Source organism: Amblyraja radiata, chromosome 8 (assembly GCF_010909765.2).
Source record: "Amblyraja radiata isolate CabotCenter1 chromosome 8, sAmbRad1.1.pri, whole genome shotgun sequence".
Classification (NCBI taxonomy): Eukaryota; Metazoa; Chordata; class Chondrichthyes; order Rajiformes; family Rajidae; genus Amblyraja; species Amblyraja radiata.
This window is the reverse complement of record NC_045963.1, coordinates 6,726,109-6,797,499: the sequence shown is the minus strand read 5'-3', so window position 1 is coordinate 6,797,499 and position 71,391 is coordinate 6,726,109. Positions and strand designations below refer to the sequence as shown.

Here is a 71,391-nt window from a genome sequence, read left to right as displayed (position 1 = left end):
CTGATTTGATACCACCCATGTGATTTATATATGCAACTGCAGTAGTATTATCTATCTGTAACTGAACATGATGTCTGTGTATACAATAAGCTTTCAGCCCATGAAAGGCTGCGAGCAACTCCAAATAGTTAACCCCGTGCACCTGTAGAAAAGACAGTTCATGCAAATCCCATCTGCCACCACAGCTGGAAAAGGTGTCAGTAGCTCCCCACCCCAAAGCACTTGCATCAGATTGTATTACCAATGAAGGGCTTTCAATTGAAATATTGCCCGAACAATGGCCAAGATTGGCTATCCACCACTGGAGCTCATCAAGAGCTTCAACCGACAATTGCATAGCCCTGTCAAAGTGGCCCAAATTGTTTTTAAGTGCTTGCACCTTGTCTCTTTGCAATTGTTGATAATGAAGAGGTCCATATTTAGATGCTGGAAATGCAGCAACCAATTTACCAATTAAACTTGCCACTTGTCGAATAGAAGGCAGCTTCTGTGCAATCATATTGCTGCAGGACTCTATTAACTTCAATCTCTTGTCCTCGGGCAAAGTCACAACCAGGTGATTGGAGTTAATAGTAAATCCCAAGTAATCCATGATAGTGGGGAGAAGAGAGGGGGGGAGGGGGAGACATGGGCACGGGGAGAGTTGTGAGGGGTGTGTGGAAGGGAGGGATGTGGGGGGGAGCTCGGAGAAAAGATGGGGAAGAGCCATGGGGGAGTGCGGTATTACGGGGGAGGGGGGCTGGAGCCAGCGCGGGGGACTAGAAGGGAAGGGGTTGGGGGTGCGATGGGGACTCACAGCAGGTCGTCACCCCCGCACGACTTGCGGACTCAATCAGCACGGCTTGCGGACTCAGCCCCGCCTCGGGGATTTTATTCTCCTCGCCCCGCGATTAACAGCGGGTGCCGGAAGCGGCGTTACCTTCATGGTGACTGACAGGCGAGAAGACCAATCTCCTGGTCTTGGTGGCTTGGAGCAGAGGAGAACGGCGAGTAAGATAGCGGAAAATCCTAGCGATATAGAATGCCGTTTTTGCGCAAATAAAAAAAAAAACGCAAACCGGAAGAGGACAAGATGAGAGTTATAGTAATAGATTGGAAGATAGATGGTCCTGCTTTGTTCTCAGCGTCCCCCCACCCACATCGGGTCCCACTTTGTTCTCAGCTCCTCCCTCCCCACACCGGGCACCTCTTTGTTCTCGAAGATAGACACAAAATGCTCCATGTCAGACAGAATCTCTGGAGAGAAGGAATGGGTGACGTTTTGGGTTGAGACCCTTCTCCAGAGATGCTGTCTGACCCACTGAGCCACTCTAGGCTTTTGTGTCTGTTCCTACACCCTCTTTGTTCTTGGTGGCACATCCGAGCTCCGGAGCCCACCGCAGGCCCCTCCTCGACCACCACTGGGTCCTCTCTCCTGATGGCTCTGCACTCTCCCTGTACCTGGAACACGATACTCTGCACACTGTGCCCTTTTGATTTGCACATCCCTTTGTACTCGTGCATGGTCTGATCTGCCTGGATAACACACAACACACCTCGGTACACATGGCGATGATATACCATAGACAGACACTAAAAGCTGGAGTAACTCCGCGTCTCTGGAGAGAAGGAATGGGTGACGTTTCAGGGTGAGACCCTTCTTCAAAGTATTCTTCTTCATGTCTACAAAGCTCTTAACGGGCTTGCCCCTACATCAAAAGTCTGCTTACCCACCACACCACCTCCAGGTCCCTCAGATCGGCCGACTTGGGGTTGCTGAACATCCCGCGGTCTCGGCAGAAGCTCAGGGGCGACCTCCGGTTGCAGCTCCTAGACTGTAGAACAGCATCCCTCTTCCCATCAGAACTGCCCCCTCCATCAACTCCTTTGAGTTGAGACTTAAAACTCATCTTTACTCCCAAGCCTTTCTTGACGTCCTCTGAGCGAGGGCTATATGTATGTAGTGATGTTTGTATTTAATCTATGAACCACTGTTTGTTTATACTATTCTTATACCAATGTAAAGCACTTTGGCCAACAAGAGTTGTTTTTTAAATGTGCTATATAAATAAAAGTGACTTGACTTGACTTCTTCAGACTGAGAGTCAGGGGAGAGGGAAATGAGAGATATAGACGGTGATGTAGAGAGATGTAGAACAAATGAATGAAAGACATGCAAAAAAGTAACGATGATGAAGGAAACGGGCCATTGTTAGCTGTGTGCTAGGGGGAGCGAGGGGAGGGGGAGCGAGGGAAACGGGCCATTGTTAGCTGTGGGCTAGGTGAAAACCAGTTACAGACAATGAGACTCAACAAGATGACTTTGAAGCTGGTACAGTGACTTGGGGGGGGGGGGGGGGTGGATGGAGAGAGGGAGGATGCAAGGGTTATTTGAAGTTCGAGAATTCAATGTTCATACCACTGGGTTGTAAGCTGCGCAAACAAAATATGATGCTGTTCTTCAAATTTGTGTTTGTACACATGGTCCCCACATGTGCAAACTCCACACAGACAGCATTGGGGGTTGGGGTGGAATCCGGGGTGTGGTGCGGATGGGCAGTGGCACTACCTGCTGCGCCACCAAGTGGCTGAGATGGAGATGCATTTACACAGACCCCTGTTGCCCGTGGAAGGATGACAAAGATGGAGCAATAATCTCTTTATTTATGTGACATCCCGTTGAGCACCCAGCCTGGCATCGGGAGTCACCCCCAACACACCCACCCCCACCCTGGGGTGCTGGCACTGTGGACACACCCACACACTAGCCCAGGGGCCCTGGCACGCCTGCACTCACACACACACACACTAGCCCAGGGGCCCTGGCATGCCTGCACTCACACACACACACTAGCCCAGGGGCCCAGGCACCAAGGGCTGGCAGACAGGGCACCACCAGGTGGGTCTGCTGAGTCCCCCTGGGGGTCCGAGCTGTGCCCGCTGCACGGTGTGGCCCCGTGGGCAGCGGGCCCTCTGGTAGATGTGATGCTGCAGCCGCTGCCGCCGTCGTTTGCGATCCAGCCAGTCGTGGGTGAAGTGCAGCAGCCGCTGGAGGAGTTGCCTCTGTGTGTCTGCAGCCAGCTGGGAGCCCAGACACCACGGGTGGATCCCACACAGGTACAGCGCCTCGTTCTTAATGATGTTCCCTGCAAACAGAGGCGGCGTGAGACTAACCTCCATCACCCGTCTGTGGAGGGGGAGCGAGGGGAGGGGCAGACCCATGGGCGAGGGGGGCAGGGGCAGGAGGAGTGAGGGGTGGGCTAAAGCAGTGGGTGAGGGCCTGCTACACACTACGTCAGGCCACACATGGGACAAACCTCGCCCCCCTCTCCCCCTATCACACCCTCCAACCCTCCTCCCTCGCCCACACCCCCATCTCACACCCCCTTCCCTATCTCACAACCCCAATCTCTCCCCCCCTCACTCAGCCCCCCCCCCCCCCCTTCCTCCTCCCCGAGACTCACCCAGCCCGGAGAAGTGTCGCTGGTCTAGCAGGATGCAGCCAATGGGCCGAGCGGCCTGCAGGGCGAGCAGAGCTTGGTCGGTGTTGAAGCGGGGCTCCAGGATGTCAGTGCTGGGGTCTGGGCGCGGGCACCCACACTCACACAGCCGGCAGCTGTAGAAGGCCAGCAGGTGCCCATCGGGGAAGTGGAGCAGCAGCCTGGGGTGGTGGGCGAGGGGTGATGGGTCAGTGACGGGGTCATCCCCTCCACCCCCACCCATTACACCCCTCGCCTCCTTCCCCTCCCCCTCCCTTCCCCTCCCATCCACCCCCACCCCTCCCACCACATCCTCCCCCACTGCCTCCCCCCAACCCCTCCTCTCCTCCCCCACCTCAACCCAACCCCTCCTCTCCTCCCCACCCTCCTCTCCTCCCCCAACCCCTCGTTCCCAACCCCTCCTCTCCTCCCCCAACCCCTCCTCTCCTCCCTCAACCCCTCCTCTCCTACCCTCCTCCCACAACCCCTCCCCTCCTCCCCCAACCCCTCCTCTCCTCCCCCACCCCCTCCTCCCCCCTCACCTGGGGACCGGGTCTGCCCAGTCTCCCCGCTTGTTGGGCCGCTTTGCCCGGGCCAGCTCGTCACACCGGACGCTGCCGAACAAACCGAAGTGGAAGCGGATCCAGAGACGGGGATCCCGGGCTGTGTCCCCCCCGGAGCCGGCCCCGACCCCGGGCCCCCCGCTGCTGCCGCTGCTGCCGGGACATCCCGTGTCCGCTCCCCTCACGTCTCCGAAGCCCAGGTACAGGCACTTGCCATGGACCTGCGGAAAGACACAAGGTGGTTGTCCTGGGCGGGGGGGCCGAGGGTGAGGGGGGGTAGAAGGGGAGCGTCTATGGGGGTGTGTGGACTGACCTGACATTGCTGCAGCTGCCGCCCCTGTAGCCGCTGCACGGACACCTGGCGGGTTCCCCCCGCTGCCCGCAGCACCGCGGCCCCCAGCTGCCGGCAACACCGCCCATGGAACTCCCGCACTGACGGGCCCTCCGGCATGGCCCTACCCCACACACACACCCACACACCTGCCTCACACAAAACAACCCCTCTACAGAGACCCCCTCCCCCACAGCCAATACCCCCTCCAAAGATCACAAGACCAGACCCTCCCCAAAGAACAATAACCACAGCCCCACCCTCTGGAAACGGTTTTCCCCTCCCCACTTTATTGGCCTCCACCTGACAGCCCCTCCCCACAATAACCCAATAATTCCTCATCTCAGTCCTAAATGGCCTACCCCTTATTCTTAAACTGACCCCTGGTTCTGGACTCCCCCAACATCGGGAACAAGTGGCACCGAAAATACTTTAGATTTATTGTTCACTTCACATCCAGATTTAATTTCGGAAGTTTCATCCTGTGCTGGAATTAGTTATCATTATATTATCCAAGCAAAACTGCACACAAAGCTTAAAGTTCCTTCAAAACCACCGTGTAAAATTTCCCTCTGGAGAAAAGTGAACAGCGAGGAATTTAAAGACTTAGCAAAAAAACTGGGAAAAGATTTTTTCAACCTGCAACCAGATAAAAGATCCGTAAATGACAACTGGGTGTGGCTGAGAAATTCCTTAAATAATATTGTCACAAATCATGTTCCTCAAAAACTCATTAAGGGCCGTATGCGCCCTCCTTGGTTTTCGGCAAAACTGAAACGTCTCTGCAGTAAGAAAGAGAAGTTTTATATCTGTGCCAAAAAAAGGGGTACAAAACTGGATTGGGACAATTTTACTAGCGTGCGAAAGCAAGTCGGTCGTGCAATTAGGAGTGCTCATAGATAACATGTTTCTTCTATTCTTGGGGGAGAGCAACCCAAGGCTTTTTGGAGATATGTGAAATCCAGACGGACAGACAACACTGGTGTCCAGATACTTAAAGTGAACAACTGTCTGATCACTGAGGACCAGGCGAAAGCAGAAGCTTTTGCAAACCAATTTCAACACGTTTTCACCCGGGAAGATGTGGAGCCTTCATCATTTCCAGCCCTACCGCCCAGCCCGTATGCTGATATGCCTGCTATTAAAATTGAGGTTGAAGGTGTCAAGGAGTTATTGCTCAACATCAATACCACAAAAGCAATTGGACCAGATCAGATACAGAATCAAGCCCTCAAGATCGCAGCCGAAGAACTGGCTCCTGTCTTGCAGTTAATTTTCAAACAGTCGCTTGACTCAGGTTGCGCCTGCCTGCGGCGACTTTTGCGGAGCTCCGGAAGCTAAAAGGCTTAGATACAACTTCAATCAACTCACCTGGATCAGGAAAATGGCAGAAAATGGTGCCGTTTCAGACAAGCTGCTTGAGCACCTCAAGGCTCTCGCAATTTCGCGAGCTCCCGCAGCTGCGGGAGCCCCGGACTTTGAATGTTCCCATGCTGGCTGTGAAACTCCCGACCCGACTGTGGATCACAGGAACTGTACCTTGAAACCCCGGGATGACCCCCAGAGCCGACGGGCTGGATCTTCCAGGATAAATGAAGCTGGAGCTGCAGCTGCCGACTTTGAAGGAGCTGGAGCTGCCGTCTGTGAGGGATTCCCCGTTCCAGCGCAGGTCCGCAGAAACAGCAGGTACAGTAAACACAGTACCTGGAAACAAAGGGGAAGCCTCCATTGTGTCCGGAAACGTGGCCGACGGGCAGGACTTCAGGTCAGAATGAAGCGCAGGGTACTTTGGCCCCCTCTCCCTACTATCCTACTGGCCAACGTACAGTCCCTTGAAAACAAAGTGGAGGACTTAAGGGCAAGGCTGCTTTATCATAGGGAGCTGAGGGAATGCTCTGCGTTCTGTTTCACAGAGACATGGCTCACCCCCAGCTCCCCAGACTCAGCGGTCCAGCCTGAAGGGTTCTCCATGGACCGTACCCTGGCATCTGGGAAAGGGAGAGGAGGTGGTGTTTGCCTCATGGTAAACACTTTGTGGTGCTCAGATGTAGCGATCCTGTCCAATTCCTGCTCTCCACACCTGGGACAACTGGCAGTGTAGTGCCATCCCTTCCACCTCCTGAGGGAATTCACCTCCGTTATCCTGACTGCGGTCTACATCCCACCCCAGGCAGATGTCCGTCTGGCACTGGAGGAGCTGCACGCCGTGGTCAACAAACACCAGACGTCTTACCCCGAGGCATTTACCACCATTGCTGGGGACTTCAATAAGGCGAACCTAAAGAAATCACTCCCTAACTTCCACCAACATGTCTCCTGCTGCACCAGAGGACCTAACACCCTCGACCACTGCTACACCACCATCAAGAATGCCTATCGTTCTATCCCTCGCCCTCACTTCGGTAAATCCGACCATACCGCGGTGCTGCTTCTTCCTGCCTACAGGCAGCAATTGAAGAGCGCACCCCCAGAAGCGAGGACAGTACAGAGCTGGTCGGGGAGGGGGGGGGGGGGGGGGGGGGGTGGGGGGCAGAGGAACAACTCCAGGACTGTTTGGAGTCTGTAGACTGGGAAATGTTCAAGGACTTGGCAACGGACTTGAACAAATACGCCACAGTCGTTACAGACTTCAATAAGAAATGTGTGGAGGACTGCATCCCCATCAAAACCTTCCGAGTGTTTCCCAATCAGAAACCTTGGATGAACTTTGAGATCCGCACTCTTCTGAAGACCAGACACCGGTCATTCATGTCAGATGACACAGTGGTCTACATGAAGACCAGATACGACCTTGGTAAGGCCATCAAAACGGCTCAAAGGGACTTCTGCTCCAAGCTGGAGGATGAGACAGATGTTTGGCAGCTGTGGCGGGGCCTGAATGCAATCACCTCCTACAAGGCAAAAAACCAGGAGGCAGCTCGAATGCCAGTGTAACATCACTCCCCGACGAGCTCAATGCGTTTTACGCACGCTTTGATAGGGAGAATACTGATGTGCCTTCCCGAGCCCCCATTCGCTGTGATGGTATTTCAGTCTCAGTCACAGAGGCCGACGTCAGGAAATCCTTCAGAGGGGTGATCCCCTGAAAAGCACCTGGTCCTGATGGTATACCCGGTCGTGTTCTAAAAATCTGTGCGGACCAACTGGCGGGAGTTTTTACGGACATTTTCAACCTCTCACTTCTGAGGTCTGAGGTTCCCACCTGCTTTAAAAGGGCATCAATTATACCAGTGCCCAAGAAGAGTAAGGTGACGTGCCTCAATGACTATCGACCAGTGGCACTAACGCCGGTGGTGATGAAGTGCTTCGAGAGGTTGATCATGGCGAAAATCAACTCCTACCTCGACAAAAACCTGGACCCACTGCAGTTTGCGTACCGCCACAACAGATCAACGGTGGATGCGATCACGCTGCCCCTCTACTCCACTCTGGACCACTTGGACAACAAAAACTCATATGTCAGGCTGTTATTCATTGACTACAGCTCGGCATTTAACACAATCATCCCCTCCAAGCTGGTTACCAAACTCGCAGAACTGGGTCTCTGCGCATCCCTCTGCAATTGGATCCTCGACTTCCTCATCCACATACCACAGTCTGTTCGTATTGGTGGAAATGTGTCAGCCTCGATAACAATCAGCACGGGAGCACCTCAAGGCTGCGTGCTCAGCCCCCTGCTGTACTCACTCTATACTCATGACTGCGTAGCCGGTCATAGTGCGAACTCCATCATCAAGTTCGCTGACGACACCATTGTTGTGGGACGTATCACTGATGGGGATGAGTCCGAGTATAGAAGAGAGATTGAGCAACTGTCCATATGGTGCCAGCACAATAACCTGGCCCTCAACACTAGCAAAACCAGGGAACTGATTGTGGACTTTGGAAGGAGTAGGATGGGGACCCTCAGTCCCGTTTATATCAACGGGTCAATGGGTGAAAGGGTCAAGAGCTTCAAATTCCTGGGCGTGCACATCTCTGAAGATCTTTCCTGGTTCGAGAACACTGATGCAGTTATCAAGAAAGCACATCAGCGCCTCTACTTCCTGAGAAGATTACGGAGAGTCGGTTTGTCAAGGAGGACTCTCTCTAACTTCTACAGGTGCACAGTAGAGAGCATGCTGACCGGTTGCATCGTGGCTTGGTTCGGCAACTTCAGCGCCCTGGAGAGGAAGAGACTACAAAAAGTAGTAAACACTGCCCAGTCCATCATCGGCTCTGACCTTCCTTCCATCGAGGGGATTTATCGAAGTCTCTGCCTCAAAAAGGCTGGCAGTATCATCAAAGACCCACACCATCCTGGCCACACACTCATCTCCCTGCTACCTTCAGGTAGAAGGTACAGGAGCCTGAAGACTGCAACTACCAGGTTCAGGAATAGCTACTTCCCCACAGCCATCAGGCTATTAAAACTGGCTCGGCCAAAACTCTGAACATTAATAACCCATTATTTGTTATTTGCACTTTATCAGTTTATTTATTCATCTGTTTTGTAGTCAATGCCACTATGTTCTGTTGTGCTGAAGCAAAGCAAGAATTTCATTGTCCTATCAGGGACACATGACAATAAACTTGAACTTGAACTTGATGTTCCGCTGGATTGGAGGAAGGCTAACATCACTCCTCGCTTTAAGAAGGGTTCAACCACAAACCCAGCGAATTATCGTCCTGTTTCATTAACAAGTACTTGCTGCAAACTAGTGGAGCATTTAATTGATAGTAATCTGATGCGACACATGAGCAAACATAACATTCTTGCTGACAACCAACATGCATTTAGGAGGCATAGATCATGTGAGTCTCAGCTTATCCTGACCAAAGATCTTATAGCGGAGCAAGATGGCCTACTCCCACGCAAAACACGTAGTACGGTCATGGGCAGGTTCATGGGCGATCTTTGCTTCCGCCTCCGCTCTGGAATCTAAATAATCTTCTCTTTGTCCATGGCATCCACATCTACTAGTCCTGCATTCTGCTCTGCTGTAAGTTGCTCCAATCGGCAATGTAGGCGACCCGACTTGTCTTTCTCCAGGTTCCCCGTTAAGGAGGAGAGGTAAGAAAACATTTATTACTTCTGTGGCATATTGAACATTTTATTTAGCCTGTTCAATCTCTCACTGTAGTTAGATCATAGAGCTCAGATAGTCGAGGCCTCATGGCAACATCCTCTTAAAACTCTTCTCCTCAAGAGCATTTTCTTTCTACCTCTCTGTTATTTAATGCAGAATAAGAACATATTGACTCTGTTTTGTACTGAGAATTTTATTAAGTCTGCCCGAACTTTCACTATAGTTCAGATCTTAGAGCTGGGTGCTCCCCTTTGTCTCAGATACAGTCGAGGCCTCAAGAGACAATAGTTGCAGGAGTAGGCCATTCAGGCCCTTCGAGCCAGCACCGCCATTCAATGTGATCATGTCTAATCATTCACAATCAGTACCCCGTTTCCTGCCTTCTCCCCATATCCCCTGACTCCGCTATTTTTAAGAGCCCTATCAAGCTCTCTCTTGAAAGCATCCAGAGAACCTGCCTCCACTGCCCTCAGTGGAGGCAGAGAATTCCACAGACTCACCACTCTCTGTGAGAAAAAGTGTTTCCTCATCTCCGTTCTAAATGGCTTACTCCTTATTCTTAAACTGTGGGCCCTGGTTCTGGACTCCCCCAACATCAAGAACATGTTTCCTGCCTCTAGTGTGTCCAAGCCCTTAACAATCTATATGTTTCAATAAGATTCCCTCTCATCCTTCTAAACTCCAGAGTGTACAAGCCCAGCTGCTCCATTACCTGCATGCTTACTTTCATAGACTGATGTACAAGGAACCCCAGATCCTGTTGTACTACCCCTTTTGCCAACTTGACGCCATTTAGATAGTGCTGGAATAGGTGCAGGAGTACTAGTTGCCACCTGGCAACATCCTTGTAAAAATCTTCTCAAGAGCATTTTCTTTCTACCTCTGTTATTTAATGCAGAATAAGAACATATTGACTGCATGATATTTTCTGTAATTTCAGATGTCGACAGTGTGTCCAGAATACTCGCCGACATGATCTCCTCCACTGAACTGCGGAGTATTTGTCAAATAACTGCCATCTTATGTACATTGTGTGAAATTGTGATTTGTTAGCTGTGCAAAACAATGCAAATGGCGATTTATTTATTTATTGTGTCTACGTTGGACATTTGCTCTTTGGTGTAAGCAGGGGTGGGGCTATCATTGTATTACATACATTGAATTGTACATCACTTTCACGGGTTCGCTGATATGCTGATCACTGCAACCCTGTATATCTCGCGCACAAAATAATGTGAATTATGTAAATCTTACTATGCATGTCAGAAATAAAGTGTTAACCATGTTAATGGATTTCTATTATGAATTATTTAAAATTGAGTGGGTTGGTGCAATATTGGTGCCATATGCTGCTAATGTGTCGTTATCAGATATTCAGTGTTAAAAAGAGAAACAAATCACAATAAAAGGGAAAAAATGTTCCTTCCACAGCGTGCGGGGAGTCTAGCCTGGATCAGCATGGCCGAGGCACCAAAGTGAAGTTGCAGGGAGGTTTACAATGTTTTTTATTTAATGTTGTCCCTTGTCTAGTCTGAAATAAAGTTCATCATTGGATATAAAAATCGGAAGAAATGTAAATGTGTGTAATATGATTATATACATCTATATCACATTCATGTATGTGTGTTCTTTCCAGCACAATCTAATCAATTGTATGCTCGCTGAATAAAACCATCCTTAAGTTATACATCATTTGTAAATCTTGCTTAAACAAATTTAATTTTGTGAAATACTTAATTTAGATAACCCCACCATTACAGACAGATCTCATTCCACTCTCTGGCTATTGGGAAGACCAGACCCATTTTATTGTTGAGAAACAACTCCATAGACACAAAACATTAAGTAACATTCCAGGGCTAGAGCAACTGGAATCTTCATATTGCTATTATTTTCCCAAATACTGCAGTTGTGAACAGTGTGATTAGATGAATGAATTACAGAGTGCAAGTGTAATACAAAATCAACTCAAACACAGCATATGAGCCATTTTAAAATAATTTATTAAAAAAATTAAAAAAGAAAATTACCAGTCAAATGTTATTCTTTAACAAGAATTAACAGAATTCAATCAATCAATCAATCAATCAACCTTTATTGTCATCTTGCAAGCAACAGTTGTACAGTGCAAAATGAAAAGACGTTTCCCAGGGAATAGCGGAGCATCGCACATGAAATTTAAAACATTTCACACATAATAACACTAAAAACAATCCAGTCCCTGATGGAACAGTATAAATAGTTAAAAGCAGGTAAAACAACAACGTTAAAATACAATAAACCAATCGTAAAAATGTCCGGGGCAGCTGATTTGAGTGGCCAGTGCCAGTTATTAAAGTGGCCAGTGCCAGTTAATAAAGTGTCCGTGTTATTATGAACTAACAGAATTATGAATCTAACCCTATATCACAAACAAACCGTTCCCCCGCAACGTTGATTACACTGCGAGCCGGGTTGGGTCAGGTAGGTTCCGGTTACTGGAATGGACGAAAAAAATGCCCACGATCCACTCCGTAGCGTACTACACGTCAGCCCATTGCATTTTGCTGGAGTGGCCTATCTTGCTCCGCTATAAGATCTTTGATCCTGACGACAAATGACCTGGCCAAGCACCTTGATGGTAACGTCATCACAGATTTAGTAGTGCTGGACTTTTCTAAAGCATTTGATGTCATCCCACACCAGAGACTGCTTGACTTCTATGGTATTCGTTCCAACACGAAACGATGGATTTCCAGTTTCCTGACAAAACGTCTTCAGCGCATGTGTGTGAACGGTAAGAGCTCCAATCGGCATCCAGTGTTGAGTGGTACACCACAGGGCACAGTACCTGGCCCACACCTATTTTTGCTTTACATAAATGACATCCATGAAAAAGTCGCAAGTACGACCAGACTTTTCGCTGATGATTGTTTGCTGTACCGTCCAATTAAGTCAGCTGATGATGAAGATGCTCTCCAAAAGGATCTCGATACTATGGTTGAGTGGTCACAACAATGGGGCATGCAGTTCAACCCTTCCAAATGTGAAACCATGCGTGTCACCAGAAAGAGGAATCCAGGCGAAACATCTTACAATATACTTGGTGCCACCCTTGAAGAATCCAAACAAACCAAGTATCTTGGCATCAAATTGCAGAATGATCTGCGTTGGAATGGTCAGACTCATCATGCAACGGTGAAAGTAACAGGTGTCCTAAACTTTCTGAGGCGCAACTTTCATCATTGTTCAACTTCTGTCAAGGAGAAGCTATACTTCACCCTCGTTAGACCTCATTTGGACTATGCAGTTGCAGCATGGGACCCATACACAAATAAAAAAATTTCTTCCATCGAACGTGTCCAAAGACAGGCAGCTCGATTTGTTACTAACACCTATGAGAGAGAAGCGAGTGTCACCAAACTTCTGAATTCTCTGGGGTGGAACCCTCTCCAAGACAGACGTGAAGCTCACCGTTTGACCTGTTTATACAAAATATTAAATGGTCAGCTCGACATAGATTACAAGACCTACACCAAACCCAAACCAATTAGGAGCAGACGAGGGCATTCGATACAATTTGTGATTCCAGCTACAAAGACAGATGTATACAGCAATTCGTTCTTCCCCCGCACAATTAAAGCATGGAATAATCTCCACCCAACTATAGTTACCCAACCAGATGCAACTAAATTTAAAGTAGCTCTTTCTTCCCAATAACCCTTTCTGGCATAAGTCCTCCCTCCACCACCTCCAGTTTAAATTCCATTTGGAATATTTTGGAGGACCAAGAAACCAAGAACATGTTTCCTGCATCGAGCCTGTCCAATACCTTAAGAATTTTATATGTTTCTATAAGATCCCCTCACATCCTTCTAAATTCCAGAGTATACAAGCCCAGTCGATCCATTCTTTCATCATATGGCAGACCCGCCATCCCGGGAATTAACCTGGTGAACCTACGCAGCACTCCCTCAATAGCAAGAATGTCCTTCCTCAAATTAGGGGACTCACCGTGGAGTAGACGTGCGTTCAGTGTTATTCGCAGCTCAGAGAGCCGTGACCTTCTCTGGGGGCAGCAGTGAGAATGGGGAATTTTGTAAAAACATTAATACCTCTCTCATTTTTCATCGACGGAAAAAAATCCTCCGCACTCATACGGCGGAGGGGGGCTCTGAGCAAGGTGGCCAAAAAGGTGGCAAGGTGGCCGTAGGTGGCGCCGTTCTCTAGGAAATCGCAGCACAGTGGGCCAAAAGCGGTCAAGATCAGAGATTTAGTAATATAGATAAAATAATTATAAATAATTTAAAACACTATTAACATTTATGACAGAAATTAAAATGTGTGGTGATCTGTGGTTGAACAACCCCATTGAAGAAGATAACAGTGTTACCCAGACCTCGTTGCTGGTTGCGAAGGAACCCCCATAACAGTTCAAGCTTCAGGGCCCAAACATGTAGGTCCACCACTGACCATACATATCTGAGGAAGGATGTGCTGGCTCTGGAGAGGGTCCAGAGGAGGTTTACGGGAATGTCCCAGGAATGAGTGGGTTAAGCTATGATGAGCGTTTAACGGCACTGGGCCTGTACTCGCTGGAGTTTAGATGAATGAGGGGGGACCTCATCGAAACATACAGAATGGTGAAAGGCCTGGATAGAGTGGATGTGGAGAGGATGTTTCCACTAGTGGGAGAGTCTAGGACTAAAGGTCAGAGCTTCAGAATTAAAGGACGTTCCTTTATGATGGAGATGAGGAAGAATTTCTTCAGTCAGAGGGTGGTGAATAGTGGAATTCTTTGCCATAAAAGGCTGTGGAGGCCGTCAATAGATATATTTAAAGCAGAGATAGATACATTCTTGATTAGTACAGGTGTCCAAGGTTATGGGGAGAAGGCAGGAGAATGGGGTTAGGAGGGAGAGGTAGATCAGCCATGATTGAATGGCGGAGTAAACTTGATGGGCCGAATAGCCCAATTCTACAACCTATTCCTTATGATATTGCTTCCTGTTATACCAAATTTAAAAAAATCCAAACAATTACAATAACTGTACAAACACTAATACATGTGATATAATCCTAATCCACGGTGTACATTAGTATTTAGTCACCGCTTCCAGGCTCTTTCCCACCAAGTCTATTTTTTCAAAATGTCCCCTGCTTCTCTGCCGTGTCTTCGTGCTTTTGGAGCATTAATGAACAACCATCGCTGCCTCCCAAGGTTAATTCCCGGGATGGCGGGACTGTCATATGCTGAGAGAATGGAGCGGCTGGGCTTGTACACTCTGGAGTTTAGAAGGATGAGAGGTTATCTCATTGAAACATATACGATTGTTAAGGGTTTGGACACACTAGAGGCAGGAAACATGTTCCCGATGTTGGGGGAGCCCAGAACCAGGGGACACAGTTTAAGAATAAGGGGTAAGCCATTTAGAACGGAGACGAGGAAACACTTTTTCTCACAGAGAGTTGTGAGTCTGTGGAATTCTCTGCCTCAGGAGTCAGGTGGAGGCCGGTTCTCTGGATGCTTTCAAGAGCGAGCTAGATAGGGCTCTTAAAAATAGCGGAGTCAGAGGATATGGAGAGAAGGCAGGAACCGGGTACTGATTGTGGATGATCAGCTATGATCACAGTGAATGGCGGTGCTGGCTCGAACGGCCGAATGGCCTCCTCCTGCACCTATTGTCTATATTGTCTTCCTCAGTGGCTTCCACACTGTATGGAGGTGTGGCATTGGTGGATGTTTGGTTGCAATAAATCTCCTCAATGTCTCATCCAAGTCATTTCTTACGATAACAAAGTTTACTGTTACCGAATTTTCCAACGAAGGTGTCATCAATTTCTTGTCTCTGATAGTGATCTGTCTCGTTCGACCCTGGATTATGACATTATGACCGGGTAGAGTACACTTCCAACCATTCTCTCCAAACCGTTTAGCAGAGGAAGAGATGTAATATTTTCCCATAGGTAGAGCAACACTCGCAAAAGAAGCCTTATGGGCCTGTCCCACTTAGGTGATATTTTAGGCGACTGCCAGCGACTAGGACAATGGAATTCACCAAAGTCAGCACCGGCAATAAACCTACGCTAACCTGGCGACAAACCTATGTTAACCTGGCGACAATCTACGACAGCATCTACGTCAACCTACGACAGCCCAAATTTCTGCCACTGTTGCCGAAAAACATTCAACATGTTGAAAATCTTTCGCCAGTTGCCTGTAGTCGCCTAAAAAATCGGCTAAGTGGGACAGGCCATTAGGTTTTACATTAATCGCAAGCTTGCCGTTATTATAATGAGTACATCCACAACCAGACTCCATCATGTTCATTATTTCTATTGGACATGGCCAGTGATTCCCTCTTTGATGACACCGGCCCAATCTGATGCCCCTTGGTTGTTCATCAATTATTACAGCATGGGCAATATCATTATGCACTGTAATCCATACTCCATGTTAATACTGTCTACTATTATGCTCCTGGTATAGGGTGCCATTCTTCAGCTGGTGTGGAACATGAGGACAACTCCAATCATATATGTCCCCTGAGCATCCTGGCATATCTGATCCACTGGATTCGCTATAGTCAGCGACCTCAGGTGACAGTCGGGCTACATATCCTGACTCCATTGTTTCAGTTGCTGATTCGATATCCAATTGGGGTCTTGGTGGTTGACTAACATTAGAATGTCACCCTGTACCTGAGACATGAGCCAGTTGGAATCAACACCACATACCTACTCCCCACGCTCTTCCTGAGAAATATTACTCCCTCTGTCTATCATTCTATTTATTGTCCCCTCATAGGGCTAGAGCATTTAAACTTCCTTAAGAAATTCTTGCAATGCTTTTTCCCCAACCTTACTGAGTGTCTCGACATCTTTAAATCCTTATTTAGGAAGTTTTATATGTGCTCTGATTCTGTGAAGTGTTCCCTGTTCAGAACCTACATCACACCGTTATATACTGCTCAATTGTGGTCTAATTATAAGAAAAGGAGTATGCAGAGGCTTAAGGTTGCATACAATGATGCAATGAGGTTGCTACTTCGTGTCCCTAGGTGGCATAGTGCCAGTCAATTGTTTGTGTCCACTGGAGTGCCAACCTGTGAGGCACTCTTAAGACAGCTGATGTTTAGTTTTATGTGTCGCCTGGACAAATCAGAGAACCACATAATTGAAGCCCTAGTCAGCCCTCTGAAAAGCTGCTATAGATTCACTTCTAGGCTAAGACGGCATTGGTGCAATAGCTTATATATATTTTAGGCTAATATGCAATTTTTTAATGTATCTTTGTAATTCTTTGTACTGTTTGATGTGTTATATGGACCTGTGTCTGAAATAAAGCTTTAATAATAAATCCCAGGACCTCCACTCTCCGCATCTTCTCTCTAACAGTTCTAGAAGTCCTGTTGTCTATCATATTAACCTTGGATAACCCTGCTGTATATCCTACCAGCACTTTTTGAATTCTTTGTGTTTTTATCCCTTTTCCCAACAACTGCTCCCTTAACAAATATTGGATTGATTCCCTTGTGTGTGTAGACCACCATTTGGGAATGTCCAACCCCGTTAGGTTAAACATCACCTGTTATAAGACGGCAATGGGGAATAAAGGGTTCCCCATCGTGGTCACGGTGGCGCAGCGGTAGAGTTGCTGCCTTACAGTGAATACAGCACCGGAGACCTGGGTTTGATTCTGACTACGGCGGGTGCTGTCTGTACGGAGTTTGTACCTTCTCCCTGGGTTTTCCCCGAGATCTTCGGTTTCCTCTCACGCTCCAAATACGTACAGGTTTGTAGGTTCATTGGCTTGGTAAATGTAAAAATTGTCTCTAGTGGGTGTAGGATAGTGTTATTGTGCGGGGATCGCTGGTCGGCATGGACCCGGTGGGCCGAAGGGCCTGGTTCCGCGCTGTATCTCTAAACTAAACTAAACTAAAGGGTACCTTTTCTTCCGTTGGGGTCATCACTAACCCGTGGACATCAAGATACCACTTTATTTTTTTTTTTTTTTTTTTTTATAATTGTTTTTTTTAATTATTTTTATTAGAAGTACGGTAAATTACAATAATACACAACACATATATCTTAATACATTTTTTGTACCGCTTCATTTTTTTGAGCTTTAAGAAAAAGATAGAAGTAAGGAAAGTAAAGAAAGTGCGCAAGAGTCGTGAAGTGCAAGAGAGTGTTGGGAAAAGAAAGCCCCTTAGAAAAGAAGTTAGAGAAGGAAGTAAAGTAAGAAAGTAGACCCTAGAAAAGAAAGAAAAAGAAAGTAGGAACATTCGCTCTATTATAACATTAAACTCTGCAGATACCACCTTAACATCCTCGCCAGTTGTGGCTTGGGGTGAGTTGAACATCCATTTAACCAAACCTTGCAATGTTGATCTCCACATATTACAGTAATGGGTACCGCAGACCCACTTTGAGGCATAATAAACCACATTTGTGTGTCTCCCCAATGATCTCCAGGGGGCCAACCCCAAACACTACAATTCCAAAATGTCCAAATAACATTTTCCCCTTCACACTACGCTAATTGCCCTCTTATTCATTTACAAAGCCCTTCATGGGCTTTCCCCCCCCCTATATCAAAAATCTTCTAACCCACCATTCTACCTCCAGGTCCCTCAGGTCGGCCGACTTGGGGCTACTGACTATCCCGCGGTCTAGGTTTAAGCTCAGGGGGCGACTGTGCTTTTGCGGTTGCAGCACCAAGACTGTGGAACAGCATCCCTCTCCTCATCAGAACTGCCCCCTCCATCGACTCCTTTAAATTAAGGCTCAAAACCTATTTCTACTCCCTAGCGTTTTTGGGCCTCTCCGAGGGGGCGCTGTAAACAGTTTATATATGTATTGTTAGATCTGTCTACCGTTGTATGTACCAAATTAGTACCTGCACTGATGTGAAGCACTTTGGTCAATGTGAGTTGTTTTTAAATGTGCTATAGAAATAACATTGATTGATTGATTGAGCTCCTTGTGCAGGTGATGGAATCTACTTAATGAACAACTATGCAGTCCACCAATTTTCCTCTTATTCCAGTACGACCTTCTGATGATTCGAATAAATCTTCTGATGTGGCGAATAAATTTGACTTTGACTTTGATTAAATGTTGTCTCGTTGGAGTGCTCATGATTCCAGCCTAATGCATGCATATTAGAAACCTGCATAAAACAAAAACGAATCCAGCCCTTTGCCTGGTGTGTTATTTAAATTCTTCCTTTAGGGCTTCTATACTGTTTCAACCGAGTCCAGTGTTCCCATTTAGCAGTCCCTTTCATGTCCACTAGGGGACGTGTTTCTCCAGCCACCATCACACTGTATGGTTGTCCCCCACCAGGGCTGGAGAACAGAACTTACTGTCTTACTTTACTGTCCAGGTACACTCCAAGGTCTTTGTACTCCCTGGTAAACTGCACATCCACACCATTGATGGAGACAGGGGACAGGGGTGTTCCTCTCCTCTTAAAGTCCACCACCAACTCCTTAGTCTTGTCAGTGTTGAGCTGCAGGTGATTCACCCCACACCACTCAACAAAGTCTTTGACTACACCTCTGTATTCAGCTTCCCTCCCCTCACTGATGCAGCCCACAATTGCAGAGTCATCTGAAAACATTTGTAGGTGGCAGGAGTCGGAGTTATATCTGAGGTCCGAGGTGTAGATGGTGAACAGGAAGAGAGAGAGGATCGTCCCCTGTGTTGCTCACCACCATGTCCGAGACACAGTTCTGCAGCCTGACATACAGACAAGTTTGTGTTACTACTGCTCCAGGAACCCTCTCCCATTATCCCCACAGTGTAAATGGAAGAGTTTGGTCAAATCTGGAAGTCACATTGCGGGGAAGCACGTCAGGGTTTATTGGATTTTTTGCAAATGCCCAAATTAATTTCTCTCTGCAATCTACTTTCTCTTCCTCGACCATTTGCCTTCCGTTGACACTTTCCTAAGTATGGAGTACAGCATGGGGCATTATTTGCATTACACCAGACACATGCCGAACTCCAAGCACTTACACATTTGCGTTCCAGGAGACATGAATCCTGAGTGCTCATTTGCATTTTACAAGACAAACACTGTGATTACATCAACACAAGATCTACAAAATAATTTATAAACTCAAAATCAGTCATCTGTTACTCTTGAGCAATACCTTTAAAACCTTCAGCAATATATTATGTTATTAAGAAAAACAACGATCCAGGTTATTCCCCAATGGGAAAATGGGCGGCACTGTGAAACTGCGGTGGAGTTGATGCCTTACAGCACCAGAGACCCAGGTTCGATCCTGACCATGGGCGCTGTTTGTACGTTCTCCCCGTGACCTGTGTGGGTTTTCTCCGAGATCTTCGGTTTCCTCCCACACTCCAAAGACGTACAGGTCTGTAGTTTAATTGGCTTGGTATAAATGTAAATTGCCCCTAATATGTGTAGGATAGTGTTGGTGGCCGGGGATCGCTGGTCCATGCGAAGGGACTGTTTCGGCACTATATCTCTAAACTAAAAATTGTTCCAATCTATCTCCCAAAATAACTATCAAATTCCTAGTCCAAATGTATACCAATTACAATTTCCCCAAATGCCACTTTCTTTCTGAAATGTTGGCCTCATATCAGGAATAGAGACACTCACATTTCTAACACATGGCCAGTGTGGAATCCGAGTCTGCCTTTGCAATCACTCAAAAATGAAAGAATTAGGAAGAAAACAAACAGACTTAAAACTTCTAAAGAAGGGTCTCGACCCAAAACGTCACCCATTCCTTCTCTCCAGAGATGCTGCCTGTCCCGCTGAGTTACTCCAGCACTTTGTGTCTATCTTAGACTTAAAACACAGATAAGGCAAAACAAAACTGCATCTTTGCACCTCCCCTTCATTAAAACCTTTGTAAGAAAACAAAGAATAAACAGTTAATTTCCACATTGAAAGCTTCTGGCAAATGTCCAAACAATGAAAGATGAATGGGTTGGAGAGGCCCTCTCACACAATTTCTTAAAGGGACACTAACTCTTCTATTGCATCCGCTGCTCTAGATCTCATCTATTGCATCCGCTGCTCTAGATGTCAGCTGATTTACATCAGTGAGACCAAGCGCAGGCTTGGCAATCGTTTCGCCGAACACCTCCGCTCGGTCCGCATTAACCAACCTAACCTCCCGGTGGCTCAGCACTTCAACTCCCCCTCCCATTCCGTATCCAACCTCTCTGTCCTGGGTCTCCTCCACGGTCAGAGTGATCACCACCGCAAATTGGAGGAACAGCACCTCATATTCCGCTTGGTTAGTCTGCATCCTGGTGGCAAGAACATTGAATTGTCCCAATTTTGTTAGCCCTTGCTGTCTCCTCCCCTTCCTATCTCTCCCTCAGCCCTCCGGCTCCTCCTCCTTTTTCCTTTTTTCTCCCCGCCCCCCCACCCCCCACTTCGCCCCCATCAGTCTGAAGAAGGGTTTCGGCCTGAAACGTTGCCTATTTCCTTCGCTCCATAGATGCTGCTGCACCCGCTGAGTTTCTCCAGCATTTTTGTCTACCTTCGATTTTCCAGCATCTGCAGTTCCTTCTTTAACTAACTTCAAACTAACATTAACGAGATGTGGTAGTGTAGAGATACATGGCCCAGCTGCATTGGCAAGAAAGCGCTATTGTATTCATTGCAACCTCCAGACCACTGATGTGGCAAAGAAACGAGACGCTAGGAAACGGCCGGCCGTTATCTCTGTTCCCTTTAGTTAGTGAAGGTCATGTTCACAAGCTTCTGCAGACTTACAGAATAGTCAATCTTTAAATTTAACCAGCATTCTATTCACAAAATGGAGGTTGCAGCTAACATGACTAAAATAGCTAAATAAGATGGCGGGGACTAGCTCTGACATATGCTAATCAAAACTAACTAGCGAGTGACCACAACACAGTACGCGATTCGATATGATACAATACGATAGAACTGTATTTATCCCAGGAGGGAAACAGTCGTAAAAATACAAGATACATGAAACATGAAATTAAAGTGACGTGTGCAAAGGATTGGGGATGTACAAAGATTGGGGGAGGGGGGGGAGTCAGTCTACCCCACAACAGAAGGGGGAGGAGTTGTACAGTTTGATAGCCACAGGGAAGAAGGATCTCCTGTGGCGTTCTGTGCTGCATCTTGGTGGGAACCAGTCTGTTGCTGTAGGTGCTCCTCAGGTTGACCAGTGTGTCATGGAGGGGGTGAGCTGTATTTTCCAGGATGCTCCGCAGTTTGAGGAGCATCCTCCCCTCCAAGACCAACCTCCCATGAATCCAACTCCGGGGATGGTCCAGTGGCGGTTCGGCAGCGATTGCAGCGCCGGAGACCCGGGATCGATCCTGGCTGCGGATGAGGCACAGGTCTGTGTCCAGGGCTGCCAAGAGTGTTTTTCGCTTGTGACCTATGACCTGGGCATGCAATTCAAGCTCCGCTCTATGATCTTTGCTCCACCAGGACATCTCCCTCCTCCAATCACCGCGCTCTATCCTCAGTCCCACCCCCCTACTTCCGCCTCTGACCTACACCTCCCTCCTACAATCATCGCGCTGAATAATCATGGGCCCCCCCCCCCCCATTGCCTGCGAACCAATGTTTCCCTCGTCCAATCGGCGCACTTGATCAGCAGTCCCACCCCCACTGTGAGATTTCACTGAATTCTAAACTCCGGATAACAAAAAATGGGGGCGATCGTCCCCCACCTCTCAAAACAGGGGGGGGGGGGGGGGCGTGTCCCTCCTGCCCCCTCGGGGATTTCCGCCCCTGAACTTTCTTCACCCAGAGAGTTGTGAATCTGTGGAATTCTCTGCCACAGAAGGCAGTGCAGGCCAATTCACTGGATGTTTTCAAGAGAGTTACATTTAGCTCTTGGGGCTAACAAAATCAAGGGATATGGGGAAAAAACAGGAAAGAGGTACTGATTTTAGATGAACAGAGATATCATATTGAATGGCAGTGCTGGCTCGAAGGGCCGAATGGCCTATTCCTGTACCTATTTTCTATGTTTCTATGCTTGAGTATATGGCAATAAAACTCGACCACTTGATTTTGAAGCATTCATGCATGGTGGAGGTATAATGTAGTCATAGAGTGATACAGTGTGAAAACAGGCCCTTTGGCCCAACTTGCCCACACCCGCCAACATGTCCCTGCTACACTACCTGCTTTTGGTCCATACCTCCAAACCTGTCCTATCCATGTATCAGTCTAACTGTTTCTTAAATGTTGGGATAGTCCCTGCCTCAACTACCTCCTCTGGCAGCTTGTTCCATACACCCACCACCCTTTGTGTGGAAAAGGTTACCCCTTAAAAAGTTAACCTCTTAAAAATACTTCAAGCAAAAAACATTGAAATCATACTTCTACAATGCACTAAAACATGATTTTAATACATCAAATTTCAAAAAGTCCCTACCCTGGGGATGCCACCCTCCCACACCCACCCCCCACTCAGTTGCTCCACTCCCTCGCAGGGTACCCCCAAAGCTGTTTAAAAAAGGGTTCTAAGAGTAAACCTAGCAATTATAGACCTGTTAGTTTGACTTCAGTGGTGGGCAAATTAATGGAAAAGATACTTAGAGATAATGTATATAAGCATCTGGATATAATGTAGTCTTCTTTAGGTAATGTAGGTTCTTTAGTAACTTGTCAGTTTCTTTGTTGAACTAAATTAAGGCGCATGTTGCAATCAAAAGCGCTTGAACAATTGGTTGGGAAGAAAGCCAAAAATTAATTTGAAAATCTACTGGGAAAGCGACAGGGAGGAACTCATTCTCATCTTCATCAAACCAGTATTTAATCTTTTGAAACTCAAAATAGATGGTTTTCTGGATGGATTTTCAACATGGATTTGTGCCTGGAAGGTCATGTTTGACTAATCTTCTTGAATTTTTTGAAGAGGTTACTAGGGAAATTGACGAGGGTAAAGCAGTGGATGTTGTCTATATGGACTTTAGTAAGGCCTTTGACAAGGTTCCTCATGGAAGGTTGGTTAAGAAGGTTAAACTGTTGGGTATAAATGCAGGAATAGCAAGATGGATTCAGCAGTGGCTGAATGGGAGAAGCCAGAGGGTAATGGTGGATGGCTGTTTGTCGGGTTGGAGGCAGGTGACTAGTGGGGTGCCTCAGGGATCTGTGTTGGGTCCTTTGTTGTTTGTCATATACATCAATGATCTGGATGAAGGGGTGGTAAATTGGATTAGTAAGTATGCAGATGATACCAAGATAGGGGGTGTTGTGGATAATGAAGAGGATTTCCAAAGTCTACAGAGTGATTTAGGCCATTTGGAAAAATGGGCTGAAAGATGGCAGATGGGGTTTAATGCTGATAAATGTGAGGTGTTACACCTTGGCAGGACAAATCAAAATAGGACATACATGATAAATGGTAGGGAATTGAAGAATACAGTTGAACAGAGGGATCTGGGAATAACCGTGCATAGTTCCTTGAAGGTGGAATCTCATATAGATAGGGTGGTAAAGAAAGCTTTTGGTATGCTAGCCTTTATAAATCAGAGCATTGAGTATAGAAGCTGGGATGTAATGTTAAAATTGTACAAGGCATTGGTGAGACCAAATCTGGAGTATGGTGTACAATTTTGGTCGCCCAATTATAGGAAGGATGTCAACAAAATAGAGAGAGTACAGAGGAGATTTACTAGAATGTTGCCTGGGTTTCAACAACTAAGTTACAGAGATAGGTTGAATAAGTTAGGTCTTTATTCTCTGGAGCGCAGAAGGTTAAGGGGGGACTTGATAGAGGTCTTTAAAATGATGAGAGGGATAGACAGAGTTGATGTGATCAAGCTTTTCCCTTTGAGAATAGGGAAGATTCAAACAAGAGGACATGACTTCAGAATTAAGGGACAGAAGTTTAGGGGTAACATGAGGGGGAACTTCTTTACTCAGAGAGTGGTAGCGGTGTGGAATGAGCTTCCAGTGGAAGTGGTGGCGGCAGGTTCGTTGGTATCATTTAAGAATAAATTGGATAGGCATATGGATGAGAAGGGAATGGAGGGTTATGGTATGAGTGCAGGCAGGTGGGACTAAGGGAAAAAAGTTGTTCGGCGCGGACTTGTAGGGCCGAGATGGCCTGTTTCCGTGCTGTAATTGTTATATGGTTATATGGTTATATGGAAAGCCAGTGAACAGTGATCGCTCAACCCCCCCATTTTCAAAAACGCTCCGCGGCCCCTGGTTCAGACAGAGAACACTGCCAGATGTGAGCAGGGAACTGAGGCCAGTTGTCTGGGATGTCTGGATCCCAATGCTCAGCGTTTCGTGTTTCGGAGTTGGCTAATGTTATTGATTTGTAATTAACCTGTTTTGTAATTAGTTGACAAAACCTTAATTTATTAATCTGGAATATCCAGGGGGGTGGGATAAGTGTAATATTAAAATGACATGCAAGATGTCAGGCTGTCTGTCACAACATACAGCCCCGATAACCCATTATTTCCTTCAGTTAAATATTGGGAAGGTAGCACTATTGTCATTTGCCACTCAATTATTATGTTTGTTTACCTCACTGACTATTTCTAAACACCCCCCCCCCAAATTCCTTTGACAGGTTAAATAGAAATGTCCCCAAACTCGTTGTTTTATTAATCGAACACGTAGATGAACATCCTCAAGGAGTATAATCAGATGGAATCTAATAATAATAATAATAATATAATAATAATATCTTTTATTGTCATTGCACATCAGTGCAACGAGATTTAGTATGCAGCTTCCATCCGATGTCAAAAAAAATAAAATAAAATAAATTGTGCGACGTGACCATCCGAGGGAGACAGTCCAGTGGGGATGGGGGGCACTCAGCAGGGCCGGTTCAGAGCCGCTATAGCTCTGGGAATTAAGCTGTTTCTGAGTCTGGCGGTTCGGGCGTAGAAGGCCTTGTAACGTCTGCCGGAGGGAAGTAGTTCGAACAGTCCGTTACAAGGGTGTGAGGAGTCTTTATGGATGCTGACAGCCTTCCTGAGGCACCGTGTGTGGTAGATGCCCTCCAAGGCTGGTAGCTCTGTCCCAATAATCCTCTGCGCTCTGTGGACGACGCGCTGAAGAGCTCTCCTCTCCGCCTCCGTGCAGCTGAGATACCACACAGAGATGCCATACGTTAATATGCTCTCTGTGGTGCAGCGGTAGAAGGTTGTCAGCAGCTGTTGGGGCAGACCAGTCTTTTTTAATGTCCTCAGGAAGAACAGTCGTCCAGAAACTTAAAGCTGGACACTCTCTCCACACTTTCCCCGTAAATGGAGATTGGGGCGTATTCTCCATTATGGGACCTCCTGAAGTCAATAATCAGCTCCTTGGTCTTGGAGGTGTTTAGTGACAAGTTGTTACGTGCGCACCAGTCCACCAGGTTCTGCACCTCCGCTCTGTATTTTGTTTCATCACCGTTGGTGATCAGCCCAATCACTGTTGTGTCGTCTGCAAACTTCACGATGGTGTTGGTGTCGAATGCAGGAACACAGTCGTGAGTGAAGAGGGAGTAGAGCATGGGGCTTAGTACACAGCCCTGTGGTGTGCCGGTGCTCAGGGTGATAGTGGAGGACAGGTGCGGGCCCAGTCTCACTGCCTGCGGTCGCTCCGTCAGAAAGTTCAGGATCCAATCGCATATCGGCGAGCTGAGGCCTAGCTGGTGGAGTTTGGTGGTGAGCTTGGTGGGGATGACCGTATTGAATGCAGAGCTATAGTCAATGAAGAGCATCCTCACATACGTGCCCTGTCTGTCCAGGTGAGTCAGGACAGTGTGCAGAACCAGAGAGATGGCATCCTCTGTCGATCTATTTGCCCTGTATGCAAATTGATGAGAGTCCAGTGAGGCAGGGATGCTGGATTTGATATGGGAGAGGACCAGCCTTCCGAAGCACTTCATTGGGATTGGAGTTAGGGCAACCGGGCGGTAGTCGTTCAGGTTGGTGACTTTAGACTTTTTCGGCACCGGCACTATGGTGGCTGTTTTCAGGCACTTGGGGACCGTTGCCAGAGATAGACAGATTAAAGATTCTCGTGAATACCTCCGCCAGCTGTACAGCACAGTCCTTTAGTACCCTTCCCTGGACTCCATCCGGGCCTGAAGCCTAGCGTGGATTGATCCTACGCAGAGCGCACTGTACCTCCTGAGTGCTCAGTGTTAAGACCTGTCCCTCCGCCATGGCCGGGGTTATTCCACTCCTGGTGGTGTTGCCAGTTTCGAAGCGGGCAAAGAAGGTGTTTAGTTCGTTGGCCAGTGTGATATCACCGTGGGGGCAGGCGGGGCTGCTCTTGTAGTCAGTGATGTCCCTAACACCCTGCCACATGCTTCTGGTGTCCGCGGTATTGAAGTGGTCTTCCACCCTTTGCCTGTGGATGTCTTTGGCCTTTTTTATGCCTTTGTTCAGGTTCGACCTGGCAGCACTGTAGGCAGAAGTGTCCCTGGATTTAAAGGCATTGTTGCGTGCCCTTAGCAGATTCTGAACCTCCTTGTTCATCCAGGGTTTCCGGTTTGGGAACATCTTTATTTGCTTGTCCAGATGCGATGTTTAAGAGCTTGTTCAAAGAAGGGGCATATTTTAAAGGAGTAACTGAGATACTTCCAGGGGAATGTGTGAGAAGGTTATTATTTGTCTTTAGTTTTAGCTTGAACCAGGACATCTGAAGATTCTAAGTTTAATATAGTAATTGTGCTGATACTGACTCCGACCAACCACGTAATGAATATCATCTATTCTGGAGGTTTTATTTTTCTGATGCCATTTAAACTTCACTTGGATTTCAATCACTTCAATGTAAAAGTAATTGGGAATGGGGAGCATTGGAACAAATATTTTCCCTCGGTACATCTTAACTGTGATATAATAATGTATACATGTTGGTAGGTGCAATCAAAACAAAAATAATTTTATCATTGTTGTGTTATGAATACCACGGAAATTATGTACTCTCAAAAATCACATTTAATAGAATAATATTGCTTAAATATATAGTTATTGGACTTTGCATTTTGGAAAAGTCCCAGCTGAGAGGAAGACAGCAAAATACTGAAAATATTGGGGGTGAAAATGACTTCAGAACAGTTAGGAAAATGAAAGAAATGGTACAGAATACTTGTACAGCTGAGTAAGTATAATTTTATGGATGACAAATTGTGTTCAACCAATTGATGACTTCTTTGACAAACTAACTAGCATGTTAGATAACAAGGAAGCCAATGGATGTAGCAAATTTTGTTATACAAAATTTGGCCCGTGAAGTGTCCCATAAAAGATTACCACATTAGATAAGCACCTGTGGACTTGAACGTAATAGGTTAAGTCCAGGGGGTCAGATATGGGGCTTTATGTGTGGGCCAGATATATTGTCAGTGCAGAGGGGCTAGGAGCAAGGCCAAGTGTGCATCCAGAGCCCAGGTCTGGAATAGTACTGGGTGTGCAGTCAAAACTGGGACAATGGGAGTGTCAGTCTTGGGAACCTAAGCAGGTAAGCAGCTATGATCAGGGTAGAATAGGGGGCCAGGTGTAAGGCTGGACTCAGGGTCAGGAATGAGAGAAGGTATGCAACTGGAGTCAGGGTCAGGAGTAGTACCAGGTGTGCAGTGAGACCCAGGTTGGTCAACATGGGCCAAGTGTTTGATTATAATCTGATTTCCATACATGAATATACTAAGATCATTCATGTGCTGCATCTGTTGATCAGAGCCTGGCTCTACTGTGGAATGTAATTAGGAATGTAATTTAGCCTAACCTTATTCAAAGCTAATCCAATTTAAAGCATAAATATTGCATTCAAGTGTAAATTAAAAGACTTGCTACAGTATGCACCAGATTGCACAATTTCAAGCTGAAAAATGCAAAAGCTCCCTACCAATGGGAGGAGGTAAAATTAAACATACTCACCCGATTAGGAACCACAAGGTTGACGATCTTCCTGTGTAGTGCCTTGCCGACTACGCCAATTGTAGGTGGGAATGTTGTGCTATTTTGTGCTACCCATACCCTATATCTGGGTTTACTCAGATAGACACAGACACAGTTCGTATATCAGTGGTGAGTCTATCGAACAAGTCGGTTTATTGAACGCCTCAACAGTGCGCACTGAAACACACTCTGAGAGAACCCAAAGTGTTTCAAAGTTTCACAGTACCTACACATTTTTATATTCTTATTACACAATGGTTACTTGTGTATTTGAAATAAATCATCATTGAATCTTTCATAGAAACATAGAAACATAGAAATTAGGTGCAGGAGTAGGCCATTCGGCCCTTCGAGCCTGCACCGCCATTCAATATGATCATGGCTGATCATCCAACTCAGTATCCCGTACCTGCCTTCTCTCCATACCCTCTGATCCCCTTAGCCACAAGGGCCACATCTAACTCCCTCTTAAATATAGCCAATGAACTGGCCTCGACTACCCTCTGTGGCAGAGAATTCCAGAGATTCACCACTCTCTGTGTGAAAAAAGTTCTTCTCATCTCGGTTTTAAAGGATTTCCCCCTTATCCTTAAGCTGTGACCCCTTGTCCTGGACTTCCCCAACATTGGGAGCAATCTTCCTGCATCTAGCCTGTCCAACCCCTTAAGAATTTTATAAGTTTCTATAAGATCCCCTCTCAATCTCCTAAATTCTAGAGAGTATAAACCAAGTCTATCCAGTCTTTCTTCATAAGACAGTCCTGACATCCCAGGAATCAGTCTGGTGAACCTTCTCTGCACTCCCTCTATGGCAATAATGTCCTTCCTCAGATTTGGAGACCAAAACTGTACGCAATACTCCAGGTGTGGTCTCACCAAGACCCTGTACAACTGCAGTAGAACCTCCCTGCTCCTATACTCAAATCCTTTTGCTATGAAAGCTAACATACCATTCGCTTTCTTCACTGCCTGCTGCACCTGCATGCCTACTTTCAATGACTGGTGTACCATGACACCCAGGTCTCGCTGCATCTCCCCTTTTCCTAGTCGGCCACCATTTAGATAATAGTCTGCTTTCCTGTTTTTGCCACCAAAATGGATAACCTCACATTTATCCACATTATACTGCATCTGCCAAACATTTGCCCACTCACCCAGCCTATCCAAGTCATCTTGCAGTCTCCTAGCATCCTCCTCACAGCTAACACTGCCCCCCAGCTTAGTGTCATCCGCAAACTTGGAGATATTGCCTTCAATTCCCTCATCCAGATCATTAATATATATTGTAAATAGCTGGGGTCCCAGCACTGAGCCTTGCGGTACCCCACTAGTCACTGCCTGCCATTGTGAAAAGGACCCGTTTACTCCTACTCTTTGCTTCCTGTTTGCCAGCCAGTTCTCTATCCACATCAATACTGAACCCCCAATGCAGTGTGCTTTAAGTTTGTATACTAATCTCTTATGTAGGACCTTGTCGAAAGCCTTCTGGAAGTCCAGATACACCACATCCACTGGTTCTCCCTTATCCACGCTACTAGTTACATCTTCGAAAAATTCTATAAGATTCGTCAGACATGATTTACCTTTTGTAAATCCATGCTGACTTTGTCCAATGATTTCACCACTTTCCAAATGTGCTGCTATCCCATCTTTAATAACTGACTCTAGCAGTTTCCCCACTACCGATGTTAGACTAACTGGTCTGTAATTCCCCGTTTTCTCTCTCCCTCCCTTCTTAAAAAGTGGGGTTACGTTTGCTACCCGCCAATCCTCAGGAACTACTCCAGAATCTAAAGAGTTTTGAAAGATTATTACTAATGCATCCACTATTTCTGGAGCTACTTCCTTACTCTGGGATGCAGCCTATCTGGCCCTGGGGATTTATCGGCCTTTAATCCATTCAATTTACCCAACACCACTTCCCGGCTAACCTGGATTTCACTCAATTCCTCCAACTCCTTTGACCCGCGGTCCCCTGCTATTTCCGGCAGATTATTTATGTCTTCCTTAGTGAAGACGGAACCAAAGTAGTTATTCAATTGGTCCGCCATATCCTTGTTCCCCATGATCAACTCACCTGTTTCTGACTGCAAGGGACCTACATTTGTTTTAACTAATCTCTTTCTTTTCACATATCTATAAAAACATTTGCAGTCAGTTTTTATGTTCCCTGCCAGTTTTCTTTCATAATCTATTTTTCCTTTCCTAATTAAGCCCTTTGTCCTCCTCTGCTGGTCTCTGAATTTATCCCAGTCCTCCTCTGCTTTTTCTGGCTAATTTGTACGCATCATCCTTCGCTTTGATACTATCCCTGATTTCCCTTGTTATCCACGGATGTACTACCTTCCCTGATTTATTCTTTTGCCAAACTGGGATGAACAATTTTTGTAGTTCATCCATGCAGTCTTTAAATGTCTTCCATTGCATATCCACCGTCAACCCTTTTAGAATTAATTGCCAGTCAATCTTGGCCAATTCACGTCTCATACCCTCAAAGTTACCTTTCTTTAAGTTCAGAACCATTGTTTCTGAATTAACAATGTCACTCTCCATCCTAATGAAGAACTCAACCATATTATGGCCACTCTTGCCCAAGGGGGCACGTACAACAAGACTGCTATCTAAAATATCCTGCTCTCTCGTTGGTTCCTCTACATGTTGATTTAGATAACTATCCTGCATACATTCCAAGAAATCCTCTTCCTCAGCACCCCTGCCAATTTGATTCACCCAATCTATATGTAGATTGAAGTCACCCATTATAACGGTTTTGCCTTTGTCGCACGCATTTCTAATTTCCTGTTTGATACCATCTCCAACTTTGTCTTTCCCCAGAGTTAACTTTAACCTTACGTTTCCTGTAAGTTTGAAAATATCTAACAAATAGACACCACAGCTGTCAATGTCCCTGTGAGGAGAATTGATGGGGTTTACTTATTAAAAAAGGCCGTTTGTTAACTTGTGGGAGACTTGCCTGCTAAACACAGTGACACAGAGCAGCTGTAATCTCAATGTTGCAACGGATAAGAGCCTAGACAGAACTGTGAACAATTATACCGCTCAATAGACAAGGAAGCCTGTTTTTCAGCAGTGTATTAGTTTTAGCTCTTTTAATTAAGCTGTATTGTGAAGGATAAATATTTTGACATAACTATTTATTACCCTCCTAATATCCTATGTTGGTCATTTTTCCCCACCCTATTTCCCCAGTATGTCAGCTCTAGGGTTAAACAGACCATAACCTACTCATCTTCCTTATCATTTCCACATTTCCGACAACAGTAACGGGCCCAGCATCGAACCCTGAGGCACACCACTAGTCACAGGCCTCCAGTCCAAGCAACATTCCACCATCACCCTAGGCTTCCTTCTATGAAGCCAAATTTTCTATCCATTCCGTTATCGCTCCTTGCAATCTAACCTTCCAGGGCAGTCTACTATGTGGAACCTTGTAGAATGCTTTGTTGAAGTCCATGTATACAACATCTACGGCGCTGCCCTCTTCACACCTACAAGGACTGCCGGGGTCCTTGGATGGAGTCGAGGGAGGAGGAGGTATTGGGGACAGGCGTTGCATCTCCTGCGGTTGCAGTGGACGGTACCTGGGGAGGGGGTGGGACGAGTTGACCAGCGAATTGGGGAGGGAGTGGTCTCTGCGGAGAGCGGAAAGGGGTGGAGACGGGAAGATGTGGCCAGTGGTGGGGTGGAGATATGTTAAGACACTTGGACAGCTACATGGATAGGACAGGTTTGGCGGGATCTGGGCCAAACGCAGGCAGGTGGGACTGGTGTAGGTGGGACACGTTGGTCGGCACGGATAAGATGGGCCGAAGGGCCTGATCTGACCCATGACATGGGGGGGGGGCTGGGCTGGTGCTGACCCTGGACCAATAGGGAGAGGCCTTTCACAGGGGTCAGGTCAGTGCTGACCCTGGACCAATAGGGAGAGGCCTTTCACAGGGGTCAGGTCAGTGCTGCCCCTGGACCAATAGGGAGAGGCCTTTCACAGGGGTCAGGTCAGTGCTGACCCTGGACCAATAGGGAGAGGCCTTTCACAGGGGTCAGGTCAGTGCTGACCTTGGACCAATAGGGAGAGGCCTTTCATGGAGGCAGTACTGGATTTATCCAATAGGGAGAGGCCTTTCTTCCAGGGTCGGGTCAGTGCTGACCCTTTTCCAATAGGGAGAGGCCTTTCATTGGGGCTGGGCGGGTGGTGGCAGTTGTCCAATAGGGAGAGGCCTTTCACGGGGGGGCGGGTGGAGCAGCGACGTCATCGGCGGCCGGCGGCATTGCTCTGATGCGTCGGGCATGGCGGAGGCGGCGGCGGCAGGAGCAGGAGCGGAGGGAACCGGCACCGGCAATGGCTCCAGCTCCTCCACCACCTCCACCGGGACCGGCTCTCCCTCTCCCACTCCCACTGTCTGCCTGATCGTGCTCGGCATGGCGGGCTCGGGGAAGACCACATTCGTGCAGGTACCGCCGGCCTTGCTCCTTGCCGCGCCGGGGGGGAGGGGGCTAGTCTGGGCTCGGCGGGCCGAAGGGCCGTGTCGCCGGTGCACAGCACCAACCTGCAGCAGTGTGGAGTTTAGTTAGGTCGCTGGGTTTAGTGGGGCAGACGGTGGGATTCACTGGAGTTTGAGTGTTGTCATCGACTTTAGTAAAACTGTGCGCTGCTGTTATATTGTAACTGGGAATCACTGGGTCCACGGTGAATCTGGATACTAGTAGAAGACAGGCACTAACTCAGGGGGACAGACAGGCAGCATCTCTGGAGAGAAGGAGTGGGTGACGTTCCGGGTCGAGACCCTTCAAACACAAAATAGGTTTTGCCACAGGAGGCACAGAATAACTTTCTGAATTAATTGGTGGTGAATCTGTGGAATTCATTGCCACAGAAGGCTGTAGAGGACAATAGGTGCAGGAGTAGGCCATTCGGCCCTTCGAGCCAGCACTGCCATTCAATGTGATCATGGCTGATCATCCCCTATCAGTACCCCATTCCTGCCTTCCCGCCATATTCCCTGACTCCGCTATTTTTATGAGCCCTATCTAGCTCTCTCTTGAAAGCATCCAGAGAACCTGAGTAAGCCATTTAGAACGGAGATGAGGAAACAATTTTTCTCACAGAGAGTGGTGAGTCTGTGGAATACTCTGAGGCAGAGAATTCCACAGACTCACCACTCTCTGTGAGAAAAATTGTTTCCTCATCTCCGTTCTAAATGGCTTACTCCTTATTTTTAAACTGTGGCCCCTGGTTCTGGACTCCCCCAACATCGGGAACATGTTTCCTGCCTCTAGCGTGTTGAAATCCGTAATGATCTTATATGTTTCAAAAAGATCCCCTCACATCCTTCTAAATTCCAGAGTATACAAGCCCAGTCGATCCATTCTTTCATCATATGACAGTCCCGCCATCCCGGGAATTAACCTTGTAAACCTACGCTGCACTCCCTCAATAGCAAGAATGTCCTTCCTCAAATTAGGGGACCAAAACTGCACACAACTGCCATTCGCTTTCTTCACTGCCTGCTGTACCTGCATGCTTACTTTCATAGACTGATGAACAAGGACGCCCAGATCCCATTGTACTTCCCCTTTTCCCAACTGGATGCCATTTAGATAGTAATCAGCCTTCATGTTTTTGCTACCAAAGTGGATAACCTCACATTTATCCGCATTAAACTTCATCTGCCATGCATCTGCCCACTCACCTAACCTGTCCAAGTCACCTTGCATTCTCATAGCATCCTCCTCACAGTTCACACTGCCACCCAGCTTTGTGTCATCTACAAATTTGCTAATGTTACTTTTAATCCCTTCATCTAAATCATTGATGTATATTATAAATAGCTGCGGTCCCAGCACTGAGCCTTGCGGTACCCCACTAGTCACTGCCTGCCATTCTGAAAGGAACCGTTTATCCCTACTCTTTGTTTCCTGTCTGACAACCAATTTTCTATCCATGTCAGCACTCTACCCCCCAATACCATGTGCCATAGCTTTGCCCACTAATCTCCTATGTGGGATCTTATCAAATGCTTTCTGAAAGTCCAGGTACACTACATCCACTGGCACTCCCTTGTCCATTTTCCTATTTACACCCTCAAAAAATTCCAGAAGATTAGTCAAGCATGATTTCCTCTTCGTAAATCCATGCTGACTATGACCGATCCTGTTACCGCTACCCAAATGTGCCGCTATTTCATCTTTTATGATTGACTCCAGCATCTTCCCCACCACCGATGTCAGGCTAACTGGTCCATAATTCCCTGTTTTCTCTCTCCCGCCTTTCTTTAAAAGTAGAATAACATTAGCTACCCTCCAATCCACAAGAACTGATCCTGAGTCTATAGAACATTGGAAAATTATCACCAATGCGTCCACGATTTCTAGGGCCACTTCCTTAAGTACCCTGGGATGCAGACCATCAGGCCCTGGGGATTTATCAGCCTTCAGTCCCATCAGTCTACCCAACACCATTTCCTGCCTAATGTGGATTTCCTTCAGTTCCTCCGTCACCCCAGATCCTCTGGCCATTGGTATATCAGGAAGATTGTTTGTGTCCTCCTTAATGAAGACGGATCCAAAGTACCTGTTCAACTCATTTGCCATTTCCTTGTTCCCCATAATAAATTCACCTCGGGTCAAGTTAATGGATATTGTTAAGGCAGCGATAGATAGATTCTTGATTAGTACGGGTGTCAGAGGTTACGGGGAAAATGGGGTTAGGAGGGAGAGTTAGATCAGCCATGATTGAATGGCAGAGTAAACTTGATGGGTTGAACTGCCTAATTCTGTTCTCATCACTTATGAATGTATGACTGGACTCAGTGACTTGTGGTGTTCCACAAGCATCTGTGATGGGATTGTGTTTGTTTATAAAATAATATGGAAGATAATGCCACAGAAAAAATAGAGAAAAATTGGTAAGAAAGATGGGGAAGTTACACTTTTGCTCTATGACTCTGTCGGTGGTCGGATGATGACGTTTGCAGATTATCGTGAGTTGTGGACATTTGTCGACGGACACAGTTGTAAATTTGGAAGAGGAAATGGCAGAAGGAGTTTGATCCAGACAAGTGTGAGGTGTTGGATTTTGCATGGTCAGATCAAGAGAAAAGGATTCTGAGAATCGTCGATGTACTTAGGGATCTTAGGTGCAGGCCCATAGCTCTCTGAAACACAGTTTGAAAGAGGCAATAAAGGCACCCTTGCCTTCATCGGTCAAAGCATTGAGGATGACATTTGTGAAGTCCTGATCTATAACACTTTGGTTTGGCCATATTTGGAGCATTGTGTGCAGTTCTGTTGCCACACTAGAGGAAGGATGTGGAGGCTTTGAAGAGGGTGCAGAATAGGCCCACCAGAATGCCGAGGGTGTTAGCTATAGGGAGAGGTTGATGAAACTTGCACTGTTTCTTCTGGATGGTCAGACGTTGCGGACGAAACCTGATAGTTTTTTTAAATATGAGAGGCAAATATCAGGTGGACAGAGGGGACATGGGGTGGGGGGGGGGGGGAGATATATGAGCGGGTGGTGGAGGGTGGGGTTAGAGGGGGAGATGTGGGGAGCCTGGATAGGAGATGGAAGGGCAGCTGCCGACACAGAGAGGTGGGTGGGGGATGTGGACCGAGGTGGGAAAGATTCTGAATGTTTTTTCCTCTGATGTTGTCTGTTACAGAGGCTGACTGGTCACCTGCACCTCAAGGGGTGTCCTCCATACCTTATCAACCTGGATCCTGCCGTGCATGAGATCCCTGTCCCGGCCAATATTGGTGAGGAGTGGGCGGGGGGGGTTAGCGGATTGGTGGGAGGGTTAGGAGAGTGGGGCATTCGTGTTGGGAGTGAGAGTGGGGTTTGGGTTAGTGAGAGGGGGGTTAGATTTAGAGTGGGCTATTAGTGTTGGGGGGGGGGAGAGTGGGATTAGTGTTAGTGAGAAGGAGGGTTTGTGTTATGGAGTGATGAGTGGGCTGTAAGTGTAAGGGGGTGAGAGTGAGATTAGTGTTAGAGAGTGGGGCGTTAGTGTTGGGGTGAGAGTGGGGTTTGTGTTGGGGGTGAGAGTGGTGCGTTAGTGTTGGGGTGAGAGTGGGGCGTTTGTGTTGGGGGTGAGAGTGGGGTTAGTGACAGGAGGGTTAGGGTTACGGGGAAGGGCGAGTTGTGTGGCGGTGGGCGGGTGGTCGGTCGAGAGCCGCAGTAACACACAATGTCTTTCTCAGATATCCGGGACACAGTGAACTACAAGGAAGTGATGAAGCAGTATCCTTTGGACATGGGGGTGTGCTTGAGCAACCAGCGTGAAGCACGTCATGAGGTCACAAGGGGGTCAGGCAGCATCTATGGAGAGAGGGAATGGGTGACGCTTCGGGTCGAGACCCTTCTTCAGACTGATGTCAGGGGAGGGGGAGGGACCGTTGTGTTAGGATGGTTCAGTCCCTGTGACCGTGGGCTTCCCACAATCGGAAGGTTAATTGACACTGTGGTGCTTTTACACAGAGAAGGGCACTGTGTAGCTTTGTAAACAATGCAAGGTGTGCAGGTGAGGGGGGGAGTTAATGGGGGTGGGGGTGGGCAGGGTCGGTGCGGGCTCTGTGGGCTGAGGAGCCTCTTACCGTGCTGTGTGAGGTGGGGAACTTGTCAATGTGCAGCTCAACATGTCAGTGAGACGACGGTGGGCTGTTGGGGTTCTTTGATTGCTCAGCCCGACTGGTCAGGGGTCGCGTTGGGGTGCAGGGCCATTGGGGCGGGCAGGGGCTGTAGTGGTGTGAGGGAGGGGGGCTGGATCACGGGTGGGGTGGGGAGGAGTGTTGGGGGACCAGGAGACACGGGTACGCTGGGCCCGGTCTGTCCGTCCGACCGTCTGTCACTGCTTCGTTCCCTGACCCAGCGCTTCAGATACGGCCTGGGGCCCAACGGTGGCATTGTCACCGCACTCAACCTGTTTGCCACAAGGTTTGACCAGGTGTGTGGACGGTGTGGGTGGGGGTGGGGAGATGGGGCGGTATGGGGGTGGGGAGGGCAGGGGTGTGGAGATGGGGCCGGTTTGGGGGTGGGGGAGGGCAGGGATGGGGTGGGACTGAAGGTGGTGCTGCTCTGCTGCTAACACCGTCTCCCACTCTGCACCAGGTTATGAAGTTCATTGAGAAGAGGCAGCAAGACTGTCGGTGAGTAAACTGGGTGGAACTCCCTGATTCCTGTCTGTGATATCCCATTTTGCCTACATTAGGCCCATCTTCCTGCTCTCCACCTCATTCTCTACCCGCGTGTCCCTGTTGCTCTGGTGGGGGGGGGGGGGTGCTGGTCGAATGACGGGACCATAGATCAGTGGGGACTGTGGCATGGTCTGTGCACAGTGCCAGGCAGCAGTCAATGCAGATGTTGGAAGCTGGGAATACCCAGCAGGTCGGGCAGCATCTGGGGATAGGCAGAGCGTGTCCGCGTTTTAGCTCAGCGATCCTGGAGGAGGAGTAAAGAGAGAAAAGTAAACGTATGATGGACAGGAGAATGTCATCAGGTCTAGAGAGATAGAATTCACAAAATATCACTGGCAGTCTGGATTGGGTTAAATTCGAAGGCCTTCTATTAATATATATTAATTTTTCGGGCGCAAGAATAGGGTGGCACAGTGGCACAGCGGTAGAGCTACTGCTTACAGTGCCAGAGACCCGGGTTTGATCCTGACTATAGATGCTTCTCTGTACGGAGTTTGTACGTTATCCTTGTGACCTGCGTGGGTTTTCTCCGAGATCATCAGTTTCCTCCCACACTCCAAAGACGTACAGGTTTGTCGGTTAATTGGCTTGGTGTAAATGTAGAATTGTCCCTGGTGTGTGTAGGGTAGGTAGACAAAAATGCTGGAGAAACTCAGCGGGTGAGGCAGCATCTATGGAGCAAAGGAAATAGGCGACATTTCGGGCCGAAACCCTTCTTCAGACTGTCAGTCAGGCGTAGTGTAGGGTAGTGTTAGTGTGCGGCGATCGTTGGTTGGTGTGGACTCGGTGGGCCGAAGGGTTTATTTCTGCGCAGTATCTAAACTAGACTAACTAGGGAGAGAGCAAAGTCTGTTACAGACAACGGGATTGTTGATGTAGGGCAGAGGTAGAGGTGAGCTTGTGAATGATCACTCTCCATGGAGAGTCACAAAGGAAATGGACTTGCAGTTGGTGATTCAGTGAAGGGGGCGGTGAAAGGTCAGTGCCGGTGTCCAGAAATGCAGAGCAGCTAATCGATGCCTTGGCAGCTTTAACGGTCGATAAATCCCCAGGCTCGGATGACATTTATCCCAGGCTGCTGGGGATAAGGAAGGGAAAGGAAGAGGTTGGCACCAGAGATTACTGGTTGAGATGTTTAAATCTCCACTCGACCCGAGCAAGCAAAAGGATGACGGAACACAGCCAATGTGGTCTCCATTTCAAGAGGGGAGCCTTACAATGACAGACCTGTGAACCGAACATCCTGCACATCTTCCTCCAGCGAAGAAAATAGGGGAAATATTATTTGAAACTTTGCCCATCTCCTGCAGCTCCACACATAGATCTTCGTGGGGCCCTATTCTCTCCCTAATTAATCTTTCCCTCTTAATATACATCTATAATCTCCTTGGGAGTCCCTTTAATCCTCTCTGCCAAAGCCTTCTCACTGGCCCGCTTTCCCCTCCTGACTTCCTCCTTCACTCCATCCCTGATACTCCAGGCATTCCCCTGGTCCCAGCTGCTGGTAGCTGACCCAAGTCTCCCTTCTGACAAGACCTTATCTCTCGTCATCCAGGGCTCCCTTGCCTTGCCTCGCCGTTCCACTCGTGGTGAATGCCTGACTGACAGACTGAGAGGGGGGAATGTGTTGGTGCACAGGGAAGTGATAGAAGATGACACCAGGTGACCTGAACGCAGAAAATTCTGCAAACACCCAGTAGGTCAGGCAGCATCTGCAAAGGAAAACTGAGTTGGCGTTCAGGTCAGAGGTGAGGTTGTCGCAGGGTATTTAGGTCAAAGGTGAGGTCGCCATGGTGTTCAGGTCAAAGGTGAGGTTGCCATGATATTCAGGTCAAAGGTAAGGTCGCCACAGTATTCAGGTCAAATGTGAGGTTGCCACAGTATTTAGGTCAAAGGTGAGGTTGCCACAGAATTCAGGTCAAAGGTGAGGTTGCCACAGTGTTCAGGTCAAAGGTGAGGTTGAAACTAGAAAGAAAACATGAAAACTACTGACGTAGTTGAGTCTGAAGAAGGATCCTGACCAAAAACATCACCTATCCATGTTCTCCAGAGCTGCTGCCTGCCCCGCTGATTTACTCCAGCACTTTGTTTTTTGTTTGCAAAGCAGCCTTTGCATTTCCTTGCCCACTTGGAAACGTTAGAGTCGACATAAAAACTCCCAGAGATCTGAGCGGTGAAGGCTCCTTGGAGCTGCTGAACTACAGTAAGAGCAGAGCTAGTGGTGTCCCATCCCCCTTGACAAAGATGCATAGACAATACATAGACAATAGGTGTAGGAGTAGGCCATTCGCCCCTTCGAGCCAGCACTGTGATCATGGCTCAGATCTCTCCAGCCTGCCCCCATCCCTCCACCCTCTCATAATGCCAACTTTGCCCTCCTCAACACCAGGTCGTTCAACAACAAAGCCCTTGCCCTCCATGAACTAATCCTTGACAACACTCTGGACTTCCTTCTGCTCACTGAGACCTGGCAACAACCCAATGTCTTCTTCTCCCTCAATCAAACATCCCCACCTGGATTTAATTACATTTCCAAGCCCCGCCCCTCCCGCCATGGAGGTGGCCTCGCTGTTATTTTCAACCAGAACTTTCAGATCACTGAACTCACCTTCCCCCCAGTAGCATCATTTGAATTCCTCGCCTTCAAAGCTCTTTCCTCCATGACAGTCATCCTCATTTACCGGCCACCTAAACCAAACCCCTCCTTCCTATCTGACTTCACTGAACTCCTCACACTTGCCTCATCCCTCTCCCCACGTCTGCTGCTACTTGGTGACTTAAATATTCACATGGACTCCCCCACCTGCAAGCTCGCATCTGAATTCGCCTTTTTACTTGACAACTTCTCTCTCACTCAGCACGTCACCTTTCCCACCCATGACAAAGGTCACATCCTTGACCTGGTCTGCTCCACAAATCAACCGGTACTCGACCTCCATCCGTGCCTCTTCCCCCTCTCTGATCATAAGCTTATACGGTTCACCATCCCTTCTCCGACACCTCGCCCCCGCTTCCTCCGAGAAATCACCTTCCGTAATCTAAAATCCATTGATTCCCACCATCTCTCTGACCTGCTCTCCACCACTCTCCCCCTGGACTCAACCCCCATCTCACCTGATGATCTCACAAACCATCTCAACTCCACCTTGTCTACCTCCCTCAACACTCTGGCCCCCCTCAAAACAAGAACCGTAACTTTCAACACATCTTCACCCTGGTACACACCTGCACTTCGTAAACTGAAACAGACTGGTCGCCAACTCGAACGACTTATAAAGAAATCATCTCTCACAGTCCACCTTGAAGCTTACAAACTCCACCTCACTGACTACAAAGATGCTCTCATTGCTGCAAAATCTGCCTACCTCTCCTCCATATTCACCGATCCCTGCCTAAACCACAGAACCCTCTTCTCCACAGTGGGCAACCTCCTCAAGCCTCGAGCCAACACTCTCCCTACCTCTACTCCGGATCTCTGCAACTCATTCCTCCACTTTTTCGCTGATAAAATCAGCACCATCTATCAATCTTTATCCCCTGTACCCGACTCCCCAGCATCTACTCCACCACCTACCAAGGCCCCTCCTTTCAACATCTCCACTGACCTCCTTACCCCTCCTCCACACTGCTTCCTCTCCCAGTTTGACCTGGTCACCCCTATTGAAATCTCCAAACTCATCAGCTCTTCCAAACCCACTACCTGCTCCCTCGACCCTCTCCCCACTCCCCTGTTGAAGTCCTGCCTCCCCGTTCTCTGCCCCTACCTCACTAATCTCTTCAACTCCTCATTGTCCCAAGGAATTGTCCCCTCCGCTTTCAAAACTGCTGCCGTTACACCAATCTTAAAGAAACCTGGTCTTGATCCCTCCTCTCTCATTAACTACCGCCCAATCTCAAACCTCCCCTTTCTTTCAAAAACCCTGGAGCGTATCGTTGCGTCGCAACTTCATTCCCACCTCCTTGCGTATAACCTACTTGAACCCCTCCAATCTGGCTTTCGCCCCCTCCATAGCACAGAAACTGCTCTCCTCAAAGTCCTCAACGACCTCCTCACCTCTGCTGACACTGGTTCCCTCAACATCCTCATCCTCCTCGACCTGAGCGCAGCCTTCGATACAGTGAACCATAACATCCTGCTCACCAGACTCAAAGACCTCGGCATTGAAGGCTCTGCACTCAGCTGGCTCCGTTCCTACCTTTCCAACAGATCCCACTTCATCTCTCTCCACAACCACACCTCTGCTACAGCCGCAGTCACTCAAGGCGTTCCCCAAGGCTCCGTACTCGGCCCCCTCCTCTTCATCATCTACATCCTCCCCCTTGGTCAGATACTCCGCCACTTCAATCTGGACTTCCACTGTTACGCTGATGACACCCAGATTTACCTTGGCACCAAATCCCCCCACAACCCCCCCCCCTCTCCCATATCAACTCCTGTTTGTCAGCTATAAAAACCTGGATGCAACATAATTTCCTCAAACTCAACAGCGATAAGACAGAATTCCTCCTCATAGGCTCCAAAGCCACACTCAGCAAAATCAATAACCCCACTCTCACCATCGACGGCACCACTGTCTCCCCATCTCCCCAGGCCCGCAACCTTGGCGTGATCTTTGATTCCACCCTCTCCCTTGAGCCTCACATCCGCCATGTCATTAAAACCTCCTTCTTTCATCTCCGCAACATCGCCAAACTCAGACCCTCTCTCACACCGCCCGCTGCTGAAAGACTCATCCATGCCTTCATCTCCTCCCGACTGGACTATTGCAACTCACTTCTCCTTGGCATCAGCTCCACCTACATCAACCGACTCCAACTGGTCCAGAACGCAGCCGCCCGACTCATCACCCATACCAAATCCTGGCATCACATCACTCCAGTCCTCAAACAACTTCACTGGCTTCCCATCTCCCACCGGATCACCTACAAAATCCTGATCCTCACCTACAAAGCCCTCCACCATCTGGCCCCCCCATATCTCATTGACCTCCTCTCCCCCTACCAACCCTCACGGTCCCTCAGATCCACATCAGCCGGTCTCCTCTCCATCCACAAGTCCAACCTCCGCAGTTTTGGGGACAGAGCCTTCTCCAGGGCAGCTCCCAGGCTCTGGAACTCCCTCCCCCAACTGATCCACAATTCCGTGTCCCTCACCATCTTCCAGTCCCGCCTCAAGACCCATCTCTTCACCTCTGCCTATCCTTAGCCCCACGTCCCCGTCCCTTTTCATCTGTGCATTAATTGCCTCATACTGTGTTTTGTATTGAATTCTGTCTTTACTTTGTGTACTAGTCATGTCTCTACTATTTATTTCATTCCCCTTACATGTTTTTCCTCTACATGCTCAATTTTTGTAAGGTGGCCTTGAGACTCTTGAAAGGCGCCCATAAATAAAATGTATTATTATTATTATTATTATTATGGCTGATCATCCACAATCAGTACCCCGTTCCTGCCTTCTCCCCATATCCCTTGACTCTGTTATCTTTAAGAGCCCCATCTAAGTCTTGAAAGCATCCAGAGAATCGGCCTCCACTGCCTTCTCAGGCAGAGAATTCCACACATTCACAACTCTGGGTAAAAACATTTTACCTCATCTCTGCTCTAAATGGCCGATCCCTTATTCTTAAACTGTGGCCCCTGGTTCTGGACTCCCCCAACACCGGGAACATGTTTCCTGCCTACAGTGTGTCTGCACTAATGTACAGAGATATAAATATCCTAGTCCTGAAAGAAGGCAGTGACCGAGCCTGCAGACATCCAGGGAAGAGAATTCCAGAGATTCACCGGCCTCAGGGTGAAGAGGTTGCTCTTCATTTCAATCTTGAACATCATGCTCCTTGATTTTGGATGGTGTCTCCTTGTCCCAGCCTCCTCACTGTATCCTGTATCAACTCTGTCATAGAAGCATAGAAAATTGGTGCAGGAGGAGGCCATTCAGCCCTTCAATATAATCATGGATGATCATCCAAAATCAGTACCCCGTTCCTGCTTTCTCCCCATATCCTTTGATTCCATTAGCCCTAAGAGCTGTATCTAACTCGCTCTTGAAAACATCCAGTGAATTGCCTTCTGTGGCAGAGAATTCCACAGATTCACAATTCTGTGGGTGAAAACATTTTTTTCTCATCTCAGTCCTAAATGGCCAACCCCTTATTCTTAAACTGTGACCCCTGGTTCTGGGCTCCCCCAACATCGGGAACATTATTCCAGCATCTAGCAATCCCTTAAGAATTTTATATGTTTCTATAAGATTCAATGCATTTCGTTGTCTCTGTACTGTACACTGACAATGACAATTAAAATTGAATCTGAATCTGAATCTGAAGATTCCCTCTCATCCTTCTAAATTCCAGTGAATACAAGCCCATTCTTTCATCATATGACAGTCCCGCCATCCCGGGAATTAACCTGGTGAACCTAGGCTGCACTCCCTCAATAGCAAGAATGTCCCTCCTCAAATTAGGAGACCAAAACTGCACACAATACTCCAGGTGCGGTCTCACCAGGGCCCTGTACAACTGTCGAAGAACCTCTTTGCTCCTATACTCAAATCCTCTCGCTATGAAGGCCAACATGCCATTTGCTTTCTTCACTGCCTGCTGTACCTGTATGTTTACTTTCAGTGACTGATGTACAAGGACACCCTGGTCTCGTTGCACCTCTCCTTTTCCTAATCTGACACCATTCAGATAATAATCTGAATTCTTGTTCTTGCCACCAAAGTGGATAACCTCACATTTATCCACATTATACTGCATCTGCCATGCATCTGCCCACTCACCCAACCTATCCAAGTCACCCTGCGGCCTCATAGCATCCTCATCGCAGCTCACATTACCACCCAGCTTTGTGTCATCCGCAAACTTGGAGATGTTAATTTAATTCCTTTGTCTAAATCATTAATACATATTGTAAACAGCTGGGGTCCCAGCAACGAGCCTTGCAGCATCCCACTAGTCACTGCCTGTCATTCTGAAAAGGACCCGTTAATTCCTACTCTTTGCTTCCTGTCTGCCAACCAGTTCTCTATCCATGTCAATACCCTACCCCCAATACCATGTGCTCTAATTTTGCACACTAATCTCTTGTGTGGGACCTTGTCAAAAGCTTTCTGAAAGTCCAGATACACCATATCCACTGGCACTCCCTTATCCATTCTACTTGTTAGATTCTCAAAAAATTCCAGAAGATTAGTCAAGATGTCCACTTCATAAATCCATGCTGACTTTGACCGACCCAGTCACTGCTTTCCAAATGCACTGCTATAACATCTTTAACAGTTGACTCCAGCATCTTCCCCACTACCGATGTCAGGATAACTGGTCTATAATTCCCCGTTTTCTCTCACTCCTTTCTTAAAGAGTGAGGTTACATTAGCCCTAAAAAGTGGAGTTGCATCTACCCAATCTAAATGAGGCTACCTCTGGTTTATCCAAGGCCAGATAGACAAAAAATGCTGGAGAAACTCTGGGTAGAAGGAATGGGTGACGTTTCAGGTTGAGACCCTTCTTCAGACTGAGAGTCAGGGGAAAGAGAGACACAGAAATATGGAAGGATACGGTGTGAAAACGAGGGAACAAAGGGGACGAAGCTTGAGGAAAATGTAGAGTAGATCATTGTCGGGCTGGGGAAGGTGACAACGAGGCATACAGAGATAAAATTCAATCGTGAGGACAATCATACTGGTCGGAGAAAGGGAGAGGGAAAGCAAGGGCTACTTGAAGTTAGAGAAGTCAATGTTCATACCGCTGGGGTGTAAGCTGCCCAAGCCAAATATGATGTGTTGTTCCTCCAATTTGCGCTGGGCCTCACTCTGACAATGGAGGAGGCCCAGGACAGAAAGGTTGGCGTGGGAATGGGAGGGGGAGGTAAAGCGTTTGGCAACTGGGAGATCAGATAGGTTTAGGTGGACTGAGCGCAGGTGTCGGAAACGATCGCCGAGCCTACGCTTGGTGCCGCCAATGTATATAGGAGTCCACACCTGAATCTTCAAGGTTATACGTCCTATTGGAAAGACAGAGAGGTGGGCAGAGGGGGTGGGGTAGCTCTGTTGGTAAGGAATTAAATTCAGTCCTTAGTGAGGGGTGACATAGGATTAGAGGATGTAGAGTCATTGTGGATAGAGCTGAGATATTATACGGGGGAAAAGACCCTAATGGGAGTTATTTACAGGCCCCCAAACTGTAGCCAGGATATAGGATTCAAGTTACATCAGCGTGTAAGAAAGGCAAGGCTACGGTGGTCATGGGAGATTTCAATATGTAGGTAGACTGGGTAAATCAGGTTGGTTCTGGACACCAAGAGATGGAATTTGTAGAGTGCCTCCGTGATGGATTCTTAGAGAAACTTGTAATGGAGCCTACCAGGGAAAAGGCAATTCTGGATTTAGTGTTGTATAATGAACTGGATTTGATGAGGGAGCTCAAGGTATAGGAGCCATTATGAGGTAGCGACAACAATATGATAAGTTTTAATCTGCAATTTGAGAGGGAGAAGGTGATATCGGATGTGTCAGTATTACAGCTGAGCAACGGGGACTACAGAGGCATGAGGGAGGAGCTGGCCAAAGTTGACTGGAAAGGCACCCTAGCAGGGATGACGGTGGAACAGCAATGGCAGGAATTTCTGGGAATAATCCGGAAGATGCAGGATCTTTTCATTCCAAAGAGGAAGAAAGATTCTAGGGGGAGAAAGAGGTGACCATGGGTGACAAGGGAAGTCAGGGACAGTATAAAACTAAAAGAGAAGCATATAACATCGCAAAGAGGAATGGGAAGCTTTTAAAGAACAACAGAAGGTAACTAACAAGGCAAGGTAGACAATAGTACTGGAGAAACTCAGCGGGTGCGGCATCATCTATGGAGCGAAGGAAATGGGCCAAAGAAGGAACTGCAGATGCTGGAAAATCGAAGGTAGACAAAAGTGCTGGAGAAACTCAGCTGGAAATGCTGCTGCACCCGCTGAGTTTCTCCAGCACTTTTGTCTACCTTCGATTTTCCAGCATCTGCAATTCCTTCTTGAACTAACAAGGCAATACGGGGAGAAAAGATGAAATACGAAGGTAAACCAGCCAATAATATAAAAGGATAGCAAGAGTTTCTTCAGTTATATAAAGAGCAAGAAAGAGGCAAGAGTGGACGTTGGTCCGCTGGAGAATGATGCAGGAGAAGTGATAATGGGGAATAAAGAAATGGCAGAGGAGTTGAATAACTTTTTAGCATCTTCACAGTGGAAGACACCAGCAACGTGCCTGAAATTCAAGAGTCAGGGGGTGGAAGTTAGTGGAGTGGCTATTACTGGGGAGAAGCTGCTTGGGAAGCTGAAGGCTGAAGGTGGATAAGTCACCTTGACCAGATGGACTGCACCCTAGGGTTCTGAAAGAGGTGGCTTTAGAGATTGTGGACACATTGATAGTGATATTTCAAGAATCACTAGTCAGGAGTGGTTCCAGACCATTGGGAAATTGCCAATATTACCCCGCTGCACAAGAAGGGAGCAAAGCAGAATAGTGGGAACTATAGGCCGGTTAGTCTGACTTCAGTGGTTGGTAACATTTTAGACGCCATTATAAAGGATGAGGTTACGGAGTACTTAGAAGCTCATGATAAAATAGGCCAAAGTCAGCATGGCTTTGTGAAGAGGAGGTCTTGCCTGACAAATTTGCTGGAATTTGACAAAGTAAATAGCAGGACAGACAAAGGAGAGCCAGTAGATGTTGTATATCTAGATTTTCAGAAAGCCTTTGATAAGGTGCCACACGTGAGGCTGCTAAGGAAGATGAGAGCCCACGGTATCAAAGGGCAGATACTAGCATGGATAGCAGGTTGGCTGGATGGCAGAAGGCAAAGAGTGGCAATAAAGGGGGCTTTTTCTGGTTGGCTGCCAGTGACTAGCAGAGTTCCGCAGGGCTCGGTGCTGGGGCCGCTACTCTTCACGTTGTATATTAATGATTTGGACGAGGTGATTGAAGGCCTTGTGGCCAAGTTTGGGGATGATACGAAAATAGGTGGAGGGGCAGGTAGTGTAGAGAAAGCAGGGACTCTGCAGAAGGACTTGGACAGGTTGGGAGAGTGGGCAGAGAAGTGGCAGATGGAATACAGTGTAGCAAAGTGTGGAGTCATGCATTTTGGTAGTAGGAATAAAGGTGTAGACTATTTTCGGGTGAGAATCCAGAAATCGGAGGTGCAAAGGGACTTGGGAGTGCTGGTGCAGGATTCCCAAAAAATTAAACTGCAAGTCGAATCGGTAGTAAAGAAAGCAAACTCAATGCTAGCATTTATTTCAAGAGGGCTAGTATACAAAAACAGGGATGTAATGTTGAGGCTCTATAAGGAGCTGGTCAGGCAGCATTTGGAATATTGTGAGCAATTTTGGGCACCATATCTGAGGAAGGATGTGCTGGCTCTGGAGAGGGTCCAGAGGAGGTTTACGAGAATGATCCCAGGAATGAGTGGGTTAGCATATGATACGCCTTTGACGACACTGGGCCTGTACTCGCTGGAGTTTAGAAGAATGAGGGGGGGGCCTCATTGAAACATACAGAATAGTGAAAGGCTTGGATAGAGTGGATGTGGAGAGGATGTTTCCACTAGTGGGAGAGTCTAGGACCAGAGGACATAGCCTTAGAATTAAAGGACGTTCCTTTAAGAAGGAAATGAAGAGGAATTTCTTTAGTCAGAGGGTGGTGAATCTGTGGAATTATTTGGTACAGAAGGCTGTGGAGGCCAAGTCAGTGGATATTTTTAAGGCAGAGATGGATAGAGTCTTGATTAGTACGGGTGTCAGGGGTGGTCACGGTGGCGCAGCGGTAGAGTTGCTGCCTTACAGCGAATGCAGCGCCAGAGACCCGGGATCGATCCCGACTACGGGTGCTGTCTGTACGGAGTTTGTACGTTCTCCCCGTGATCTGCGTGGGTTTTCTCCGAGATCTTCGGTTTCCTCCCACACTCCAAAGACGTACAGGTTTGTAGGTTAATTGGCTTGGTAAATGAAACATTGTCCCTAGTGGGTGTAGGATAGTGTTAATGTGTGGGGATCGCTGGTCGGCCCGGACTCGGTGGGCGGAAGGATCTGTTTCCTCACTGTGTGGAGAAGACAGGAGATTGGGGTTAGGATGATTGAATGGCTGCGTAGACGAGCCGAATGGCCTAATTCTGCTCCTATAACATATGAACATGACCTTATGATGTTTGAATGTTAAAGGTACGTTGTGATAGACACCCCTGGACAGATTGAAGTGTTCACCTGGTCGGCGTCAGGAACCATCATCACAGAGGCCTTGGTGGGTATTAAGCTGTAACCATGTGACCCGTGCACTCGACATCAACACAAGCTGTGCTCCGAGACGCTGTACCTGCCCCACGTATCACATTGGGCAGTGTTGAGGCAGTCTCACAGTATCTAACCTCTACTGCCCCAGTCGAGGCAGTGTGAGACACTCACTGTGAAACCTCCTTCCCTGGTGCCCCATTTAACCACCTGACCCGAAAATAAATTCCAAAGACGTACAGGTTTGTAGGTTAATTGACTTGGTAAATGTAAAAATTGTCCCATGTGGGTATAGGATAGTGTTAATGTGCGGGGATCGCTGGTTGGAGCAGACTCGGTGGGCCGAATGGGCCTGTTTCTGCGCTGTACCTCTAAACTAAACTAAATTATTTTGCCTGTAGACTGGTGTATGTTTGAAGGAATTAAGATAACCGCACTCTCATAGCGACCCACAGCATGCCTCAAGTTTGCCGCCCTCATTTTAAAAAAACTGACCCCAATGGAGCGTCCCTCTGTGTGTCTGACCCTTTTTTAAAAATGATAACACAATATTTTAATTTGATAACCCCGCTGCCTCTCCAGGGACACGTGGGCACGGACGTAGGCCCGGAAAAGGAGCAGGCAGCCGTCCCTAGTGTGGCCGTCGATCGCCCGCTGCCTGGACCGGCGGATGGCCATCTTGGGCCTGGGAGTTTGTGATGGGACGGTGTGGAGGGAGGGTCTCTCTCTGTGTCTGACCCAGGGGATGGTATGTGATGGGGAGGTGTAGACGGAGCTTTGTTCTGTGTGGCGTGGGAGTGGATTATCCTATCCACTGCCCCTGACCCCCCCAACCTCTCGCCCCATGCACCTGACCTGCGAACCCTCGCCCCTTGTGCCGGGGTTAACTGTGATCTCTCTGCAGGCCTCCACGTTTGCCACTGTCATTGTGTACGTGATGGACACGTCACGAAGCACCAACCCCGTCACCTTCATGTCCAACATGCTGTACGCCTGCAGGTACGACCGGGCCCGGGGTGACCCTGGGGGAGGGGGTGACCCTGGGGGGCTGGTGACCCTGGGGGAGGGGGTGACCCTGGGGGCGGGGGTTGACCCTGGGGGGCTGGTGACCCTGGGGGAGGGGGTGACCCTGGGGGAGGGGGTGACCCTGGGGGAGGGGGTGGCCCTGGGGGCGGGGGTGACCCTGGGGGAGGGGGTGACCCTGGGGGAGGGGGTGACCCTGGGGAGGGGGTGACCCTGGGGGGAGGGGGTGACCCTGGGGGAGGGGGTGACCCTGGGGGAGGGGGTGACCCTGAGGGGCTGGTGACCCTGGGAGGGTGTGACTGGGAGGGGGGCGGGGGTTGACCCTGGGGAGAGGGTGATCCTGGGGCGGTTAACCCTATGATCCTGGGGAGTGACCCTGGGGGATGGGTGGTGACCTGGGGGAGAGGGTGACCCTGGGAGGGGAGCGGAGCGGGGTGACCCTGGACTGTCCGGTATATTTTACATCTTTGTGTCTGTGCGGGGCTCTGATGACTTCACCCGTTTCCCTCTCAGCATCCTGTACAAGACCAGGCTGCCGTTCATTGTGGTCATGAACAAGGTAGGACTTTATTGCCCCACTCACTGCGCTGCGGCCCCCACACACTCACCAGACCCAGTCTGCAGGCACCGAGCCAGCTACCGTCCCCACCGACCACCCTTCACCGCTGGCAAACCTGTGTGGCTGCTCTAGGGGCAGCGGTGGAACATGGGGGAAGTATCTAGTGCTGAACCTGCCTGGCGACATTCCCCCCCCATCTCCGCTCACCCCTCCCCCTGTCTACACTCCCCGGCGTAGTAACACCCTCAGGCTATGATACCCCCTGTGGCAATGATTGCTGCCCTAGGCAGTGATCTCCCCCCTCTGGGGCAGTGACCCCCCCCCCCCTGGGGCAGCGATCTCTCCACTGGGGCAGTGGTAGCAGACAGTGATGGTGTGTGTGTGCGTGTTGTGCTGATCCTACAGGTTGACATTGTGAGCCACACGTTTGCCGTGGAGTGGATGACGGATTTTGAATCGTTCCAGGATGCGCTGAACCAGGAGACGAGCTTTGCCAGTAATCTGACCCGCTCCATGAGCCTGGTGCTGGACGAGTTCTACAGCACCCTGCGGGTAATGCCCACCTCTCCGTCCCCCTCTCTGCCCCCCCCCCCCACCCCATGTGAGAGAGCAGAGTGCAGCCCGTGCCTGCCTGCGGCTGGGAGTCGGTGGGCACGGCGGCATCTGCCACCAGCTATGGCAGAGGGGGAGGGGGTGATCAATGGGAACAAAGTGTCTCTGTGACGCAGGCAGGTCCGGTGTGGTAACTGCTCGGGGACCAGGGATGCTGGGGGTGGGGGGGGTGAGGGGAGGGGGGTCAATGCTGACGGTGGGGACGGGGATGGTGGGGTGGGAGGGGAGAGTGGGGGAAGGGGGGCCAAATGCGGGGCGGGGGGGCGGCATCCCCCCCCCCCCTCCCCTCCTGCCCATCTCCCCACAGGTGGTGTGGGTGTCAGGCCCTGGAGGTGGGGGCTGCCTCCTGGGGTGGGGGCACCCGGCACTACCCCCTGTCCGTGTCTGACTGCAGCCTGTTCTCCCGCAGGTGGTGGGGGTATCGGCGGTGGAGGGGACGGGGATGGACGACTTCCTCGGACACGTGGCTGAGGCAGTCGTGGAGTACGACCTGTGAGTGTCACGGTGGGGGGGGGGGGGGGGCTGGCCGTCTAACTCCCCGTCTCCTTTGCCCCCCGCTCCCCCCTCTGCACCCCTCCCCCACTTCCACTGCACTCCTCCCCCTCCTCTCCCCACTCACTCTCTCCCCCTACTCTCTCCCCCCTACTCTCTCCCCCCTACTCTCCCCCCTCTCCGTACTACCTGTCCAATTTCCCCATCCCCCACTTCCACCCCCCACTCTCCTCCCTCTCCCCACTCCTCCCCCTCCCTCCCACCTCGCTCTCCCCACTCCCCCTCCCCCTCAGCCCCATACGCTCCCCCCCACTTCCGCTCCCACTCTTCCTTCTCTTCCCCCACCTCACTCTCCCTACTTGCTCTCCCCCCTACTCTTTCCCCCCCTCTCCCCACCCCCCTGCCCACAATGACCAGCCGCTGCTCTTCTCCCCACAGTGAGTACCGCCCCTACTACCTGAAGATGAAGCAGCACCTGGTGAGTGGCTGATGGGGGCACCAGGGGAGTGCGGGAGGGGTCAGAGGTCACATGGAGGAGGGAGAGGCTGGGGTCAGGGGTCACAAGGTGGGGAAGATAGGGGTGGGGGTCAGGGTTTAGAGGAGGCGGGTGTGGGAGGCTGGTGTCCCATGGTTCTTTATTATCGCAGGTACTATTAATAACCACTTTCTGTTATTTGCACTTTACCAGTTTATTTATTCATGTGTGTATATATTTATATCATGGTATATGGACACACTTATCTGTTTTGTAGTAAATGTCTACTATGTTCTGTGTGCTGAAGCAAAGCAAGAATTTCATTGTCCTATACAGGGACACATGACAATAAATACAGGGACACATGACAATAAACACTTGGGGTAGACTTATATTTTGCCCACCCCCTTCCAATCCCCTCTATCTCTCCCTCCCCCTCCCCTATCTTTCCTCCTTGCTTTGTGACCCTGTTGTGGTTAAGAGACTCAGGGTTGGATAAGATGGCACAGACACGGAGAATTTTTCAAGAAGACGAAAGCCTTTATTTGCAAACATTGGCTGGAACATTCAAAGACGACACCCGCCTGTCCGTTCTCTAATTGCTATCCGATTACAGAAAATGGCTGCTTTTTATTACAATTTCATAGCCTTATCTTCTCTACCTTATCTTGCATGCTGCACTCCTCTTGCATCAATCTATCTTCGATTCTAACATTCTCTGTCTCGCCACCATTAATTTCTGACCTTGGTTCAGTCTTATTAAACTTTACATTTCCCCTCATATCTCTTCCTCTTTCGCCACCCTTAAATTCCAAACTGTTACTCTAATATCCCAGCTGTGTCTACTTCACCACCCTTATTTCCTAGCTACAGCTAAAGGTTACACACCATATTATAATGTTACATACTAGTTTATAAGTTGAGTACAAAGATACAAATGTATTTATTAAGAATACAAAGCTGCAAAAGTAAAAATAAGTAACTTGTTTAGTGTCTTGTTTACTGGATAAATGATTTAATTAAGTGCTGCTAAATGACTAACAATCACGTGAGGTTAAGTAAAATAAGCTGATGTCTGATTACATAAAACAGCTGACATCTGCTGCTATGTATTCTATATAACTTCCATAACCCCCCCCCCCCCCCCCACCACCACACCCGAGCCTGTGTAACCTCCTGTATGTGTGTCAGGCTGATAAGGAGATGAGGAATCGTGAGGAGCAGTTGGAGAGACTGCGGAGAGACATGGGGGACGTGTCCATGGACTCGGACCATCAGTCTCCTTCCGCGGGTAGGTGGGAGCATCGCCAACCCCGTGGGGGGAGAGGGGGGCAGAGACGGCCCCTAGCCTGAGTTTAGTTCAGGTTATCGTCACGTGTACCAAGCTGCAGTGAAAAGCCCACCATCCCTCTGCCTCCACAGGCGCTGCTTCACCTGCTGAGTTCTTCCAGCAATTTGTTAGTTGCTTAAGATTCCAGCATCTGCAGTTCAGTTCAGTTTAGTTTATTGTCACGGTAAGACAATACATGATTACAATCGAGCCATTTACAGTGTACAGATACATGATAAGGGAATAATCTTTAGTACAAGGTAAAGCCAGCAAAGAGAGAGGGCCAGAGACCCATGGCATTTGTTTACCAGAATGCTGCCAGGATTAGAGGGTTTCAGCTCCAGGGATAGGTTGGACAGACTTGGGTAGACACAAAATGCTGGAGTAACTCAGCGGGTGAGGCAGCATCCTGGAGAGAAGGACTATGTGACGTTTCGGGTCGAGACCCTTTTTGGACAGACTTGGATTGTTTTCTCTGGAACGCCGGAGATTGTGGAGAGAACTGATGGGAATATATAAAATGATGAGAGGCAGAGATAGGGCAGACAGTCAGAACCTTTCTCCCCGGATGGAAATGTACTAGAGAGCATAGCTTCAAGGTAGAACACATAGCGGATGGTGGGCGTGTGGAACGTACAGCCGGGGGCAGTGGTGGTGGAGGCAGATATGATAGAGAGGTTTAAGAGGCTTTTGGATAGGCACGTGGATATGGAGGGATATAGATCAGGTGCAGGCAGAGGAGATGCGTGTATCTGGGCATGCTGTGTGACATGGACATTGTGGGCTGAATGGCCTGTTCCTGTGCTATAGTCTTGTGTGCCGGTAGAGTGGGGAGGTGTGTTGTGGACCTGTGGGGGAGGGGAGATAGTGGGGGGGGGGGGAAGAGTGTTGGGAGAGTGGGCAGGAGAGTGTGGGGGGGAGATAGTGGGGAGAGTGGGGGGGGAAGAGAGCGTGGGGAGAGTGTGGGAGGGGGTTGATAGTGTAGGGGTAGAGAGTGTTGGTAGAGTGGGGTGAGCGGGCAATGTGGGTGGGAGGAGAGTGTGGGGGGGGGGGTGATAGTGGGGGAGTGGGCAGTGTGAGGGGGGGGGGGGGAGAAAGTGTTGGGAGGTAGAGAGTGTTGGTAGCGTGGGCTGAGTGGGGTATGTATGGAGGTGAGTGTGAGGCTGACCCTGCCCCCTGTGCCTCACAGACAGGGAGGGTGAGGTTGAGGCCGGCCCGTCGGGGCTGATCATGAGCCGTGGAGCCGGCGATGAGCTGCAGGAGGAAGTGGATTCCGATACGGACGACCTGGACTATCAAAGTAAGTGGCAGTGACCGGGGCTGGGGAGAGGCGGTGACTGACCCACACCCGCAGTGTGGGGGGGCTTGGTCTGGGTGGGACCAGGTGTAGGCCCCTCCACTGTGGACAAGCCAGAGGAGGGGTGGGGGGGGGGGGAGGGTGTGGACTCTATCTCCTTTGTACCAAAGATCCTATAGCAAGCAAGATAGATCACTTGACGAAAAAGACGTAGTACGGTCATAGGCCCCATTTCCGTAACCAGCCTCTGTCTCCGCACCAAACATCCCACAGCAGAGCAAAGATACTAGTGCAGAGACGGGAGCCGGTTACGGAAACATCCTCGTAAAAATAATAGTTATTTGGTAAAAATCTTCTCATTTTCAGAATTATAATTTATTAACATAAACTGTTCCCCCGCAACGTTGATTACACTGCGAGTCGGGTCGGGTCCGGTTACGGAAAAGGATGAAAAAAAGGCCCACGTTCCGCTCCGTTGCGTACTACACGTCAGCCCATTGCATTTAGCAGGAGTGGTCTACCTTGCTCCGCTATAGGATCTTTGATTTGCACAGTCAGATGTTCATCAGGATGATGCTGGATCCGTGTGGCATGGTGGCACAGCGGTGGAGTTGCTGCCTTTGTACGCAGTTGAGACTACGGAGTTTGTACGTTCTCCCTGTGACCTGCGTGAGTTTTCTCCGAGATCTTCAGTTTCCTCCCACTCTCCAAAGACGTACAGGTTTGTCGGTTCATTGGCTTGGTGTAAATGCAAACTTGTCCCTAGTGTGTATAGGGTAGTGTTAATGTGCGGGGATCGCTGGCTGTTTCCGCGCTGTATCTCTAAACTAAGGGGGGCTTCAGCGATTGAGAGGTTGGACAGACTTGGGTTGTGTTTCCTGGGACTACGGAGGTTGCAGGGAGACCCGTGTGAAGGGGAATAAATTACATGGAGCATAGATAGGGTGGACACTCTGACTTTTTTTTTTGGCCCAGATGAAAATCTGAAAAGAATCTGAAGAGAATTCCACAGATTCACCACTCTCTGTGTGAAAAATGTTTTTCTCATCTCGGTCCTAAAAGACTTCCCCCTTATCCTTAAACTGTGACCCCTTGTTCTGGACTTCCCCAACATCGGGAACAATCTTCCTGCATCTAGCCTGTCCAACCCTTTAAGAATTTTGTAAGTTTCTATAAGATCCCCCCTCAATCCTCTAAATTCTAGCGAGTACAAGCCGAGTCTATCCAGTCTTTCTTCATATGAAAGTCCTGCCATCCCAGGAATCAGTCTGGTGAACCTTCTCTGTACTCCCTCTATGGCAAGAATGTCTTTCCTCAGATTAGGAGACCAAAACTGTACGCAATACTCCAGGTGTGGTCTCACCAAGACCCCGTACAACTGCAGTAGAACCTCCCTGCTCTTATACTCAAATCCTTTTGCTATGAATGCTAACATACCCGATTTCCTTCGCTCTGTAGATGCTGCCTCACCCACTGAGTTTCTCCAGCAATTTTGTCTCCCAAAGTTCAGAGGAGATGTGCGGGGGATGTGTTTTACACAGAGGGTGGTGGGTGCCTGGAACGCGCTGCCAGGGGTGGCGGTGGAGGCAGATATGATGGTGATGTCTAAGAGGGTTTTAGATGAGCACATGGATGTGCAGGGGTATGGATCATGTATGGGCAGAGATTGGTGTAGCTTGCCATCATGTCCAGGCTGGGCCGAAGGGCCTGACCGTGTGCTGTACTGCTCTCTCAGTCTCTCGTTCCCTTCCCTTGACAGAGGCGGAGGAGCGGATAGAGGAGCCTGCCTTTCACAGATACCTGCAGCAGAAAAGGCATGGGAACCAGCTCGCCACGAAAGAGTGATCGTGGAGGGGGCGGGGGGCTTGGACACCTGATGGGGGTGGTCCCCTCCTCCCACACACACATGACCTGCTATAGTTTAACACATCATGGATCTCTGTATTTATTGAATAAAGACTGCGTGATATTCTCATACAACTTGGAACCACTGACTCCTTGGGACTGTGCTTCCCCTGTTGTCGTGTCCTGTGGTGGGGAGGCTACAGTCGCGGAGAGACTGTTATCTCCCACCATGACTCTTATCTGTTCACAACCCGGGGATTGCGTGCAAGAAGCCTGGAGTTGTTGTGACGGTCCACCACGTTCTTCCACAGCGAGCCAGGATTCTCCCCCCGACCTCCACAGATGAGGGTTGAGGGCTTGAATCACGGCCCCCGTAAGTGCCAGGGACATCCGGCCAGCAGATGGCAGCCTTGTCCCTGACTGCAGACGGTGGTGATAGGAGTTTGGACAGATTGGGGATTCACACTGGGGTGGGGGCTCCCACCACCGGGACAGGGGTCCCTAGACCCCCACCCCCGGTACAGGGGTCCTTAGACCCCCCCACCCCCGGTACATGGGTCACCAGACCCCCACCACTGGTACAGGGGTCCCTAGACCCCCACCCCCGGGACACGGGTCACCAGACCCCCCAAATGGTCGCCAGCGTTCCCACTCCCAAATAAGGGACAAAATGGTGGGTGTAGACAGGGCATGTAAGGGACAATAAGGCAGTGGTGTAGACGGGGCATGTTGGTCGATGCAGGCACGTAGGGCCGAAGGGCCTCTTTCCAGGACTGATTCGATGGGACAGGAGGAAATGCAAGGGGTGGGTGAATGGGGATGTGGAGGCGGAGGCGGAGGGTGGGGACATTGAGAGGGGAGGGGGGGATATTGAGAGGGTGGGGACATTGAGAGGGGGGGGTGGGGACATTGAGAGGGGAGGGTGGGGACATTGAGAGGGGAGGGTGGGGACATTGAGAGGGGAGGGGGGGGACATTGAGAGGGGAGGGGGGGACATTGAGAGGGGAGGGGGGACATTGAGGGGAGGGGGACATTGAGGGGTTGGGGACATTGAGGGGTTGGGGACATTGAGGGGTGGGGACATTGAGAGGGAGGGATTTTGAGGGGGAGGGAACATGAAGGTGAGGGGGTTACAGAGACAGGCAAGATATAGCGTACAACTGATGCATATAAAGGGGCCTGTGATGACGGGTGGATCACGTGTGTGGCTTCAACAGCACATACAACACGTACGCACGCTGCTGTATCAGATCTAGGATCCGTCTGTAAGTGAGCCCTCTGGTGATTACATAGTGGCAGTCAAATACGGGACAAGGGTGGTCCCGTGTGGGACAAACCAATTGAGCCCAATATACAGGATGCCCCAGCTAATACGGGACAGTTGGCAACCCTGGGATCACCAGAATCCCCACACCCCACCCCCAGTAAAGGGGTCGCAGACTCCCCACCCCTGGGACCCTCGCCTCATTTGGAAGGTGCTCAGTGGGGCTCTGCCATTCACAGCTCAGGAGGGTGGCATTAAGGGCAGCACGGTGGAGCTGCTGGCTGTTGGGGTGACGGTCACTGTGAGCTGCCAGTCAGTGTCCGCACTGTGACTCTGGCTCCACCAGAGAGGCCCTTCGGCCCACAACGCCCGTGCCACATTTTGCTAGCCCCATCTGCACGTGGTCCGTACCACTCCATTCCATGCATATCCATATGCCCATCTAAACGCCTCTTAAACACCACCATCATATCTGCCTCCACCACCACCCCCGGCAGCACATTCCAGGCACCCACCATCCTCTGTGCCCCGCACATCTCCTTTAAACGTTGCCTTTTCACCTTCAAGCTATTCCCTCTAATCTTTTGCATTTCCACCCTGGGGAAAAAGGGGTTGACGGCATCTCTGGAAATCAGGAATGGGTTTGACCCTCCCTATGCCTCTAATAATTACAATGACTTCTATCAGCTCTCCCCTCTACTTCTGATGCATCAGTGAAAACAATCCAGACCTGTCTAAGGTTGACACAAAATGCTGGAGTAACTCAGCGGGTCAGGCAGCATCTCTGGACAATAGACAATAGGTGCAGGAGTAGGCCATTCAGCCCTTCGAGCCAGCACCGATGTGATCATGGCTGATCATCCCCAATCAGTACCCCGTTCCTGCCTTCTCCCCATATCCCCTGATCCCGCTGTCTTTAAGAGCTCCATCTAACTCTCTTGAAAGCATCCAGAGAACCGGCCTCCACCACCCTCTGAGGCAGAGAATTCCACAGACTCACAACTCTCTGTTAGAAAAAGTGTTTCCTCATCTCTAAATGGCTTACCCCTTATTCTTAAACTGTGGCCCCAGGTTCTGGACTCCCCCAACATCGGGAACATGCTTCCTGCCTCTAGCATGTCCAAATCCGTAAAAATAATCACATGTTTCAATAAGATATCCTCTCATCCTTCTAAAGAGAAGGAATAGGTGACGTTTCAGGTCGAGACCCTTCTTCAGACTCCAAATTTGTCTAACTTCTAATACAGCTAATACCCTCTGATCCAGGCAGCATTAGAGTGATACAGTGTGGAAACAGGCCCTTCGGCCCAATTTGCCCATGCCGGCCAACATGTCCCAGCTACACTAGTCCCATCTTGGTCCATATCCCTCCAAACCTGTCCTATCCTTGTACCTGTCTAACTGTTTCTTAAACATTGTGATAGTCCCAGCCTCAACTACCTCCTCTGGCAGCTTGTTCCATACACCCATCCCCCTTTGTGCGGAAAAGTTGCCCTTCAGATTTTCATTAAACCTTTTGCCTTTCACCTTAACCCTAGTCTTCGATTCTGGTCCTCAATTCCCCTACTCTGGGCAAGAGACTCTGTGCATCTACCCGATCTATTCCTCTCATGATTTTATACACATCCATAATATCACTGGTAAACCTGTTCTGCACCCTCTCCAAAACCTGTAGTGGGTCTATGCCTCTTGTTTTTATACCCTTATCACGGGAAAAAGATTCTGACTCTCTTCCCTATCCGTGTATCTTGTATTAATCCTCTTATCAGGTCTTATTCACGCCAGTCTGTCTAATTCCTGCCCAGAACTAAAGTCCTCCCATCCAGGCAAAACTCTACGATACGATAGAACTTTATTTATCCCAGGAGGGAAATTGATCTGTCAACAGTCATAAAACACAAAATACATGAAGACATGAAATTAAAGTGAAGTGAGGAAAGGATTGGGTATATGCAAAGATTGGGAGGAGGGGAGTCACTCAGTCGATCCCACAACATCTCTTCGGATCAGTTACCTTGTAATGAAGAGGCTAGCATGTCCCCACGATTCCCTGAGATTCCATGATTCGGAAGCACCCGCTTCAGAGGGCGGTGGAGGCCGGTTCTCTGGATACTTTCAAGAGAGAGCTAGATAGGGCTCTTAAAGATAGCGGAGTCAGGGGATATGGGGAGAAGGCAGGAACGGGGTACTGATTGCGGGATGATCAGCCATGATCACATTGGTGGTGCTGGCTCGAAGGGCCGAATGGCCTACTCCTGCACCTATTGTCTATTGTCTATTCTGGTAGGGCCACCCATGGCGGTGAGGTCGAGGATGAGGGTCCAGATTACAAACGAACCAATCTACAATACCCCAACGGCGGACGAAGTTATCTTGAACTCAACGGCTGTGAAGGCGGATGAAGGCTGCAACGGATCTATCGGCTCCAATCTTTATTCTCTGGAGCGCAGAAGGTTAAGGGGGGACTTGATAGAGGTCTTTAAAATGATGAGAGGGATAGACAGAGTTGATGTGATCAAGCTTTTCCCTTTGAGAATAGGGAAGATTCAAACAAGAGGACATGACTTCAGAATTAAGGGACAGAAGTTTAGGGGTAACATGAGGGGGAACTTCTTTACTCAGAGAGTGGTAGCGGTGTGGAATGAGCTTCCAGTGGAAGTGGTGGCGGCAGGTTCGTTGGTATTTAAAAATAAATTGGATAGGCATATGGATGAGAAGGGAATGGAGGATTATGGTATGAGTGCGGGCAGGTGGGACTAAGGGAAAAAAGTTGTTCGGCACGGACTTGTAGGGCCGAGATGGCCTGTTTCCGTGCTGTAATTGTTATATGGTTATATGGTTAATCGTCTTGGCTCCATTGGAATGAGCTGATGGATTTGTGAAGGACCCTGTGCTTCTTGGAGTGCAACATCAAGTACACGTTAAACAAACACACGCACAGGCGTCTTCCTTCTGTGAGCAGCACAAAACTTCCCAAACCAATGCCAAGGGCAGGAAACTCTGGCGAACCATCATCCAAGAAGAGACAGCGACCTTCGAAGCCAAGAGATGCGCAGAATTGGAAGGAATGAGAAGAAAACAGAAAGAGAGGCAGCAACAACCAAAGCGCGATCTGCCGTCTGGAATTACCTGTCCTGAATGCCGAAGAACTTTCAAAGTCAGGAGTGGACTCATAATCCACCCGAGAGGCCATAAAAACAACAGAACGTAGACCATCATCCTCAACCTCAAGGGATCGCCACGATGACTCCACGACAGTAGGGGGAGGAGTTGTACAGTTTGATAGCCACAGGGAAGAAGGATCTCCTGTGGCGTTCTGTGCAGCATCTTGGTGGAGCCAGTCTGTTGCTGAAGGTGCTCCTCAGGTTGACCAGTGTGTCACGGAGGGGGTGAGCTGTATTGTCCAGGATGCTCCGCAGTTTGAGGAGCATCCTCCCCTCCAAGACCAACCTCCCGTGAATCCAACTCCAACTCCGCCCCCAGGACGGAGCCAGCCTTCCTGATGAGTTTGTTGATCCTATTGGCGTCCGCGGCCTTTGCCCGGCTGCCCCGGCACACGGCCGTGTAGAAGATGGCACTGGCCACCACGTTGCAGGAGCGGAACCTTCTCAAAATGTACAGGCGGTTCTCGGAGATCTTCACCCTCTCTCCAGCACGATGGCATCACTCCTGTGGTGGGCAGTCAGATCTGTGCACGGTACTCCAGTGGCTTCACCTTCCAACAGACCTGACAGGTAGTGTGAAGAAGGCATTTGGAGACCCTCGGACTATCCTTGATCAGACTTTGCTGGCTTTACCTTGCACTAAACGTTATTCCCTTATCATGTATCTATACACTGTAAATGGCTCGATTGTAATCATGTATTGTCTTACCGCTGACTGGATAGCACGCAACAAAAGCTTTTCACTGTACCTCGGTACAGGTGACAATAAACTCAACTGAAACTGAACACTTGCGTTGTGTAGGAAGGAACTGCAGATGCTGGTTTCAACTGAAGATAGACACAAAGTGCTGGAGTAACTCAGCGGGACAGGCAGCATCTCTGGAGAGAAGGAATGGGTGACGTTTCGGGTCGAGACCCTTCTTTGCCGTTGTTGAGTTCAAGCATTGAGACCTCGTGTTACAGTTGTACAAGAAGTTGGTGAGGCCACGCGGTGTGCACAGTTATGGTCTCGCAGCTTTGGGAAAGATGCCATTGAAGTTGGGAAGGGTGCAGTGAAAAGCTTTGTTTTGCAAACAACCTGCGCAGTACACACGTGTGGCCACGTGATGGCGCCGACACTGTTACAAAAGTAGCCAACAGTTCTATCTGGAGAAACTCAGCGGGTGAAGCAGCATCTATGGAGCGAAGGAAATAGGCAACGTTTCTTCAAAAGAAGGATCTTGACCCGAAACGTCGCCTATTTCCTTCGCTCCATAGATGCTGCCTCACCCACTGAGTGAGATCTTAGAACGCCTTATACTACAACGTATATCTCCAGGAGTAGAAGAGATTCTCAGTGTGGATCAGGCAGGTTTCCGCAAGGACCGCAGCACAGGAGAACAAGTTCTGGCCCTAACCACCTGCATCGAAAACGGCTTAGAGAACAAACTGAAGACCGGGGCAGTGTTCCTTGATCTCACCGCAGCCTATGACACTGTGTGGCACAAAGGCCTCCACCTAAAACTCACCAAAGCACTCCCTGCCTGGGCATCAGAAACCATCAAATCTCTGCTCTCCAACCGCAGGTTCAGAGTTCACCTTGGACAGAACAAGAGTGCATGGAGAATACAGAAGAATGGGCTCCCGCAAGGGTCAGTTTTAGCCCCAACCTTGTTCAACCTTTACACAAATGACCTACCCACCACCAAATCCCGCAAATTCATCTATGCAGATGACATCTGTTTGGCCTTCCAAGCACCAGATTTTGGTACATTGGAACAGGTGCTCAATGAAGACCTTGCTAAACTGGACGAGTACTGCAAAACCTGGCGCCTAAAACCAAGCCCAGCAAAAACGGTCTCCAGTGTGTTCCACCTCCATAATGCAGAAGCCACAAGAGAACCAAACATCTATCTGAGCAGGACCAAACTGAAGTATGCCCCCACTCCAACCTACCTCGGAGTGACCCTTGACAGGACCCTATCCTTCAGGGAACATCTCAAAAGAACAGCAGCTAAGGTGAAGTCCAGAAACAATCTCCTCAGTAAGCTTGCTGGCTCAAAGTGGGGGGCAGCAGCCCCCACACTGCGCATTTCAGCACTAGCCCTTGCATTTTCTTCAGCCGAATATTGTGCCCCTGTTTGGTCCAGGCCATCCCACACACACCATGTGGATACCCAATTGAACACAACAATGAGGATCATCACAGGAACAATCCGCTCAACACCACTCCCCTGGCTCCCTGTCCTATCCAACATAGCCCCTCCACACATCCGGCGAGTAGTCCTCACTCAAAGGATGCTCCAAAAGACCAAAAACTCCCCTCATCTGCCAATTCACATGGACATCTTCAACCCACCCACTGCTCGACTTCCATTTAGACGACCAATTTGGAAGAACCCACCACCAGCTGCTTTCACCATCCAATCAGCTTGGAAAAGGGAATGGGAGTCCAAGGACGACCCAAATAAACATCTGGTGTCAGACCCCACCCTACCGGTCCCTGGCACCAATCTCCCAAGGAAGCAGTGGACGACGCTGAATAGATTCAGGACTGGACATGGCCCCTGCTTGGCCAGCCTTCACAAATGGGGCAGCAGTCCAACCCCACGGTGTGCTTGTGGAGAGCAGCAAACAATGCAACACATCATTGAAGCATGCCCTCAACAAAGACTCAAAGGAGGACTTGTCACCCTTCATACAGCAGATCAAGAGGCAACTGCTTGGCTAAAGGACTTTGCATTCGCTAAATAAATAAATACCCACTGAGTTTCCCCAGTATTTATGTCTCTTCGTTTTTCCAGCATCTGCAGTTCCTTCTTTAACAGTTCCATCTACTGCCTACTGCCACACATGGCAGCAGGCAGCCCTCTCCCTCCCCCCCCCCTCCCTCCCACATTCCTCCCTCCTTCCCCCCCTCCCCTCCCTTCCCCCCCTCTCCCAGATCCCTCCCTCCCCCCCCTCACCCCTCCCTCGTTCCTCCTTCCTCCCCTCCCCCTCCCCTCCCCCACCATTGTTCACGTTGGCCCACGTCGCTGCTCAGCGGGAGTGTCCCACTGCGCATCTTTTTGCAAGATTATTTTTACAATTACTTTTATTCATAAAACAAACATACAGAGTATTAACACGATCAAAGGCTGCCTATATTGGCACTTTGCAAACAAACAGTCATCAAATTAATACATCGCCAACTTTATCAATAATACACTCGGCCTCCCCGCGGTGACCAGCGTTCACGGGAAGGCCTCCAGAGTTCTCGTGGACACCGCGTGTTCCCTCTCCAGGGACACGTGGGCGCGCGACGTAGGCCCGGAAAGCAGTTGACCCGGGCAGAACCTCGACTGGCCGCTGCCTGGACCCGCGAATGGCCATCTTGACCAGGCCCAGGAGCAGACCGACAGGGTGACCCTCTCCTCCCTCCCACCCGACCCTCCCCCCCCTCTGTACCGGGTGCCCAAATATCAGGAGCGTGGGGCTAAAATGTAGCCAATACTTGAGGAGCAGCCCCTTCACATAGTCGAACAGGGGCTGCAACATCTCACACTGCATGTACGTATGGACCACGGTCTCTTCCTTGCCGCAGAAGTGACAGGCGGCTGGCAGGTCCGTGAACCGACTCAAGTACCTGTTACAGGCCACAGCCATGTGCAACACTCTCCACCCCAGGTCCCTGACGCGGGGGTGTCCCAGCTCACCGGCAGTGTCCCAGCCTGCTGCTTGTTGACAAGGGCATGGATAAACTGGACGGTCAGTCTTTTCCCCACGTTGGAGGAGTCTAAAACTAAAGGGCACAGGCTTAAGATGAGAGCAGAATGATTTAATAGGAACCTGAGCTGCAACTTTTTCCACACAGAGGGTGGTGGGTAAATGCTACAAGCTGCCAGAGAATTGAATTGAATTGAATCCTTTATTTGTCATTCAGACCTTTCGGTCTGAACGAAATGCTGTTGCCTGCAGCCATACATGTAATAATAACAAAACACAATAAACACAAATTAACATCCACCACAGTGAGTTCACCAAACACCTCCTCACTGTGATGGAGGCAAAAGTCTTAGAGTTACTGTCTCTTCCCTCCTCTTCTCCCTCTGCGCCGAGGCGATACCCCACCGGGCGATGGTAAGTCAGTCCCGCGGCTCAACCGAGCTCCGCGAACGGGCCGGTTCAAGCTCCGCGGCCCGGGGGATGGTCGAAGCTGCCCGCAGCTGTTGTGTCCTCCATTGGCCCGCGGCCGAGCCCCGGATCCAGGTCGCCGCCGCCAGAACGCCGCCTCAGCCGCCGTCTCCGCTCCGCACCGTGCTGCCCACAAGGCAGCGTCTCAGCCCCGCACCGGGCTGCCCCCACGAGAGCGCCTTCCAGCCGGTAGCCGTGCCGGCCGCACGGGAGTGTCTCAGCTCCGCACCGTCCACCCTCACCGGAGCGCCGAGTCGTGCCGCTACCCGGACGTCGCCACAGCTCGAAGACGGCCAGCCTCGCGCTGGTGAGTCCTGGCTGGCTCTACCTCCGGACCCTCGAGGTCGGTCGCAGGTTGGAGGCCGCCAGCTCCGCCATTAGGCCTCAGCGCAGACAGGGGAAGAGAAGGGGGATACGACAAAAAGTCGCATTCCCCCGAAGGGAGAGACAGAAAGCTCTGTTTCACCCTCCCCCCACACACATAACACCACCTAATAACCAAAAAATTTACTAAACTAGACAAAAAAAACCAACATAAAAACCAACAGAGGAGGTAGTTAAACCAGATACTGCAACACCTCACAGTGCCACAGCGGTAGAGTTGCTGCCTCACAGCACCAGAGTCCCCGGGTTCAATCCTGACTACGGGTGCTGTCTGTACGGAGTTTGTACGCTCTCCTCGTGACCTGCGTGGGCTTTGTCCGGGTGCTTCAGTTTCCTCGACACTCCACACTCCAAAGACGTACAGGTTTGTAGGTTAATTGGCTTGGTGTATGTGTAAATTGTCCCTTGCGTGTGTAGGTTAGAAACATAGAAAGTAGGTGCGAGAGTAGAACACCAGGTCCGTCGAGCCCGCACCGCCATTCGCTCATGGCTGAACACTAAACAGACACACTTACCCACAAAAGGTAGACACAAGACACAGAACACAAGACACTACCCTCCCCTTTATACCGCTATCACCCCTCTCCACCCCAAGAACCTCGTGATCTCCTGGGGGAGGCAAAAAAACGGATAAAAACCCAGGTCCAATTCGGGAAAAAAATCCGGGAAATTCCTCTCCGACCCCAATCCAGGCGATCGACACTTGTCCAGGAGATCACTCAGGTCTTACTATACTAACCATACCTAGGTCCATATCCCTGCCCTCTCCCCGTAGCCCCTTATCCCCTTGGCAGCTAAAAAACCATCTATTTTAGTCTTAAATATATTTAAAGTTTCTGCTTCCACTGCTCCCTGGGGCAGTGAATTCCATAAATTAACCACCCTCTGGGTGAAGAAGTTCTTCCTCATCTCAGTTTTAAAAGAGCCCCCCCTTATTCTGCAACTATGTCCCCTAGTTCTAGTTTCCCCGATCATTGGGAACATCCTCGGTGCATCCACCCGATCAAGGCCCCTCACGATCTTATATGTTTCAATGAGATCGCCTCTCATTCTTCTAAACTCCAAAGAGTAGAGTTCCAGCCTACTTAACCTTTCCTCATATGTCAATCCCCTCATTGCAGGAATTAATCTTGTAAACCTTCGCTGCACTGCCTCCAGGGCTAGTACATCCTTTCTTAAGTATGGACCCCAGAACTGTACACAGTATTCCAAATGTGGTCTCACTAATACTGTGTACAGCTGCAGCAAGACCTCCGTGTTTTTATACTCAATCCCCCTAGCAATAAAGGCCAAAACTCCATTGGCCTTCCTGATTGCTTGCTGCACCTGCATACTAACTTTTAGTGATTCATGTACTAATACCCCTAGATCCCTTTGCGTTGCATTACAACGCAGCTCCTCCTCATTTAGAAAATAACTTGCCCTATCATTTTTTTTCCCAAAGTGTTAATGTGCGGGGATCGCTGGTCGGCACGGACTCGGTGGGCTGAAGGGCCTGTTTCCGCGCTGTATCTCTAAACTAAACATAAAAACACTTGAAAGACATTTGGACAGGTACATGGATAGGAAGAGTTTGGAAGGGTCTGGGCCAAAAGCAGGCAGGTGGGACTAACGCAGATGGAGATAAGTTGGGCGCAAAACCCGTTTCTTTTATGAGTTGAGATTTGCAGAAAAAATAATGAAAGACTGTGCATCTTCACAGCATACGAGGAACAATGGCGGAGAAACTCAAGCTTCTGAAAAATGTTGGGGGAGGGTCGTGTTGCCAACTTTCTCACTCCCAAATAAGGGACAAAAGGTCAAAATACGGGACAGATCGCCGACTGCAATTCCTTGACCGACTTGGCCGTGGCTGGGTGAATGATGAGTTGGCCCGGGTGCTGGACTGCACACAAAACCCATGATAGGCCATGAGAAGGAGGGCTGGTGGTGGTGTCGGTGGGAAGCGAAGGTCCGAAGGTCGGACAGCTGGCCGGGCTGCCGACTAACGGGGCCACGGGCGAGGCGCTGCTGCTGCTGCTGCTGCTGCACTCCATGGGCTGCACTACGTCGGGACGGGTGAGCCGGGGCCGGACGCGGCGCTCCGACCCGACAGTCCCCTCGACCCGAGTAGTAGCAGTCAAATACGGGACAAGGGCGGTCCCGAACGGGACAAACCAATTTATAGGACAATGTACGGGATGTCCCGGCTAATACGGAACAGTTGGTAACCCTAGAACAGGGGCAGTGTTGATGAGACGGGCAGAGTTTGAAGGGGGGGGGGGGGGAATGGAGCACACTGCTGGGGGTTGTGGTGGAAGCAGATGCAACAGTGGTGTTTAACAGGCACGTGGGTGGAACGCCACGGACCAACCTTGGTGGGCTCACCCGCCCTGGTCTGTGGTGGGATCGGGCACTCGCCCAAAGGCTTGTCGCTCGCTCGGTGGTGTAACCGGGAGGGGGCTGGAGACGTCGTGCGCGAGGAGCAAGGAGGAGGAGGGTGTATTGGGGTGAAGCCTCCAGCGCCTTCAGGTCGGCTGCAGGAGGCCGTCCCGAGGCACAGAGATGGCCGGGACACAGAGATGGTCGGGAGAGGAGAGAGGCGTTGGTTCGTGGGAACTGCTCCAGTACATCGAGCGCACAAGCCGACCCGAGATTGTCCAAGATTATTAAGGGCTTGGACACGCTAGAGGCAGGAAACATGTTCCCAATGTTGGGGGAGTCCAGAACCAAGGGCCACAGTTTAAGAATAAGGAGTAAGCCATTTAGAGCGGAGACGAGGAAACACTTTTTCTCACAGAGATTGGTGAGTCTGTGGAATTCTCTGCCTCAGAGGGCGGTGGAGGCCAGTTCTCTGGATGCTTTCAAGAGAAAACTGGATAGGGCTCTTAAAGATAGCGGAGTCAGAGGATATGGGGAGAAGGCAGGAACGGGGAACTGATTGGGGATGATCAGCCATGATTGAATGGCGGTGCTGGCTCGAAGGGCCAAATGGCCTCCTCCTGCACCTATTATCTATTTGGACTTTGATTCATGGCTCCAAAACATGGCAGCCGGTGCCCGCGCATGTAATATATGCAAAAATAATTTAATTTTGCAGTTGCTTATGTTACAAATAAAGCATCGAAACATCGAAAATAGGTGCAGGAGGAGGCCATTCGGCCCTTCTAGCCTGCACCGCCATTCAATATGATCATGGCTGATCATCCAGAATCAGTACCCCGTTCCTGCCTTTTCCCCATGTCCCTTGATTCTGTTAGCCCTAAGAGCTCTATCTAACTCTCTCTTGAAAACATCCAAAGAATTGGCCTCCACTGTCTTCTGTGGCAGAGGATTCCACAGATTTACAACTCTCTGGGTGAAAACATTTTTCCTCATCTCAGTCCTAAATGGCCTAGCCCTTATTCTTAAACTGTGACCCTCCTGGTTCTGGACTCCCCCAACATCGGGAACAGTTTTCCTGCCCAGATACACAGGGAATGGAGGGACATGGATCCGGTGCAGACAGATATCTGTTTAACGTTGTGTTAGGCATGGAGACTGCGGGCCGAAGGGCCTGTTCTTGAGTCCATACACAAGCCTCTGAAGATTGAGGAATGATTTTGACACAGTGCGCTGGGTTTGGAAGTGAGAGGGCCTGCAGACGGCAGGAAAGACTCAATTATTTAAAGCTGCAGTCAAACCACATCTGGATCATTGTGCTCCAGTCTACCCCGCACCCCAGCCAGCATTTATTTTAAGCAGAGGGAGTGCAAGGAAAGTTCACCAGATGTATCTCTGGCCGTTAGGGTTCTAGTGCGGGAGACTCGATGCAGATGCTGGTTTACACCGAAGGTCGGCACTAAATGCCGGAGTAACTCAGCGGGACAGACAGGCAGCATCTCCGGAGAGAAGGAATGGGTGACGTTTCGGGTCGAGACCCTTCTACAGACTGAGAGTCGGGGAGCGGGAAACGAGAGACATGGAAGGGTAAGGTTTGAAAACATCAGATCAAAGGGGATGTAGAATGGTTCATTGTTGGCTGAGGGGAAGATGACAACAAGGTGTACCATCAGTCAAACGTAATGAAGAGGACAGTGAAACTGGTGGGAGAACAAGGGTGGGGGAGGGGATGGAGAGAGAGGGAAAACAAGGGCTATCTGAAGTTAGAGAAGTCAATGTTCATACCGCTGGGGTGTAAGCTTCCCAAGCGAAATATGAGGTGCTGTTCCTCCAATTTGTGCTGGGCCTCACTCTGACAATGGAGGAGGCCCAGGACAGAGAGGTCAGATTGGGAATGGGAGGGGGAGTTGAAGTGCTGAGCAACCGGGAGATCAGGTAGGTTAAGGCGGACTGAGCGGAGGTTTTCAGCGAAACGATCGCCGAGCCTGCGCTTGGTCTCACCGATGTGGAGGAATCCATTATAGAGATGACTCAATAGACAATAGGTGCAGGAGTAGGCCTTCCGGCCCCTCGAGCTAGCACCGCCATTCAATGTGATCATGGCTGATCATCCACAATCAGTTCCTCCCTTCACCCCATATCCCCTGACTCTGCTAACTCAATGTTCTCTGGAGTTTTTTTTTTTTTTTTTTTTTTTTTTTTTTTTTGTCTAGTTTAGTACATTTTTTGGTTATTAGGTGGTGTTATGTGTGTGGGGGGAGGGTGAAACAGAGCTTTCTGTCTCTCCCTTCGGGGGAATGCGACTTTTTGTCGTATCCCCCTTCTCTTCCCCCGTCTGCGCTGAGGCCTAATGGCGGAGCTGGCGGCCTCCAACCTGCGACCGACCTCGAGGGTCCGGAGGTAGAGCCAGCCAGGACTCACCAACGCGAGGCTGGCCGTCTTCGAGCTGTGGCGACGTCCGGGTAGCGGCACGACTCGGCGCTCCGGTGAGGGCGAACGGTGCGGGGCTGAGACACTCCTGTGCGGCCGGCACGGCTACCGGCTGGAAGGTGCTTCCGTGGGGGCAGCCCGGTGCGGGGCTGAGACGCTGCCTTGTGGGCGGCCCGGTGCGGAGCGGAGACGGTGCTACGGCGGCTGAGGCGGCGGAAACCTGGATTCGGGGCTCGGCCGCGGGCCAATGGAGGACAATGTCGGGAGCTCGCAGGTCACAGGCTGGTGCCTGTTTTCCGGAGCACCCGTTGCAACAGCTGCGGGCAGCTTCGACCACCCCCCGGGCCGCGGAGCTTGAACCGCGGGACTGACTTACTATCGCCCGGTGGGGTATCGCCTCGGCGCAGAGGGAGAAGAGGAGGGAAGAGACAGTAACTCTAAGACTTTTGCCTCCATCACAGTGAGGAGGTGTTTGGTGAACTCACTGTGGTGGATGTTAATTTGTGTTTATTGTGTTTTGTTATTATTACATGTATGGCTGCAGGCAACAGCATTTCGTTCAGACCGAAAGGTCTGAATGACAAATAAAGGAAAAAAAAAAAAAGTTTAGTAGGGGAGGTGATCTCATTGAGATGGGCCCACTGAATTGGATACGTATGATGTGGAATTCATGTTTCCCCAGGAGGTGTGTTGTGACCTCACTCACAGAGCCCGGGGGTAACGGGTTCCGTTGTGGAGGGGGTCTCGGCTGGAGGCAGTGGTCACCTGACTCTCGGGCATGTGGGGCTTCTGGAGAATCTGTGCACTCCCGCACTCCGAGGGTCTTGTGTATAACTTTAGTTTAGAGATACAGCGCGGAAACAGGCCCTTCGGCCCACCCGGTCCGCGCCGACCAGCGATCCCCGCACATTAACACCAAAGCCAATTAACCTGCAACCCTGTACATCTTTGGAGTGGGGGATGATATGGTCACGGGGAGAACGTACAAACTCCGTACAGACAGCACCCGTGGTCAGGATGGAACCCGGGTATCTGACGCTGTGAGGCAGTAACTCTACCGCTGCGCCACCATGCTGCCCCAGAGCACGCTGGTTGTTATAGGGAAGCTAAATAAAAGTTGGGCCGAAGCCAAATGTTTCAATGATGGGTGGATGAGAGTGATGGCCACTGGCAGAGGCTTAGATCGAGTGGATGTGGAGAGGATGTTTCCA

The 71,391-nt window shown here is 49.5% G+C and overlaps 2 protein-coding genes across 3 annotated transcripts; one reads left to right on the top strand and one right to left on the bottom strand.

The window, feature by feature from the left end:
* Positions 1-2,714: 2,714 nt before the first annotated feature.
* neil2 (nei like DNA glycosylase 2) lies at positions 2,715-4,472 on the bottom strand. The gene is made up of 4 exons (XM_033026361.1): positions 4,335-4,472; positions 4,001-4,242; positions 3,444-3,640; positions 2,715-3,125 (listed from the first exon to the last, which is right to left on the bottom strand). The coding sequence occupies exons 1-4, from the start codon at positions 4,470-4,472 to the stop codon at positions 2,830-2,832; spliced, it is 873 nt and encodes a 290-aa protein (XP_032882252.1). The 3' UTR covers positions 2,715-2,829.
* Positions 4,473-32,583: 28,111 nt separating this feature from the next.
* On the top strand, positions 32,584-56,560 carry gpn1 (GPN-loop GTPase 1). 2 transcript variants are annotated; one of them, XM_033025105.1, is made up of 15 exons: positions 32,613-32,688; positions 32,725-32,784; positions 35,994-36,087; positions 36,529-36,568; positions 37,205-37,271; positions 37,436-37,473; positions 48,727-48,805; positions 49,697-49,791; positions 50,329-50,374; positions 50,780-50,926; positions 51,396-51,478; positions 51,917-51,956; positions 53,145-53,244; positions 54,473-54,583; positions 56,340-56,560. In XM_033025105.1, the coding sequence occupies exons 1-15, from the start codon at positions 32,620-32,622 to the stop codon at positions 56,423-56,425; spliced, it is 1,155 nt and encodes a 384-aa protein (XP_032880996.1). In that variant the 5' UTR covers positions 32,613-32,619; the 3' UTR covers positions 56,426-56,560. The 2 variants fall into 2 exon arrangements, with proteins under 2 accessions (XP_032880995.1, XP_032880996.1); XM_033025104.1 differs by having other exon boundaries at positions 32,584-32,784.
* Positions 56,561-71,391: the final 14,831 nt, after the last annotated feature.

Bases quoted from the DNA above. Each gene is read 5' to 3' on its own strand.
- neil2 (XM_033026361.1), bottom strand. From the start codon at position 4,472: ATGCCGGAGGGCCCGTCAGTGCGGGAGTTCCATGGGCGGTGTTGCCGG. The intron at 3,641-4,000 runs GTGAGGGGGGAG...CCACCACCCCAG, and splicing joins TGGGCAGACCCGGTCCCCAG to GCTGCTGCTCCACTTCCCCG. The intron at 3,126-3,443 runs GTGAGTCTCGGG...CTCTGTTTGCAG, and splicing joins GCGACACTTCTCCGGGCTGG to GGAACATCATTAAGAACGAG.
- gpn1 (XM_033025104.1), top strand. From the start codon at position 32,620: ATGGCGGAGGCGGCGGCGGCAGGAGCAGGAGCGGAGGGAACCGGCACC. The intron at 37,272-37,435 runs GTGTGTGGACGG...ACTCTGCACCAG, and splicing joins TTGCCACAAGGTTTGACCAG to GTTATGAAGTTCATTGAGAA. The intron at 53,245-54,472 runs GTAGGTGGGAGC...TGTGCCTCACAG, and splicing joins CCATCAGTCTCCTTCCGCGG to ACAGGGAGGGTGAGGTTGAG.